Source organism: Haemaphysalis longicornis, unplaced genomic scaffold, assembly GCF_048455015.1.
Source record: "Haemaphysalis longicornis isolate Haplotype H1 unplaced genomic scaffold, Haemaphysalis longicornis Haplotype H1 scaffold_2, whole genome shotgun sequence".
NCBI lineage: Eukaryota > Metazoa > Arthropoda > Arachnida > Ixodida > Ixodidae > Haemaphysalis > Haemaphysalis longicornis.
Window position 1 is genome coordinate 85,634,345 of NW_027526295.1, and position 72,089 is coordinate 85,706,433.

At 46.8% G+C, this 72,089-nt stretch overlaps 1 protein-coding gene across 1 annotated transcript; it reads left to right on the plus strand.

Annotated features, from left to right (window-relative positions):
- The first annotated feature begins 20,152 nt into the window (after positions 1-20,152).
- LOC144167229 (juvenile hormone acid O-methyltransferase-like) lies at positions 20,153-38,714 on the plus strand. Its single transcript, XM_077696569.1, has 5 exons — positions 20,153-20,402; positions 20,830-21,064; positions 29,153-29,483; positions 29,657-29,813; positions 38,247-38,714. Exons 2-5 carry the CDS (start codon positions 20,835-20,837, stop codon positions 38,408-38,410), a joined length of 882 nt encoding a protein of 293 aa, XP_077552695.1. The 5' UTR covers positions 20,153-20,402; positions 20,830-20,834; the 3' UTR covers positions 38,411-38,714.
- The last annotated feature ends 33,375 nt before the right edge of the window (positions 38,715-72,089 follow it).

Genomic DNA, 72,089 nt, shown 5'->3' on the forward strand with positions numbered 1-72,089 from the left:
TACGCACTTAACCTCCCGTATAGGCAACGTCCTAGTTATTCTCACAGTGGGCTGGCATGCATGTTAGGAACCTTTGCCTTTTGAAATTCTATGTTACCCCTCTCCCAGAATAAAAAACATGTGGGCAACAGAACCTGCTCCTTGCTAGCAAAGCTTTGACAGGTTTAGAGCCAATGGAATGTAACAACAAGGGTAAAAACCAACTATACACTTTTGAAGAGAAGACAACTCCAAGATTAAATGAAAACTCTTACGCTGGAGAAGACAAGGAGAACAAAATCAACTGGTACAAATAGAGGTCATATGTATCAGGAGGACATAAACAAAAAAATTAAACATCTACGAATCAGTTGGACACAGAAGTTGCTCAGAAAGGAGTACTTCCGCTTCGCGAAAGGTGATAAACAATCAGACAAAATTTGAAAATTAAAAATATGGCAAATTTCTTTGATCTTTTAAAGGTTTCTCAGCGGGGTCGCATGCATGTTCTATTGGAACCTGAACGATAAACAACGAATGAAGAGTGTTTGCGAAAAAATGCTGTAAGGCAACGATGCGGTCTTCAAAAGCATTCATCATGAGCCGCGGCCTTTTGAGGAAACTCATGGCGTACATAGGTCAACGCCCAGACCAGCCGCGCAAGTTGCAGCCGGTGATGTGGGTGGGAATGGGGGGGTGGAGCCTTAGTAAAGTACACATGGCGTTCGCGTAGCTAGCCCTTGACAGCACAACAGCTGCACCAGTGGATGTATTTACGAAGCAGTTGCTGCAAGTCTCAGCAGTTTTTTGGAGTTTCAGTTTCAGCGATCAGGGGATATTGTTTCCTGGAGCAGGTGGGCGAAATCGTTCATTCTCGACAGGGTGCCCGCTTTTTAGAGCGTTTGCCTGAGTACGGCGGCACGAACGCGCAGTTGTGTCAGCGTGACGGCTTTCTTGCGTGCAAGCGGACCGGCAGCTTGTCACGGTTACGACTCAAAAAGGTCAACAACGCTTCACTGACGTCTGACTGGATGCGCTGTTCGACCATACAAGTCTGATAAAGAATTGCCGACTGAAGGCAGGACTCTGTAACGAAGCTCATGTCTTTAACGGAACAGTCAGTTGAAACGGGTTTCCCCCAATTATTGTGATAGCGGCAATGCGTTATCAAGCGCTGCGCGAGAGAAGTCCTTTGCGTTCAATTTCCGCTACAGGTTGCAGCAAGTATTTCCTCAAGGATAACGTATAACGTACTAATTGGAATACAGTGAGCTATAATACAGTGGCGTACTTTTTGATCTGTTCTGAACCTGAAGGAACCGCTGCGGGAACATGACGGAACATAAATCTCCGTACGTAGTAGCAAATAAAAGATGTCAACACTTGCAGAAAACACCTATTTTGTGTGACCACTCTGCAATTAACCAAAACAAAAATTATGTTCATTTTATCGGTTTTAAGGATTACGTGGCTTAATAGGTTAAACTTGATGTCCCAGCGTTATAGTTGAATGTGGCGTGGTTGTTGGTGATGACTGGTGTCCCTGCGGTGCCTGAAAATACTGCGCGCCAAGGGACGATGGGCTCAGTTGAGTTTTTTTAATGACGGGTAAATATAAGCTATTTTGCTAAGGCCGTACGTCGAGCTCGTTTGAGAATGTCCGATGATATGTGAGCTGATCCAACAGTTAATCTATTTAATGTATTGAGTGCATGTTCTCAGCCACCAGAGCTTGCGGATGCTAGAAGCTATATGGTGAGAGGAACTGCAAACTTACGATGGCGCTGATAGAGGTGACGAATAAAGACCAGTGTCGTGAGCTAGTGAGATAAGTGGGGCTGAGTGTGGCGCAGGGCTAATCGAACTGTCACACATTTTCAATTAAACCAAGCGTGGTGATGAGCATGATCTTTACCTTAAAAATATTGTTACTGCCCAGAGGTGGTTTTGTTTCATATAAATGGTAATATATGGCAGGGGGGAACCGCCAGGGTGGCTAAGTGGTTAGTGCGTTGTGCTTCTGATACAAATGACGCGGGTTCGATTCGGGGCCCCGGCGGCCCCTTTTTAGGAGGACGAGAGCTATAATCTCCCGTCTGTTGAGTTTTTGGCACACTTTGAAGGTTCCAAGGTACTAAATATTTATTCGGAGCCTTCCATGGCCCCGCGTCTCATAGACCAGGTGCAGCTTCGGCGTGTAAAACCTCTAAAACGTCTTTTGATGCCTGGTGGAACACCCGACACTACTATAGGTGTTTAGGTATACCGAATGCGCCCAACTCAAAGTTGTCATGTATGCACGGTAGGGTATCTTGTGAGAATGCTGGACGGCTATATTTCTAAATCCACCTGACGGCTATTTGACATTGCTTTGCATTACGTTTATAAGGAAAACCTATGCATACCATCTGTTGTTTTCTGCCCACCAGCTGTACTGCGCCATAATGACTACAGACGATCTGGTTGCGCTAACACAGAATATTTTGTGAATGTAGTCTGCATGCCTCCTTGTAAAGCATTAACACGCACCACTATAAGTATGTGGGAAAAGGAGGGATATCTTCAGTGGCACGGGCAAGTCAGCCTGGCATACGAGTATGAGTAAAACTGTGGGTGTGTAACATTTTCCGAGAATAACGCAAACAACTTGTAGGTATGCGCCGCAGTTTAGGCCTTATATTTAGCTTTGAGGTTTGGCATTGTCCAATGCACCACAACACGTCTGTAACCCCTGTGGTACATAACACTGCCAGAAAAACAGCAGCCCCTGTCGGGTATGTGTCGAAGATTAGGGTTAACGTTACGGTTGGACGTGTTACGACGGCAACCAGTACTCGCAGATTCAAGTTCAGCGAATGCTATGTGCGCTTAGTAGAACGCGGTGTCTAGAGTGCAGTCAGATGGCGCTCGAGCTCAGCGCTGGAGCAGTACCTGGATTGTCGTCCGACGACTTTATAATATTTATACTGTAGTCTGGGACAGAACAGAGCGCCTGCCGTAGCGGTGTATAGGTTACCTCTTGGCTTCCAGACACAAAGAAGGCTGGTTCGAGTACCGTTCTCGCCCACTTCATTTTTTTCCTTGATACTTTCAATTATAATTTCGCGGCTTATGTTAGCTTTTGATATTTCGAATGATTGGTTTCTGTTCTTTACGTTATGTGAGTCTAGGTTACATTTACTTACGTTACAATAAAGAGTGCGAAATAGTGCCATACGTGGCATTTAAAAAAAAACTGCCGTTGGACAGCGTATTAGTAAAATGCTTAGAGCACCGCCAAACGAAACTCAAAACACAGCCTGTTTAGAAAATGTACCGGTTGACCACGGCAGACCACAGAATGGGACTTTATGCCCATAAATCCCTCATGCCATTAAACCTCGAAAAATGCAGTCTTGTCATTCTCCCGGGAACACACTATTGTTCAACACCTGTACACAATTAAATCAGTACCAGTTCTCCCGGCCACTACGTACACATACCTTGGTGTTCATCTGACGTCATCGTTGTCATGGGTGTCCCATATCGAATCCATCTGCTCAGACGCTTCACGCACACTTGGCTACCGCCGTCGCAACCTTAAAACCGCATCCGCCGATGTTAAAAAACTTGCATATTTAACGTTCGTTCGACCAAGGCTAGAATAGGCATCATCAATTTGGAACCCCTCGCAATCATATCTTTCTCACGATTTGGAATCGATACAAAACCGTGCCACCCGTTTTATAACATCACAGTCCTCCCACACAGTCAGTGTGACGTCACTCAAACAGTCCATCAACCTTCCCACCCTCGCTACACGCCGCGTCATCGCTCGTTTGTGCCTTCTGCACACCTTTTATTTCCCGTCACAATCACGACATGCTTTATTAACGCCCCCACCAAGAGTTTCTGCCCGTCTTAACCACAGTCACCCAATCTCTAGAATCAAGCGCCGTACATTATCAATGAATAGTTCTTTCTTTCCTTATGCACTAGCAATTTGGAATTCCCTACCCAATGACATAGCTTCATGCCCTAACCGAAAATTATATCGCAAAAAACTTGAAACGGCGAACCCTTCAGCCTTCACGTGATACCACTGCTGAATCGATTGTGAAAATTCCGTTGTCGCGTTCTCTCTTTTTTTCTCTCTCTCTCTCTCTCGAGTAATTATGTTTATAATAGTTTCGCTATTCCTAACTGATGTTGCTTTTTATTGTAGTCTTGTTGTTGTTGTTATTTTCGGTGTATGTATTCTTATACCTTGGCGCAAGCCCCCCCTTATGTAATGCCTTCGGGCCTTTAAGGAGCAAATAAATGAAATGAAAGGAAATGAAATCTTCCTATCTTTAAGCCTAATGAGAAGTAACCTTAGCGCCGAGCCTGACTTTCCAAGAAACGTCATTCTCATTGTACGTCGAGCGGGTGGTAGAGGTCGAAGACCTCAAAACATGGCGTTAGACTTAACATTGTGCTATCGCGTAGCCGTGCCTCCCTCTGGTGTAGAAATTTGGCACACGCGACATATAAAACGTAAAATTTGGATGGCTTAACAAAAGAGGCATAACCAAGTTTCTAAGATGATAGCCGCTTTGGCGCTAGCTAAACGCGAAAACTTCGGTCATGCTGTCCGTCTGGAACACGATTCAACCGCCAAGGCAACAGGGAAAACATTCGTTCAGCCAGTCCGTTCCAAAGTATTACAGCCACTAGTATAATGATACATATGCACTTTTGCACCGCCAAAGAGACCTCACAAATGTTTAGGGCAAGACGTCAGCGCATATCCGACAGAATCAACTTGCTTTTCATGAATAACTCACTGCAGATTGGTTTCTAAGATAGGAAATGAAAATGAAAACAACACGCTCAAAAATACAGCACGTTGCTTGCTCTCACACCGGTCAGTGCACGAGCTTTGCAAGTGCTTGAAAATTGAATTCATATGATAAAATTGGTTCCTGAGATTAACAGCGCGAAAGAACGGGACAACAGAGGAGCAGACAAACACAGCGCTGACTGCAACACGGATTGTAGGCGGGCCAGTTTGTACATATTTCTGGTATTAACAGCGCGAAAAGAGGCATAACCAAGTTTCTAAGATGATAGCCGCTTTGGCGCTAGCTAAACGCGAAAACTTCGGTCTTGCTGTCCGTCTGGAACACGATTCAGCCGCAAAGGCAACAGGTAAAACATCCGTTCAGCCAGTCCGTTTCGCGCTGTTAATCTCAGAAATATGTACCAACTTGCCCGCCTACAATCCGTGTGACAAAATTGGCGTTGTACCAACCATGGGAATAAGCCAGGGTGCAGGGAAAGAGCCTAAGGGGTACGAGAAAGACAGAGAATAGCGTCGTACGGTACCGTGGCACAATAAGATACGCGGCCAATTTACGAGTTTCCGACTTGTCCTTCCTGGGTAGACTGGCGAAGAGGGCCCACACAGCAATATTAAGATTTATAAACCATACGCGACTGAAAGCTCCTAGCGCTGCCTACTGATACTCTTTCTACAGTGGCGACACTCTCATGAGCAACTGCTTAAAAGGGTCCGCCGTTCAAACTCTGTGACTTTGAAGTAAAGTCTCTGCTTTCTTTTTATGGCTGGAGTTCGAGTCCCGCAATCCTATGTGCATTTTCGTTAGGTGAAATTATATTTTTACGTCAAATTGTTTGAGAAATATACGCAATCTTCTTTTAATTGCAAAAGTTTGCTGTGCAGCATGAAACAGTAGGCGTGAGTAAGAGTAAGGGCGATATTCTTAGTCCCTCCTCCACTGCACTTGCTCCCTCCACGCGGCTGAGAGGAGGATTTCAAGGATCTCTTCCAGGGGGGGCTCGAGTGGAAGAATTTGAGAATACCAAGAAAATGTACGAAAAGAGGAAGTCTTCATTGATGAAGTTTAAAAGGCTCCGGTGAGTTGGGTCCAAAGAACTAGCGTATGTAGTCGGACGGCCGGCCTGAGTTGAGTCCCACACTATATGTTCTCTAGCTCATATGAAAGCGACCGTTTTATATAGCCCGGTAACCACAAGCAATTTTTAAACAAATGGGCGGAAATAATTTTAATTTGGCAGCAAACTTTCTCAAATCTGAAGGGTGGCGGTTCGTAGTGTCAAAACTTGACAGTACAATAGGTGTCCGTGTCACGTGACCTGCAAGCCTGGCAGCTACTTCAGCTGCTGACACGTTTATTTACGTATTGAAAACCTTTCAACCCAAGTATTTAAACAAGGTTAAATTGTATATGTATTTCTAAATTATAATTTGAAAATTTTAAAGACATGCCCCCCACCGTCGCTGAGTTGCTCTCAGTGTGGCGAACTGAGCCTTCATGCCCAGGATCAACGGCAGCGTTCAGTAAACAGACCCTGTGAAGGAGCTTTGGCGATTCTGCCTGAGTCAGGGGCGTTTGTTCTACCAAAATATTTGATTTCAGTTTCCAAATACGCCAACGGCAGCTTAAAAAAAACGTCGCCCCTGGGAGAATCGAACTTCCCACCTCCGAAACGTGAAGCCAGATTCTACCTATCGTCTATCCCAACAGATGGCACATTCGTACAAGATAGACCGTTGCATTAAAAAATATATATAAAGGAACAGGAAAGCCTGCAATTCAAACTTTTTTAGCTGGGGACAAGCTTTTAAATATTGTTTTTCATTTCGCATACAGACAAAAGTATGTTGCCGAGCGATTCTATGTCATGGTTGCCAGCCTTATTTTTGGGAGGGACACATACGGCTCGTAGATCTAAATATTTCGATTTAAAAAGTTCTAGCGTGTTATCAGCAAAACCGTTTCTCGTCAAGGCGCTTTAAGTGATGCCCTTTCATTTGGGTATAGAATATATACTCGGGAAAAATCGGTTGTCTGTCCCTTCAATACTGGCTGTCGGGAGCGTTGGAGACCACGGCAAGTCCACAGAAGATGGTGAATGTCTGGGGTCGATGCCGACTTGGAGCAAAATGGTCATGTCCGACCGGGTGGAGCCCGTCGATCCGGGGGGCCAGGTCTGGGTGACAGCTGGTGTGAGAGCAGCCCCGTCGCGATCCCACGGTAGCACCGCTTCCTCATGGCGGATGAGTCCACCTCTCAGGTTTGATCCACAGGCTGGAATAAGTGCAACAAGGTCGAAAACTGGGATAGTTGGTATACATTCATGATTACTCAGCGCAAACTAGACGGGACGAAAAAGGAGTACACAACGCGAGTGCTCGTGTTGTGTACTCATCTCTCGTGCCGTCTAGTTTGCGCTGGATATTCAGGAATAATTGCGGGTGTTGAGCGCCCAATATTTTGTAAATAAGGATGGTTTGGTATGCCTTGTATCGCATCAGGTGCAATGTCCAGCCCACAATCGCATTTAAGTTATGCTTTAGCATCGTTATAGAAAATCGTCTGACGTGCTGCGGAGAACACGGAATGTCGCGGCCCGCTTAGGCAGGAACAACTAGTTTATCCCGACTAAAGAAAAAAATCCCATCAGATGCGTGCCGTGGTGCGTGTTATATGTTCCCGTCGACTAAGGCAGGATTGTACAAACGTTAGGCAAGTAAATCAGCCACTGAAGGAGGGAACGCGTGTTTAAATTGCTTGAATGCATGAGAGGAATTTTGTTTCTTCTCTGTGAGATGAATATTGCCGTTCAAGTGTTCTGAACAGCCTAACTATTCATTTCTTTACCTGATTAGAAATGAGATCCCGTCCGCCCTTCGACTCTCCCTTACATATCGGACTGGAGGTTGACTACAGCGGCCTCTCTTGCGGGCGATTGCCATTTGACTGCGAAATATTCCGCCTTGTTACACTATTAAAAGGTGTGTCATAAACGGGTAATATTTCAGAGGTTCTCATGAAAACGATTACACTACTTCCTACGCTACCAGGAACGAATACATTTTCCCGTTTTGCCTGGGTGACGCGACACCAAACGAGATTTTTCTCTTCAGGAGCCATAGAAGTTATTTTTCCCAGTTAGGAATGAGTGTGACGGAGGTATAACGAGGAGCACATACTGCTTTGTAGAAACTTTAAGAGGAACGTACATGAGGACACAGTAATGGCGCAATTATGCCCATAACAACACATCTTCCTCACCGTAAGAGCGACTTTTCCTTTGCTAACCGAGTCAGGAGCCAGCGCCGTAGCATAGCAATAGGCTACGGATCTTAAGTACTGGGTACGAGTTACAGGTCTTGTTCCAGCCCGTGAAAGATGTCTTTCTTCAAAAATCTGGACACACCACCCGTTGGTTGATATATGTTTGGGCTGTAGCGGTATGTGGTGAACTAAGTTATTTCAAAGCCCTTCACTAAACACAGATATGCATAAGGCGTTGCTTCTGTGAGTAAAATGGATTTTGCTACTTAATTGAATGACCGGTTCGATTGACTAATGTGTGCTTCACTAATATTTTAAGGAAATAAATTGTTCAATCAGAAGCCGGCTACAGGTAAGATTCAAAGGCGAACACCGCTCCCAAATGATGTGCGGAGCACAATAAACTACTCTGCGCATCCACCTATTCATACAAATGAGAAGAAAATACACTAGAGAGTGGCTGACCTCACACAGAATAAAAGAGGAGCAACACGACCTGATTGACTTTATTCAGGAAGCCATCAGAAGAACTATAAACCAAGGCCTCAATCTCTCAACGCTCCCTACAACTCCTCCATAATACTTGTCGGTACAATTTAATCTCTCCTCCTCTCTCTCTCTCGTTGCTCATTCGCAAATGCACCTAAATTTGAAAGTTTATGCCTGTCGCAGGAAAACGCACTTCCGTCACCTATCCGTACTCATTCAACTCAACAGTATTATCGCTAATCGATTCGTGCCGATACCTGGGCATTGTAATTACAAGCAGACTAACCTGGACTAAGCATATTACCAAACTAGCTGCCCATGAATCAAAAACTCTTGGCTATCTCAGAAGGTCATTGTCATTATCACCTGCGATCCTTCAGAAATTGGTTTTTGGAACTTTTGTTCGTACTAAAATGGAATACGCTTCTGCAATTTGGAGCCCTCATCAGATATACCTAATTACCATTCTTGAATTCGTCAAGGATCGTCCCCCAGATTTGTGTCCTCAAATTACGATAAACGTGCTAGCATCAGTAAAATAAAAACATCCCTTCGTTGCTCTGTTTTGTCACCTAATCGCAAAATTGCACGTCTCTGTCTTTTTCACAAACTATACTACAACGTTCCTCACCTACATGTCTGTCTTTTACTTCCGCGCTTCCGAATATCTAGTCCATTATTTAATTCCGTGAGTATTTAACGTTTGTTTGGGTCTGGTAACGGTTTTAACAAATCATTTCTGCTTACGGCTATCGAGGAGTGGAACGGATTGACGGATGCTATTATCAGCAAAAAAGTTACATTTAAACTAAGAAATTTATTGCTAGCCACCCTTGACTCTAAATGGCTGTTTGTCTTTTTTGTTGTTTGTTTGCTGCCGCCTGTATTTCTTGTATTGCGAATTGGCTGTTAAACATTTCGTTTCACATGCTCTGTGTTCTTTTTGTTCGGTGTTGCTACATGTATGTTTTGGTAATTGTAACCAAAACTGTAACCATGAACTGCATTTTCAATGCCATTAGTGCTTTGATTGTCCCCCCCCCCCCTTCTGATGTATTGCCCCGAGAGAGGCCCTTAAGAATAGATAAATGATGATGATGATGAACACGATTAACGTGGTGGATAAATTGATAGTGGAGTAGAACTGCCTAACAATTCCCTGGAGCGGGGTCATGATTTGATTACTGAAGGCCCCGAAATGAAGAAAAGAAATGCGCCATTCGCTTGTCCGAAAATGGATCGTTCTCCTCAAATTGTCCGCCGGCTCAAGACGGGCAGTAACCGCTCATGCATTCCTTGCGCTCCCGAGAAGCAAACTGAGAGTGTAAGCGCCGGCTTCGTTTTGTGTGCATAAAGGCACTTTTGAACGGTAGCCATATAATATGCTGCTGGAAATTTATGGAACGATAAATCTACCTGAGTGTCGTTTGAAGAAAAGGAAATGCAGGGAAACCAAACACAGTTTACCATAGGAGAATCGCCCGGACCAGCATACGTCTGGTCACGGCCGCTTGTTGAAAGAGAAGTCGTCCTTTCAATCGAGTGGACGTCGTCTGGTTGTCTTTAGACTATGTGTGCTATGTGTCTTTTTGGATGAGGGTTCGTAGGTTGAGGTCCGAATTAAGGGGGATATATTTTGTCCTCCTTCCGCTTGTGGCTTTATAGGTTGCAAGACTTAGAACGTTGCCTCATTAACAATGAAAATTGGGTAAACTAGTTGTTATGCTGCATAAAATTTTTTTTTTGTTTATTCCGACAAAATGGCTGTTGCACCTGCTACAAGAAACCTGACCCAGTTAAAGGTGAGCTCTTTTCCACTGAACAACTGGAAGTTCCAAACTTCAAAGTAAAAACATAGCTCTGTGAGTCTGATTTAGCTGAATATTCCATACAGCAGCTGTTTCACCACGCTTCCGGTTTCCTGCCCGGGCAAAAGGATTCTACAACAACTTTCATGCATTGACTGCATGTAACTCTGTTACCACGCGAGCTAGTGGAAATTAAACATTTTCAGTAAGTGTACGAATAAAATGCTTTATAAATGGGGTGTTGCTGGGGCTTTGAACTGTAATACTAGGAAGCAAATGCGCTCATTAGGACTACTAGGATAATAAAATTTCCTTCTGGAGCGTCTGCGTCAATAGAAACAATTGGTGCACCTGTGAAATAAAATATATTGCCAGTCTACTAATGATGGTCACTAGTCTCACCCTCTTCGGCTTTGTTATAGGTATCAACAGCACACAGTCACGGCTTTGTTATCATCCAAACTGACAGCTGATCACCCCACACTAACGCAAGCTACAGCGACAGACTTTGATAGACGGACTCGGCGGACCCTTTCCCCGCTTACAGTGAGGTTGGAGCTCAGGTAGGAGGAGGAGGCAACGAGACCACTGACTCGGCCTATAACATTACCACTGAACTACTCATCATTATTTTTCTATCGCCAGCTACGCAAATACACAAACCGTATGACGTTTCGATCTCATATCCAAGAACGATGACCCGTTTGCACTGACACCGCGGAAAAGCAACAGTTTGCAAAACAACGTGATGATGAGTACCCCATCAAACTAAGCTTTTTAATGTTCGGTTTCATTTAGTTTTTTTCTTTAGGTTTGGTAGACGTATTTTTCTATATTTTTGTAAATTTATTTTTCTTAAGATCGGGAATTTTTTATAATTTTCTCTTGTTTCTCTCACTCTGTTTCCTAACCTGCCCCACCCTCGCATACCCTAACACACCTCTCCACGTCCTGAAACAAACTCCCCTCTCTCAATATTGAGACTCCAGGTACTATATTGTGTACGGTTCTTTCATACATTATACCTCGACGACAATGTTGGCTTTCGAAAGCTTTTCATCGCGTGCTTGTGTCGCATGTACCCGCTTTGTCAAAAGTTTCTAGGCCTTCTCAACCACAAAGAATTCAAATATGAAGTGTTACCTTTAAATGTGACAAAAGATTGTGCGGCAGTAAGGAAGAAAGATGCTTTCTCTAGCTTTCCGGCATAAAACATTTATGCCTCGCTCGGGACGTAAGCTTGTAGACAGGATGTTTTGCGGCGTGCGCACTTCCGGCTTGGCCTAATATATTTTGACGAAGCCTGTACGTTTTACGCCTTAAAACAAAAATAAAATGAATTGTTTATTGCGTATCTTTGTCTTGTCATGACGGGAGTGTGAGCATGAAGCAACACAGGCGTTGAATACAAAACTAGGGCATCAGCAGCGCCGCTTTCCTAGCCGAATAAAGAAATAGTCACCGGAAATTTACAGTAATAATGAAAACATCGGGGGACGCTGAAGCTTCGTTTTCAAGCGTGGAAAGCGAAAGCTTTGTCGTACTCGGGGATGAGAAAGATTCTGTAGTGCGTCTGTCTCCAACGTATAGCAGCGGATTCATCAAATGTGTATCCGGAGCCATCACGCGCGCCAGGTAGTGGCGGTCGAGGTTGAAGATATCGGGTGTGTCACATCATGTCGGCAGAAAAACCCGGCACCTTTATGATTCGACGCGTTCAAAGATGCGCGCCCTAAAATAGCCCTGACGCATGCGCGAAGTGTACGAAGTTGCGATTTCCTGCATCAGAGAAAACAGTGCACAGCACGGGGAACCTTTTGTTGTGAAGGTGACGGCATTGGCGACTCCGCGGACCCCGAGCCCCCACAGTCACGCTTTATCCAACCGTGACAATGAGTCCTAAGGTGAAGGGCAGAAGCCTGAAATGGTGGCCCTCGGAGCCCTGGTAAAGCTCAAGCCGATGGGCTCCCTATCTGTGTACAAGGCAGGGCGCTCTGGGAACTCATTGGCCATTTGGGTAAAGCTTATGAATAAGAAACCCCCCTTCCCTCAGTTGGCACATGATATTCCATCCGTCCCCCCCTCCCGCCTCTCCCACCGAAGCCTGATCGGACCCTGAAAAGGGACCGCACCGAAGTGCCGTTTACAACCACTTCAACAACCATCCTTCCTAAGCCTATTAACTGTTCTCGTTTTCTTTTGATCGAGTTAGCTGACTCAGCAAGATCTTTTGTTTCACTGTCCCTCTTCCTGGCGTCGAAATTCTTGCAAAGAATCATAGGCGGAAAGTATAAGGCTAAAACGCTCAAGACGGGAGAAATCCTTGTGGAAGTCAACACCAAACAACAAACCACGAACAGCCTTGTCCAAACATGTATCCTTGATCTGGTCATCAGGGTCACACCCACCAGAGCCTTAACAGCTCCCAGGGTGAGGTCTTTCAGTCAGACCTTCTAAGCGAAAGAGAATCCGACCTACTTGGAGGCCTCAATGAGCAGGGCGCTACGGCCGCGAGGCGCATTAGACTACAAAAAGATGACAAGGAAATCTACACAAAACACTTAATCCTGCCCTTACTTTGTTCCGCACTACCAGAATTCACAAATACCGACATTATTCCTGGCTCGATTTCCTGGCACCGATATCCTGGCACCGTGGTGTTTCCAGTACCAGTGGTTCAGGCATGGCACTAATACCTATCTCGGCAGAATGTCTTGTGCTAAGTGCTAGCTAGAGAGCCACCATACTGAAAACTTCCAGGCAACACAAATTGCAAGCAGCAATTGCCGGGTAGCCTACCCTGCATATTCGTACATGCGAAAGGTTTCACATGGGAAAATAATCCTTAACGTCAAAGCCACTGAAAACATCTTGCTAGAGATTCAAAAGGGCTGCGACACTTTCTCTCTGTGGAGGTACGCTGACGGAGCTCGTCAGGGGCGGAACGGCGCCTGGTTTCGGCCGTGAACCAGGTCAGCGAGACTGACTTAGCCCTGCCCGACACCACTGTGTTGTATCTGGCAGCCTACCCTGTTACCACACCGATTGCCAAAACAGCAGCAGTTGCGGTGGCAACAACCACCGATATGGCCGATGCAGTTCGTCCCGTCTCTTCTTCCCCGCCCTCTAGTACAACTGAGGGCGCTGACGAGATGGAGAAAGAGGAACCCGCAGCAGTTCCCACCCCGCTGCATCGCCTGCGCCGCCTGTGGTGCTCCTGGCAATCTCTGCAGTAGCGGTACAGGCTAAGAACACCCGAAAGGGTGCGAACTCAAGGGGGCCCGGTCCGAAGGGCACCCCCAGGACCTGCGACGATGACATGAACGTCGGATCGTGCCTGTCTGCATCGCAGCCGAAGGAACGGTATGCGGCGTCCAGGTGAATAGAGAAGGCGAAAAACCCTGCGAGAGGCCGAGGCCCAAAAGACGATGCGTATGCATACGCATATTACAGTAGCTGGAAATTATAAGTAATGGGGAGTGAAAATATCCTTCAACAGAACTGCAGAAGCCTTCTCAAAAACCTAGATGATTGTATGAGGTATTTTATTGCAATAAGCGAAGTTTCATGCGTCTGAAAAAACTCCCCCTAATAGTACACAGACGAATGTTCTTAATACTTATGCAGGCGGTGTGGTTATCGTCGCACGAAAATCATTAGCCTGTAGTACCATCATCTCAAACACTGCCCTTTAAGTTGAAACAATTCGTACATTGATATTTATAAGTTCATAATGGTATGAGCTTTTTATATCCCTCCTGGCTTCGAGCTCTCCAGCTATGATTTCGATGGGCTGGAAGATCAGCTACACGAACGATTCATTCCAATAGGAGACCTGAATCGGCATAACTCTGTTTGGGATTCTTACCGCACGGATTCCCGAGGTCGCCTAATTAAAAAACTCTTAACATCGTTGGGAGCACGCCTTTTTAAAAAAACAGACGTCATACCATAACATAGGACACAACACTTATTCACATCTTGATTTGGCCATCGGTTCCGCAGTTGTCTTTCCATCTGTTGAGTGGGACGTTGGCAGGAACCTTTACGGTAGCGAACATTTCCCTATCTAACATATGCAGGCCCAAGCAGTTCGCCTTCCCATAAGAGGTTAAATGAAGCAAGAACCAACTGGATTACACTGACCGAAACATTTCAACTCCGCCACACATCTATGAAAAACATACAATTCGAGGAGGCAACCAAAATCGGCCGTGCGCACATCGTGAAGGCCGCCAAAAGTCCCCTACACAAGCCTGTGGTGGCGCGCGCAACTCAAGGAGGCCTTGATGAAACGAGGTGTGCACATCCTGGAAAGGCCCAGAATAAGCAGTGGGGTATCCTTCGTCGGTAGCCCAAGTCGGATAGCCTGCTGCCCTTCAGACAGGAAAAGGCTCTTGGGAAGCGTGCGTGCGGTATGGCAAAGCGCGCCAACGGCGCGCTTTTCTTACATTCCTCATTCATACGCAGACCCGCACAAAGTCTGGCCACATGTAGGGAATCGGAAGGGCCAACATGTAGATAGCCTGCCCCTGGTCACTACAACAGGGGACACACTTGATGACGAGGCTAACACATTCCACAGCGCTTCCAACGCGTCCACTTCTGCGCACTACAGAAAAACTTCATGAAGCAAACAAAAAAACACCCCGTGAAAAGAAGTTCTTTCAGGATAATAATAAGTTAAACACCTCCTACAACTTTTGCTTTTCACTTCATGGGCAGAGAATAGCTTGGAGATCTTGTAAGACCTCAGCTCCGGGGGCAGACATCTTGTAAACGATGACACAATATCTATACACGGACACTCTTGAAGCACTCCTACAAACTTACAAAAATATACGGCTCTCGGGGCGCCTTGGAGGGAGGCCACAGTTGTGAGTTTTCTTGGTGAGGGCAACGACCCTTCTGCGCCCTCCAGTTATCGCCCTATCGCACTGACAAGATGCCTCTGCAAGCTTCTAGATAAGATAATTGAGGGGAGACTTGTGCACTTCTTAGGGTACAATGGTCTTCTTGAGAACTGCCAGGCAGGTTTCAGAGTGGAGTAATCCACGAACGATCAACTTGTTGCGTTGGGATCCCAAGTAAAAGGCGCTTTTATCCATAAGCATGTATGTATTGCTGTATTTTTTTGTATATCAAAAAGGTTCAGGATACGGCATTGCGATAGGGCATCCTTAGCGACTTCGTGTCGTTTATTGTGTCAGGTAACATGTTGAACAGGCTTGCTAGTTGCATGTACCAGAGAATATTTTGAGTTAAAGTTGGTAAAGCAATTTGGAGGATAGATATGCAGCAAGATGGCCCTCGAGTTGGAGTTGTTGCATATTGTTTATCGTTAAGATGAACTCACTTACAAAAGATGTTTCTACCTACTTTTTCTTGTCTATATATGCGGACATCATTCAAGTATCCTACAAATCATGTAGTATGCAAATTGCCGAAGACCAAGTCCAACTTGGTGTCAACAAACGTGCCAGTTGGGCTGACAAAAACGGTTTCAAACTGAACCCAGAAAAAGTGCGTCGTGTTCTCGCGTGGCATTCGCCCTAATACTGATAGTCAACTCGATGTTGTGTCAATGAAGGCCTCTACAAAACGAGCACAACTTTTTGGCATAGTGCTCGTTGGGAACCTTAGTTTTATTTCCACCATCAAAACTAAAACAAAAATTTTTAAGAACAGTGACCATTCTGAAGGTTCTCTCGCACACTCAAACGAAGCAAACAACTTTTTCGTGGAGCTTTTGCAAGCCTTGTAGCGTCGCGTTCTGGTTTCGGTCGTGTTGTATATGGGTCAGCGTGTAAAGGCGCATTAGAACTGTTAAACTCAGTGTTGCACCTGGGGCTCCGTCTTACAACAGCAGCTTTCCGGACGATCCCGGTTCAAAGTTTATATGCAGAGTGTTGTAAGTGGAGCCTCCAAAACAAGCGCACTTACAAATCCATGGTGTATTTGATTTGGACAATCCCATGTACAGTCATCCATACGCTTTTATTATAAATGATAACTCATCCGCTCCCACGTACTCGGCACGCCCATAAATGCCTCCTCTCTCCTCGCGCGTGAGAGCATATGCGGAATAATTAGGTGTTTTGTTTAGTGAGAGCTTATCGTCACCTATTTCTGCCTTAATCCCACCTGCGGAGTTGTCACCGATTGCGTGTGATACTTCATTTAAACATATCGACTAATTAAATGCATCCAGATAATATGTAACACAGCACCTCTTATAGTTACAAACCAAATACCCTCACACCGCTTTTTATCCTTATGCGTCCGAGTCTTTTTCAGCCGTCGCATGGGGTGCTCGTGGTCCAAACTTTTCAAACTCAAAGGTGTTACACAAAAAAGCAGCATTTTCACGCCAGAAGCACGTGACATCTAATTAGCGGTTTAGCATATTACGCGCACCAAAACACGATATTCCATCGTCCTTACAGACTCACTTAGAGTGTTTAAAGTGTTACAGTGCTGTAAAACGACGAAAAACAGTGTCCTCAATCACCTAAGTATAGCTTTATTAGCTGCCGATAACTGGAAACTAAAATAATTTTTGTCTCTGTGGTGGAACACTGGGGCGTCCCGGGGAACAAAATCGCTGACCAGAATGCCGCTGTGTCAGCTCTCCGTGAAAGCGTGGATGTACCATGTGTACCCTACCTCAATCTAAAACCACTGGTACGAAGGGCTCTTTGGCAATCTTGGCAGCAAACATAAACCACACGAACAAAAAACAAACTTCACACTATAAAACCACATTTGGAGTGATGCAAAACTGACTCACACGACAAACACATAAAAGCACCTTACCGCAGTTACGGAGAGGCACCACACACGCGACACACTCACATCTGCTCACTGTATCTTCAAGACCTGTGTTCAACAGGTGCGGAGAGTGCCTATGCGTAATTCAAACACTAGTTGAGTGCAGGGCAGTTCGCACAGCAAGACAAAAAAAAAATTTCCGGAACTGTGGAGACATCATAATCACTTCAGTCTGCATTGTTTTTGGCGGGTGATCCCATGATCCCGCTGAAAAGCGCTTTCACGTTTCTGACCGATATGAAATATCTACACCTGATTTCTTATAACGCGAGCCACTACTTGGCTCTCTACACCAGTCAACTTCATTGCCTTGATTTGATTTGAATTTTGTTTTGATTACCGATTTTATTATCTATATATTCATCGCTCTCGGTTACCAAGTGTTTTCAGCGCCCTGTTTCCTTGTTGACGTTGCGCCACAAAACTCTAACCACCACACGAAAAAACAGCGAGCTAGCCGAACCATGAAGTAGGTACCGTGTTGGGACGCGGGCACAGTGCAATCCTCGCTATGAGACTGGCGGCCCTGGCATGAAATGCGGAATGATGCCTCTCGAGCCGATTACAGGTGATACGCGCCGCCTGCTCTCGCGCGAGCTGTTGTGACAGCGCCTGATGGTATCGGAGATTTCAGCGGGCGGCTAAAGTATCGCGGCAGGATTTTTCGGTCGCTAGCAACACCACGTTGACGCCGGCTTTTCTGACAAGACAGGGCCTTAACGCTGCACGTTAATAGGCACCGCATGTGTACAAAAGAAATTACAAAAAGGGTAATTCGCTTTCTCGGTGGGACGCAACATTATATATAGCTTAAAATATATGCATGAGGTGCGTGAGGGAATCAACCACACCACGCGCGTACACTGTCGCTCAAACTGTGTGTGTATTGGCGTCAGGTGCGTGCGGTTTCTAGCCTGCGGCATAACCGGCATTCATTTTCAGCGTTGCTGTCTCCACTTAGAGTTACATCTGTAATCCGTTATAAATTTTGGATCCGCCGGTTGGGGTTTAAAACTGGCAAAAAATATTGAATACAAAAGATGCCGTTGAACCAATTGTGAGAGGTGCATCTAGAAGGCGAGATTGCGCTTCTCGCATCACTGATAGAGATGGGCAGGTTTCAAGTGCCAGAACATCCGCGCTGGCAGACAGAGCAGGCTTGGTGCCTGTTCTGGTTGGGAAATAGCGGTACCACTGGCAATGGGCGCACAGGGCCGCGCCAATTGCGCCAATTGGCGCGGCCCAATGGCGGCCGATTGGCGGCAAGAATGCGCCAATTGCACCGAAAGCCACGCGCTTCGTTGTTCATATTTGAATGATATCTTAATAGTGCTCATATAGACAAACGAAGGGCTGGGAAACATCAAAATCATCGCCACCACCCCCATCTTCCTGTTTATCACAATTGACTTTCTTTTATTCTATTAGTGGAAAAGGGCTTCCAAGGTACGCTTTGAAGCACTTGCACAATGAACAGTTCCAACTCATTCACTACTCCTGAATTTTGGCTCCAAATATCTCCATCCAATTGTCTGACGGATTCAATGATTGTAGTGTTTAACGTGCCGACGCAACGCAGGCAACAAGGCGCGCCGTAGTGGAGGGCTCCGGATTAATTGTGAGGATTACCGTGCGCCGAAATATCGTGTACACAGCCGTTTTGCTTTTCGCTTCCACCAGAAAAGCGGCCACCGCGGCGGGAATCGGACCGCATCCTCGTGCTCAGCAGAAGAACGCCTTAGCCACTGAGCCACCGCGTTGGGTCATACAATTGTCTGTCCTTCCGAAATTTCAGTGCTGTCTCTCGGTAGCGATCCTTCCAGCTTGATGGTCCATCAATAACTCCTATGCCCATTACAGGAACAGATCAACTTTAACCCTTCCTTATAGCTTAACCATGTATATTTTCCACCCAAGACACTCTCCTCTTGTCCCCAGCTTGTACATGCACCGTTTCTCCCTCTAGGGCTGCTTTCGGAAGCTTAAGAATTATTTGCTGGTTTTCGGTAACCACCAAATTTCTGACACATAAGTTATCACCAGCATTGTGCACTGGTTTCGGCCAACGGCCATAGCAAAAAGTTGTTCGGAAAAACACTGTATGGAGGCACAGTGTTTCGTTATACTTTTTGGCACACCAAGTAGACACATCTCAATTGATATTCACGAAGTTAAACTTCATTATATTTGACACAACAAAGCCCGAATTAAGATCAAGGTTACACCTGCACGCACGCGAAAACACTTGTGAGGACGTGACTTCTTTTAATGGTACTCGGACACACTCGTTTATTGCTGGGATTTTCTTATTTCAACGAAGCAATAGTCTTTAAATACGGAAAATGACACTCGCGGTTGCATCCGCAGATCTGCCAGCCCGTATAACTGAATAGTTGCGGGCTCTATTTTATTCAGTCTTAAGACGTTTCTATGCAGCAATCATATCACTTATTACGCCCCAAAGTCTTGACTTTAAAGATAATTTTGTCTAGGGCTCAACCCCGGTCTGAGCTTCCGTTTTTTCTATTGAGATGATAAAAATACGGCCGGGTGTTTACGCTATCGAGCACGTTTTCAACGTCGAGGCGGTCATAAGTATTCCGTAGCCCTTTACTACGGTTTTGGCTCTTCGCCCATGCGCTGATTCAAAGCAGAAAAAAAGTTTAATTGCTTTTTACGTATTTGAGGACTGAAACAATCTTGCTCCGAGATACCGCAATCACACCGATTGCTCTCCTGCTGTGAAAGATACCCAGAATATGCCACAAAGCGCAAATGGAAAGTGTACGGCAGGCTTTAAACCTTTTTATTTCCAGTGTACTGTTTCTAGCATTGATTCATAAAATAAAGCGACCATGTGCTTGAAACCTCTGACATGACAGCTGCGATATGCCGCCTGCGGCGCACTGGGAGTTTTTCGCATCCGCAGCACATTTTTATATTTAAAGTTGTGCCGTGACAGGTCAATTTAGAAGGCCACTTGTGGCTTCGTGGATTAGTGTGCGAGAAGTACCCAGGTCTCGTCGGCGCGCGACGGTATCGCTCTGTTTTCATTACTCAGGGAAGCTCCTCTGTGCTGAAATAATTCAGTTCACTTAGTCTTGAAAAATCACTTTGTGAGAATCAATACCGCGAATCGTCCAAAAAAATAATTGGGCTGTTTGCAACTCCCCACCACAACTATTGTTTCGTTCACTGTTTACCCGGCAAGGTACGTAAAGCAACTGAATGCTTCTCACTTGTGTTATGTTGATAATAACTGACAACACTGAGTTTACTGCGCAGTTTTTTGCGCCGAATTGGGTGTAGTTTGGAGATACTTCGAATGTCATTGCGTTTATATGTCACTTGAACGGTCGTTTTTTTAGTCAACAGAGGATGAAAAACACTTTAGAGTGCTACTAAGGTATATTAGGTGTAAGGTAACTCTCAATGTTAATTGAACCCCCCCTCCAAAAAACATATTCGAAGTGAACCATTGTTGATATTGACGAAATTAGTCCTTTATATTTATAACCTTACTGTCAGACTATTACGAAAGGTCTTCGTGGTTATTGATAACTACACGCATGAGAAAAGGAGTTTTTTTTTTTAAACTGGTAGGTTTCCACCACAGAATGTCTCCTTTTCGGTTGCAGCCACGATGTCAGTGTGTGAAGAGCACCAACGAGAACCGTTGCCGTCAGCCCCAGGACCGTTCCTCAGCGAGGAGGCGGCTGATACCTACGCCAACAAGATAGCCCTGCACAAAAAACCTTTCCTGAAATTTCTGGACGAGTTTAATTGGAAGTACCCGGCTAGCGATCCCAATCAACAATTCTTGGACATTGGATGCGGCACAGGGGACGTCACTAGAGAACGCATTCTTCCGAGGTGCGTGAAACTCGGCGCGACATGTCCTTTCTTGATTTCATCTCGGAAAGTTTGTTTTGGTAATAGCATGCGTAGCTTGTATTTGCTATGTCGAAGCGAACTATAGTTACTGCATCAGTAGAGGCGTATAAAAACTATATGCAATAAGACACGGCGAAAGTCAGCACCACCAAACATTTGTTGCAACTTTACCAGAAGCGCATTCGAACCCCAGAAACCAACATGGTGTTGTTTTACTGGAAATTACAAAATTTGGTGGTGTAACATTTGGCCTAAATTTTGCGCTTAAAAATATTAACACTAATTAGCGAATGGTTATCAGCTAAATGTTATATCAGTCCTCGATTACAGGGGCCGCGTTTCCCAGTGAGCGAATAAGCCATTAATAATAAGCTTCCCCAAATCATCGTAAAACGTCTACGCTGCTGCACTCTGAAAAAGTTTGGTTTCTGTTAGCGGATACTAGCAGAAACCACATCTTGTTTTTCTGTATAGTTCATATGAACGGTTCTCCATAGCATGTATTATGAGGAAGCCACAAATGACTACTACTTGAATAATTGTTTTACGCATTCATTTAGATTTTATTCCCGACAGTAGGGTTTCGGTAGCAGTGTAATGAACAGATCTTCAGCACAAGCCGCGAAATTTAACAGTGCAGTGTCCAGGCCACGCGAACGATACCCTGAGAGTGAATGACATCGGATGTGTCAATGAAGCAATGACGTTTCATAAGTTGCCCAATGAGATATGTGGAACACGGCGGCTTCTCAAAAAAGGAGAAGCACAGCCGCGTGAATTTTGCATGGCTGCCTGCATTCATCTCTGTTCTTTGAAAAAAAGACAGTATTTATGAGATATCAGCACTTTTAAAGAACCACGCTCAACGCTTATGGGATAGTGATTGCCATAAAAGAGGAGCGAACGTGCTGTCATTACGGTCTAAATAAACAATCAGTATATAAACAAACCAAGGAACGTCGTCAGGCACTGAACAAAAATTGAAAGCTTAAACAAAAGCGAGTGTTAAGGTTGACGGGCAACTACAGAATAAAGAACAGCGTCCTGCACCACGGCGTGATCTTTGTGACGTCACAAAAATTACACTAGAAGGCATGGTTAGGCAGTGGTCAAAATATTAGGGACAAATGTCTCTACTAATTATAACTGGAAACTTCGAAGTAAATTCATAGATATTTGTTTATGTACTCATCTGCGCAATGTCATGAATGAACTACGGCAGGTGGACAACCCAAGAAACGGAATTGATGTGAAAGCATTCCTTGAGAAGAAATGGTAGAAGGATAACTAGCGAAATAGTTCCGGGAACAACATTTATACCAAATTATGGGTTCCGGTAAGAGCGTGGGAGTTTTTAGAGGCTTTCAGCTTATAAATTTGTATTGCAATCAACATACATATCCAAACACCATGGTGATGATAAGGTTGGTACATCATCTGCATATGCAAAAATATTTGAGTTAAGTGACTACTGTAAAAGGGCTACTTTTAAGCATAAACAATAAAAATATATACGTATAGTTGTAACCACATTTACTTTTCAGAAGTTGTGCTCCTGAATTTCAGGGTAAGTAGTTTGTGCTGAGGACGCACATAGAAGACTTCTTTTGTCCTGATATGCCAGTGGGAGGTACAAATCTGCTATTTTCCTATTCGTCTCTTGTTTCTAAATTACGCTCCTGTTCTAAAACGCTACGTGATATAAGAAGGACAATGTTCAGGAAGAATTAAAAATCTCGGTCAAGTTGTCCATTTTGATTTTAACCACGTGAACTAAGTCCGCTCAAAATTAGCCGCGAAACCACGATCAAAAAGTGAACACTAGACTTCCTCTGTTCATGAATATACATACAACGAATGTTTACGGCGGGTAGTAAGTCAGTGGGTGGCAATATAGCAATTTGTGAACTTGCAAGAAAAACTAAGATCATTCGAAGAAGCAAAGCGAAGGATGATAGAAGTGATCTCACTGATCTCAAACAGCTTCTTAAACCAGAGGGGGAACCGTATTGCCATCATAAACAAAATTCGGAGGAGAATGTGGACTCGGCCTCTTAAGCCATTGTAGATTTAAACATACACAATATTACCATAAAAAGTAAGCAAAAAACCATCTAGCTTTTACGACAAGAAGGCATAAATCATTTATGAAGAGGATATTGCAGGCGTGTTTTGGAGAGTTGCTACAGTAGACGACGACTGTCTGCATAATTGTGGATCTAAGAAAATACCGAGAAATAATAAAACAAAAAAGTGTAGCACTTAATAATAGCGCAGCAAGAAAATGGGGCTCTTAAATCCTGAGGCGGGAGGAAGTTTGGCAGCCTTGAATATAAAAGAAATTTAAACGCGAAAATAAAGAATAAGGCTGGTTGTGGGAACATTGTCCCAAAGCAGTACGTAAATATCACTGCACTGTTCATTGCTTCGCGGATAAACACCGTTAATGTGTTTCCTTGTCCCAAGCGCGACGGGCGAACAGTACGCGGGAGGCGAGTACGCAGAAAAAGACGACAGCTGCGCAGGCTCCCTGCGTGTGTGCAGGGAGCCTGCGCAGCTGTGCGGGTGCGGCTGAGCGGATGCGGCTGCCGTCTGGCGGATGTGGCTCTCATGCCAACCTGCAATTTAGCCTAGAAGCACAAGTTCCAACTTCCAACTTCAGCCATGCTGCTACAAATAGTTTGCAGCTGACTCAGTCACAAATAGGCTACTGCGGTCGCCGGAAGTAGCCACGTGTACGTTACACTGTTCATTTCTTAGTATTGCACTTCGGAGGCAATCACTGGGTTTTAAACTTCCTGCTGTTAAATTTACACCAACCTTAAGAAACTCCAGATTAAGCAAAAACTCAATGCCAAATGGTTTTGTGTAAACCTAACGGCAAATATATACATTTGGTTGTCTTGAGCAACCTAAAATACAATATTCAAGAAAGTTCAGTGGAAGTCGGGGCCTGTTGGTTTATGATGTTGAGGGTAAAACCTGTGGAAACGCGCTATACAAGAGGAGAGGTAAGACAATTAGGGACAGTCAGTGGACTTACAACAAAATTTTGTTGAAGGAACTCCCACAAACAATTATCCCCCAAAACGAAGGAGGCTGAGGTAGGTCACCGCTTACCCCTTCAAACACCCAAAATCACCACAGAGCACTCTATCACGCAATTTTCATCCTAGGCTGCATTAAGAAACGCCATCTTCTTATCGCCTAATCCCATCGAAGGCTCACTGATGCATTTCTCTCCCCCTTTCTCGATCAAGAAATGCCTCTACCAGTTCTCGCTCATTCTTCGATGCACCCCGCCCCCCAATGGACACATCTTTAAAATTCAGAGTGCGCTTGCAATCACGCACGTGCTACACCAAGTGACTTCCTGTGGTACTAATAAGGCTCCTAGAGTGCTCGCGCACGCTGCCGTTAAGACACCGGCCCGTTTGGCCGATGTCAACCTTTTTGCACGACAAGAGAATGGAATGAACGACCCCTTCTGCGCATTCAGCGAATTCGGTGCGGTGCTGCGTGTGACAGGCACCTTTCTTTGGCTCCTTGTCAATGCGAGGGCAGAAGCCTGCGTGCTTTCTGGGGGCCGAAAATACCAAACGCACGCCGTGCTTTAGTCTTGCCCTTTTTAGGTTAGGTGGGAAAGCAAGGGAGTACGGCTTTACTACGTTTTTTTTTCACATTCTCAAGAGCTTCGGGCGCTCCTGGGGATCTGAGGGTTTGCTTTAACTTTCTATGCAGCGTTTCTGCCACCGCTTGCAAACGCTGGGTTGAAAACGAGGCAGCTATCTGGCGCTCCACATGTTGGCCGAAGCTCTGCCCTACAGCGTGTTTCAGCTGGTTTTCCCTGAACTGAAGAGCAGCGCAGTGACCTGAAATAGCTGACATTTTCAGGCAAAAAATACAACAAAGGCAGGCCCGACCAAACGAAAAAAATAAACGGCTGGCGGCTGAAGTGGGCTGATGCTTTTAACGGCGTTTTAAAAATGACGGCTAACGGTGTCCCAGCCGCAAAATTGCCCAGACAAAGGGATGCCATGTTGAAGCGAAAAGAAATATAATATGCGGAATGCGGGGGGAGCCCCGCGCAGTAAGAGCAGTCTCAATGACATTTTATAGCAAGTGCACAAGTTGCTGTAACTGTGGCTGCTTATTACCCTTATGTTCGGTGCAAGTCGACTGCTGAACATCATAAAAATGGAAATGTGTGTTTTTCTTGTAGTAAGGAATGACGTGGTTTCTGTTTCTGCGGGGTATTTATAGATAAAAATATAATCAGCGTCCGTTGCAGGCATGATGCCGTACTGCAGAGTTCGTCCGTTTACGCTATTTTTATACCTATTTCCAATTTTTCTTTGGGGACATTTTTTGTGTATTCTTCGGTTTTGTGTAGAGATGTATAAGCTGGACATTTCTTATTTTGTCAGTTCAGTTTTGTGAAGATTTTATTGTCTGTATTGTTATTACTTTTTGGTTTTTCAAAATTCTGCTCGATCAGGTATCTCGGTTTACGCTATTATAACGATTGCAGGTGTTAGTTTCGCCACGTCTGCTTTTTTGCGGAAATGCAAGGCGTTACATAATTTGTTAAGTTAGAAAATTTTTGTCGTATCTTGAATGTTCTTTCGATGAATTTCTAGCTTATTCTTAAATTTCGGGAGTTGTGTATAAGGCAAACTTTTTGTTTTGGTGAGATCCTTTTTGCGAATTTTTTATTTTGATATTTTTCGTATATTTTCCGTTCTCCAAAATTCTGTTCGCCCAATTGTCTCCATTTACGTTATCATAACGATTGCAGGTGTTACTTTCGCCAAATAGCAGTACACCCGTTGCATATGTTTCGCCACTGTTAAAACTGTGGTATGTGTACAAATGAGCTAAAGTCACGCAACGTCATTCCTGTATACACCGATGGTGACCGTTGAAGTTCCTGAAACTACAGGCCAATATCCGCGTTAAATGTGTATAATGCATAATTTGAACAGATACTCTCACCACAAATTACATCCTTCGCTTCCAAACAGTATAATTTGCCGAAAGCATCGTGGTTTCGGTCGCACAGATCCACGCCTTCTGCGGTTCTAGTATTAACCAACAAGTTAATAAGGCCATAAACAATAACAAGATAGTCGTGGTAGTTTCCTTAGACATAACAAAGGCCTTCCATCCTGTAAACCACAACATAATGTTAAGTAAGCTTCACGATTAGGGCTTTAGAGGCAGAATTCATCAAGTTTTTAAATGCTACCTTTCCGATCGGCAGCAACGAGTAGTGATAGATGGTATTGTGTCCTCTACTGAGTCAGTGGTCTTAGGAGTTCCTCAAGGGCTGAGTTATTGGACCTAGTCGTTTTTCACTCTACGTCACAGACTTTCCCCTTGGTTCTGCACTTGGGAACTTTAATGTATGCAAATGACAGGGCACTAATATTTGTTCGAAACATTCTACATGAGATCGAAGCCGGAATCAACAAGGAGCTTCGGCGAGTTTATTTATGGTTCAATACAGACAAAACTAAACACACGGTTTTTCACTCCAGGAAGATACAACCAGATTTTGGTAGCTTTAATTTACAGTTAGAGAGCAACAGAGCCTGACTTTTTAAATGTAATAGGCAATCAGCGCTCCGGGATCTGGAGGAAATGCGAAGCACGTTTCAGCAGTTCCGGCGAGCGGCTCTCCGGCACTGGCGGCTCGGCCTACCTTAATGTCCATCTTCGCCATCCGTCGCACGAGCTTAGCTGATTTTGCAGATATAGCGCGTCGTATACTATGTCTAAATAACGCTAAAAAACACAGACCGTCTCTGCAGGCGGAAACGCCGCTGCACGCACGACCGCGGCAAGCATCTGCCGGCACGGTCAACAAGGAGCTCACTGTGCGGTGCATGCACAATGCTACTGACACCGCACCAGCTAAAACTTGTCACCGATGGCCAGGGCGGGACTGTGGCTGAAAAGTAATTTGTAAATACGTGGAAGGGGGCGATAATACAGTGAAAGATTGCGCTGGGGGTTGTGGTCGGCGGCAGGACTTCGTAAAGCGGCGACGGAATAACTGCGGAAATGCGAATTCCTTTTCTGCCGACCTCGGAGGGACTTCTTCGCCATGACAGCGCCGCATGCAGAAATGCTAGGGGCCCACTAGTCGTCGGTGGAAATCTTCCATTACTTTCGTGAGCCAGCATGTTATGTCTAGGACCTCCCCCCCCCCTTTTGGCTGGCCTTGAAACGCTCGCTTCCCCTATTCTAAAACTTATGTGCCGACGCCAGCACGGCCGACGCGAGGAGCACCGCCGCCCGGCAGTTCGATGCGGGCTGACTGCCGACCAGCCACGCTCAGCAGTAGCGTCAGTAGGACATGGAGAATGCCCATCGACTGCGAAAAAAAAAGCGTGACGTGCCGCCAATGGAGCCAATGGCTACGCGAATCTCTAAACAGCAAGGGCTTTTTTGCCCTGTTTCTCTATGTGGTCTTCCGCCTTGTTGGTGACGTCACAACTTCCACAGTGCTTTGGAGGCGTGATGAGAGGGGAAAGCTCCAGGTGTTATTGCTCTCCCTTTTTAATTAACAATAACTCAGCTAATAAACAATTTTGGTGGCAGTACGTTCCTTGGACTACTCAAGCGATTGCACACGTAAAATTGGAACCTTTGGAACCCTGTTTAGGGACCCTTCAAAATGTGTGTGCAAAGATGGAGGCCACTGTTAGTCGGCAGGTGACGAATTTTTTTTAACTTTATTGTATAATATCCTTGCTTCGATTTGCGCTCCGTCTCGTTTCACTGGTACAGCTCATACCTGGATCGCATCTAATTGCACAGAAAAATGTTTGTTACCAATTGCTTTTCTTGTCGCCTTGATTGTGTTGGTATAACGGGCATTACCTGAGCCTCGTATGTTGCAATATTAACATACATTTTCAACATTACTTGTTGTAAGCAAGATTACGTGTGTTTTGAATAACTAAAACTTACGGGTAAGTACTGATTGGATTGCGCTTGACTTCTCTACCTTTATAAATATGTACTTAAGGGTAACGCACGCTATTTGTATATTTTGTTCAGTACTTGCTTGCATCCGTAGTTCTGCACAGGTGGGGAATCCATACAGCTTCGATGCTTCGACGCCAAACAAATATATACTCGAAAAAATATTGGACCCCCACAGTTTACTTCTCCTGGGCAGTCTGTGGGTAGTCCTAGAAAGGTCATCGCACCGCAGCTATCTTAAGAATCGATCAGAAAAATTGAGTAGCCGACCGCGTCTCCGCTGGTCAAAGATGGCATGTACTGGTAGACAGAACGACAATTTAGCAGGTACCGTACCGACGCCCCGTCACGCCTTTTCCAGTCTACTTTGGTCACGTAAACACCATTCAAGAAAAACAACAATAAATGAAGAACAGATATCATTGCTGTATATGAAAGAGTGAACTTAAAATAGTTTGCCTTCAAAGCACATCACTGTCGATAAAGGCGCCCCTGGATTCACTGCTGACGTTATATAAGGGGAAACGTGTTTACAGCTATGCAAAGCAAACAGTGACATCATTGTGAAAATAACAAAAACAATTTATTGAGCGTCTAAAATGCATGGTCTCATTGAACCGCACCGTAATACGAAACAGTAGTCACTTCCACAAAGCCAAATTATGTTGATGAGTGGTAACGTACGCCAGCGACTGTCAATAACACTATCGTGTTACTGAGAAGTCGAGAAAGGAATGGAATAAGATGGCTCGTGATTTGGCCCCCTATCGTCTGTTGGCCGTAACACATAGCATAATTTTTTGTTCTCGAGAAATAGTTTGCATCATTCTTACGCCAACATGTTAATCTTTTACATCATGCGCATATTTATTGCGTGGTCGCTTCATGGTCGCTTCATGGTCAATTTATGCAACATTTTTTTAGTGGTTTCTCAAATAAGAATCACAAGTTTATGGTTTAACCTGGAGTGCCTATTCCTCAACAGCAATTATTTATGCACTACCTATGGGTTCTTTCAAGGGAAACGTTGATGGATGTTGGTAATAAAATGTAATTCCGTACTCATGCTCGCAGATGTCCTCCCTGTCGGCGACTGGTGGCTGTGGACTTCTCAGCGAAGATGCTCGAGTATGCCCGAGAGCGCTTCGCTCACCCTCTAATCGAGTACAAGCAACTGGACATAGGCCTGAGCGTGGATGATTTTCTTGCTGATTACGGCACTTTCCAGCGCGTGTACAGCTTGAGAGTCTTGCACTGGGTGCGAGATCAACCGCGTGCATTTTCCAACATTTCCCGCCTGATGGTCAAGGGAGGAGAGTGCTTGTTACTCTTTCTGGGAAGGTGCGACACATTTGAATTCATCGGGAAAATGGCTGAACTGGAGGCTTGGAAAAAGTATTCCGATGTGAGTACTTGATAGGCGCTCTTATTTTTTGTCTCATTGATTACGTTGTACGCGTTTAACAAAAGCAGGTAATATTTGTAATGTTTTCAAAAGATAAAAGCGACTATGTTCTTTTAATATTTATATTTTACAAAGGCTACGGTGCTTAATGCTTTTAATGGTTTTTCTCACAGCTTTTCAGGGCCGTGATTCCCAAAACCCACGCCATGACAGATGTTGCGCAGTTAAGAGAATACGCAGAAAACCTTGTTCAAACAGCGGGCTTGCAGCTAATACAACTCGATATTTGGGAACGAGACTCTTCATTTCTCAACACTGAAGATGCTGTGGGTAAGATCCCGGGCATCACCACTGCGTCGTTCTTGATTTTGTAATGGATGGCTCATATGCAACTCAGTTCGTGCGTCACAAATGTCTTGTGTGGTATTTATATTTTGTACAACATGTTCCTCCTTGATTAGACTAATAGTCAGAATACTGTTTATCTAAGACTTTCGAGTCTGTATGAGAGCCCAATACATAACTGTTTTCAGTTGCTTGCTTAATCACGTAACTACAAGCGTGTCCGTGACAGGCTTCGCAGCCCCACATGGCATCATAAGAAATTCGTCAATTCCAATATGCATTCGGTCAATTGCACCATGCTTAAAATCATTTTACAGTACGCTTGGTGTTTTTACATGTTTTGGGGAACATATTGTAAAGTTCGACAGGCTGTAACGGTCATAGCAGAGCCTCTGCTTTTATTGCACGAAACACTCGATGCATAGGTTTGCATATATTGCAGAAAATTAACAGAATATTTGTTTCGAAATTGATGTCCGGAATAATGATATTGTATATATATAAATATATATATATATATTGTCACGGGCTCTTGCACATTGGCAATCCAGGTGTTGAGTTATGGCCAACCCCTCCTCCAGGGATATGCGCCACTGCCAAGCTGGTACACAGCCTTGAGAGAGAGACGACGACGACGCTGAGTCTTGCGGACGTACGCGCTGTACCTGGAACACTGTTGCTGCTTTAGCTACCAGCTCGCATTTGCCTGTCAACACATTTTATTACGAGCAGTGCCTTCATTGCCACTTCACATCTTGTGGTGGAGGTGCAAGTTCCCTACCTCTGTCCGGCCAGCCTTGGCACAACACGGAGCTTCGGCGAGGACGTAACATCCATCGCGGGACGATGCCACCAACCCGTGAGCCGGCATCCACCAACCCGATAGTCATTGTCTCCCCACCTCGCGACCCCGGCTTTTTCTCTGGCGCTGACAATGAGGACATTGATCAATGGCTCAGCATGTACGAGCACGTCAGCACCCACAACCGGTGGGATGATACTTTCATGTTGGCCAATCTACCCTTAAATCTGAAAAAAACCCGCTCTGGTGTGGTTTCAAACCAACGAAGCCAGGCTGACCAGTTGGGATCAATGCAAGCAGGAACTGCGCGATTTGTTCGGTAACTCCGTGGCGCGCCAGCTTGCCGCAAAGAAAGACCTCTCTTCTCGAGTCCAGTCATCTACCGAGTCGTACGTGGCTTATATTCTGGACGTTTTGGCGCTCTGCTCAAAAGTAGACCCCAGCATGTCTGAATCCGACAAGGTTGGGCACATCCTTAAGGGCATTGCGGACGATGCTTTTAATTTGCTGATTTGCAAAGACTGCACCACCGTTGACGGCGTCTTGAAGGAATGCCGCCGGTTTGAAGAAGCAAAGTGTCGTCGCGTAGCGCAATCGTTCACCCGCCTCCCTCACACCGCGGCAACATCGTCGTGTGCGGATGCGCCAACGCAACCCCGCCCACCGCCGACCGATGACCTGGCTATCATACCGACCCTCTGACGACGATAGTGCGCCGCGAAATAGAGGCCATGGCTCCGGCTATCGCGCCTCAATACGACCATGCCCGAAATGCCCCGACTGTAGCACTCATCCAGGCAGTCGTGCGTGAAGAAGTTGCCAACCTGGGCATTCATCCTGTGTGTGCTCTGACGTGCTCGCACACACCCGCTAGCTTCTCCACTCCCTTTCCACGGAGCGGAATGCCCAGCCGCTACGACGCCCCACCCCGTTACCGCCGCCGCAGCCCTACAGAATGGCGCACCGCTGACAACCGGCCAATCTGCTTTACTTGTTCTCGCATTGGGCACGTGTCTCGCTACTGCCGTTACCGCTGGTCATCGCCGCCGCCGCCAAGGTTTCCTGGTACAAGCTACTCCAGCGACAGGACCCACCAATTCATGCCTGGTTACCAGCAGCGTGGCGTTTCCGGCAGTCCAGAAGGCACCCGTTTTGGCCGCTCCCCGTCCCCACAACGTCGCCAGTCTCGTTCGCCCCAACCCCGCCGCCCTTCCCCGTCTGCTTCTTACGCCGCTACCTCTCCGGGAAACTAGCTCATGCAGCTCCCGGAGGTGATGCTGCATTTCCGACCTGGCCCGAAAATCCTCTCTTCACTAATACGACGAAACACAATCTTTTGGAAATTAATATTGACGGTATTCGTGTGGACGCCCTAATCGACACAGGTGCAAACATTTCGGTCATGAGCTCGCACCTTCGCCGCCGCCTGCACAAAGTTATGACGCCTGCTCCTTCCAACGTTCTACGAGTCGCCGACGGTCGGACGCCCACCGTAGCAGGTCTCTGCACAGGTAGAGCTGGCATCGCAGGACACAAAATTCCCGTCCTATTCACCGTCCTGGACGCATGCCCTCATGACATCATTCTTGGTCTTGATTTTCGTACTGACCACGCCGCCCTTATAGACTGCGCTTCCGGTATCCTTCGTCTGGATCTGCCGATCGGTCCTGTTACCGACACTGAACCTCATCACCGTCTATGCTCTGCCGAACACCTCCGATTAGCTCCAAAAGCCATAACGTACGTCCCTTTGTCCCCGTGCCCACCTGTCCCGGACGGCGAGTACATTGTTTCCCCTCTGACTGATGTTCTCCTACGACACGACGTGGCGCTTCCTCATACAGTCGTCACGGTCACACAAAATCAAATAAGCTTGCCGCTCATGAATATTGGTCCTTCCTGCCAAGTGCTTCCACAGGGAATGTCACTGGCCACTGTTTGTCCCCTCGATGGATGCCAGCTCTCTTCTGTGTCCACTGATGTCTCATCAAGTGCGCCCGATGGTCCGAAAGGTCATCCGCCGACCTCCGATGACTTAACAATAATGATGTCGTCAGACCTTTCCGCCTCACAATATCGCCAACTGCACGAGCTACTGGCATCCTACCGGGACATCTTTGACTTGGACGACCGCCCGTTAGGCCAGACTTCGGAGGTAACGCATCGCATCAACACCGGCGATGCGGGCCCCATACACCGGCGACCATATCGGGTGTCTCATACGGAACGAGAAATCATCCAAAACGAGGTAGAGAAAATGCTGAACAAGGACGTCATTGAACCTTCTTCGAGTCCGTGGGCATCGCCAGTCGTCTTGGTGCAAAAGAAAGATGGTTCGTGGCGCTTCTGCGTTGACTACCGGCATTTGAATAAAATCATTAAGAAGGACGTTTACCCGCTCCCTCGTATAGATAATGCCCTCGATTGCCTTCACGGTGCGTCATATTTCTCGTCTATCGACCTACGATCTGGGTATTGGCAGATTGCTGTTGACGCCATGGACCGCGAGAAGACCGCTTTCGTAACGCCGGACGGCTTGTACCAATTTAAGGTCATGCCGTTCGGTCTTTGTAATGCGCCTGCGACATTCGAAAGGATGATCGACTCGCTGTTGCGTGGATTCAAATGGTCGACGTGCATCTGCTACCTGGATGACGTCATCGTGTTTGCCCCAACATTCGAGACACACCTCCAACGTCTTTCGGACATCCTTGCGGTCTTCCGCCGAGCCGGCCTCCAGCTCAACGCGTCCAAATGCCATTTCTGCGGCCAACAACTTAAGATCCTGGGACATGTAGTAGACGCTGATGGTGTGCGACCTGACCCTGACAAGGTGCGCGCCGTCAAAGAGTTTCCTGTCCCTCGATCTGCGAAGGACGTTCGCAGCTTTGTTGGCCTATGTTCTTACTTCCGCCGCTTCATCGAGAACTTTGCTGACATAGCCCGCCCGCTCACGGATCTTCTAAAGACCGATACTTCGTTCTCGTGGGGCTCCGCGCAAGCCACGGCTTTTTCCACTCTCATTGACTGTCTGACCCGTTGTCCAATTTTGGCCCATTTCGATGCTACGGCTCCGACAGAAGTTGGTACTGATGCGAGTGGGCATGGCATAGGAGCTGTATTGGTCCAGCAACAGGCCGGTCGCACCAGAGTGATAGCGTATGCCAGTCGCCTTTTGAGCCCGGCCGAACGCAACTATTCTATCACTGAGCGGGAATGCCTCGCACTTGTATGGGCTGTAAGCAAGTTCCGTCCGTACTTGTACGGTAAATCATTCGCCGTAGTTACGGATCACCATGCGTTATGCTGGCTTTCCACTCTAAAGGACCCCACCGGACGACTTGGTCGTTGGGCATTACGGCTACAGGAATACGACTACTCGGTCGTCTACAAGTCTGGTCGCATGCACAGGGACGCGGACTGCCTGTCTCGTCACCCTGTTGACCCCCCTGACCCTCGAGACAATGACGACGACCCTGGCGTATTCGCTCTGTCGGACTTGCTCAACATTGCTGACCATCAGCGCCGTGATCCGACTCTTAGCAAGATCATCCAACGTCTCAGCTCCGAGCCGGCCGACCCTTCTACGCGTGCATTTATGCTTCGTGATGGCGTCTTGTTCCGCCGAAACTTTCGCGAGAACGGGCCTGACGAGCTACTTGCTCTGCCTCAGCATCTCCGCTCTGACGTACTCCGCGAGCTTCACGACGCGCCTACAGCTGGTCACCTTGGCGTGGCTCGGACTTACGACCGCGTGCGTCGGCGCTTTTACTGGCCGGGCCTTTACCGGTCCGTGAGGCGATACGTTACGGCTTGTGACCTCTGCCAACGCCGAAAAACGCCTCGTTTGCTTCCAGCGGGCACCCTTCAACCAATCGCTCTCCCCGCAGAACCATTCTTTCGTGTAGGATTGGACCTGCTTGGCCCTTTCCCCTTGTCCCGGTCGGGAAACAAGTGGATTGCTGTCGCCACCGATTATGCAACGCGTTACGCTATCACACGTGCCCTCCCCACCAGCTGTGCCACATACGTAGCCGACTTCCTTCTGCATGATGTATTCTTGCACCATGGCGCTCCTCGTCAACTGCTTACGGACCGTGGGCGCTACTTCTTGTCTCAAGTTATTGATGACCTCCTTCGTTCCTGCCGTACCAAGCACAACCTTACCAACGCCTATCACCCCCAGACAAACGGACTTACTGAACGCTTCAACGAGACGCTCACGGATATGCTGGCCATGTACGTGTCCGCCGACCACCGTGACTGGGACGTACCACTACCCTACGTTACTTTTGCTTACAATTCTTCTCGCCTCGACACTGCAGGCTACTCTCCCTTCTTTCTTCTTTTTGGGCGCGACCCTGCCTTGCCATTGGACACCGTATTGCCTAACTCGGGGACGATGAGAAGCGAATATGCACGAGACGCGATAGCGCACCCTGACTTGGCCCGACAGGTTGCCCGCGCCAGGATATCGACAGCACAAGCAGCCCAGAAAGGGCGCTATGACCAGCACCATCGTGATGTGTACTTCGCCCCTGGCACTTTAGTCCTCCTGTGGACCCCATCGCGCCACGTCGGCCTCTCTGAAAAACTGCTCTGTTGTTTCACGGGCCCTTACCGCATCCTACGTATGGTAACTCCCGTGACCTACGAAATTGGACCCATCACGCCTTCGTCGTCATCCCATGCAACGTCGCAACTTGTGCACGTCTCCCGTCTGAAGCTGTACCATTCCCGCGATCCAAGCTGCCTCTAACCTTGTTCCGTCGTTTGCACCGGGTCGGTGCTCTCGCCGCCGGGGGTTATGTCACGGGCTCTTGCACATTGGCAATCCCGGTGTTGAGTTATGGCCAACCTCTCCTCCAGGGATATGCGCCACTGCCAGGCTGGTACACAGCCTTGAGAGAGAGACGACGACGACGCTGAGTCTTGCGGACGTGCGCGCTGTACCTGGAACACTGTTGCTGCTTTAGCTACCAGCTCGCATTTGCCTGTCAACACATTTTATTACGAGCAGTGCCTTCATTGCCACGTCACAATATATATATATATAAATATATATATATATATATATATATATATATATATATATATATATATATATTCACTGAATAAGATAAGTAAACTGTCGCACAGACGTGAAAAACGCTTGCGTGTGATCGTTTTGGGCTTTAGTCATTCCTCGATTTCCCGATGCAATCTCAGTGAACACCGTTGTTTAATTTACACACGGCACTTAAGCATGTTCCAACTAAAGAAAGATGTTTAGTTACAGCCGCAATGTGACATCAAGTAATCGTGATAAATATGTCCTCTTTATGAAGACGATGAGAATGTCTTTTCATGGGAATACATCTTGTACGAGGAAACATATCAGGCTGTCATTTGTTAATCACATTATTGCGATTGGTTGCAGTAAATGCCTGAATCAAGTTGCCGAATCAATAGATGCCCGTTTAAAGCCCGAATATACATTAGGTGGTATCATGCCAATATTTATGTTGTACGTGTGAAGCGAAATCGTTTAACAGCAACTCCTCAAATAATACAGAAAACAGCATTGCCTTCGTGCAGGCAGTAGTTTTAATCCTATTGAACACCGTGAACTCAAAATTGAAAGCACAAATCATCTGTGTATAAACTATAACTCGTACATTTTGGCTTACAGGTTCAACCGAATGAATGCTTAAAAGGGAGGGCGTTTCGAGCGCGATTTTACCCTTGTTTATCATCGCCTCCACTTTCGCTTGAAATTGGGAAGGAAAATTGGGTGAAATTGGGAAGGAAAATGATACCACACTTTCCACAATTGTATTTTATTCTCTGCTCTTGGAAATCAGCATTTCCGTAGCAGCGACAGGTGCGTATTCGGTATAAATGTTTCGTCTCCTGCTGTAGACAAAATGGGCGTCGAGCGTCATCGTGAGCGGCGTTGTGCCTTTCTCGGTCCTCAGACAAGGAGTCACAAAAAAGGCGATTTACCAAACAAAGCAATGCAGGATGCGAGAAGGTTTTTGCTTCATTGTATGGAGAAAGCAAAAAAATTACACCATCTTCCTGTAGGGGAACCCTGAGTAGTATGCGAAGCAGCAATGGGTTCGACTGAAGTTCCCATTAGTTTTCAGTTCGTCGTTTCCGTTGACGTTCAGCTTCACGTGCCTTCGTTGTATCAGTATCTTCTTAACGTAGTTTAACTGAGTGAAGGTACAAAGGCGCGTTCGTAGCACACGCTCCCGTCTCGGTTTGTAGCGCAGTGGGAAGAGCGCCACGTAGCTCCCGTTACGGCCAGAGAGTCGTGGGATCGAAACCGGGCGCCGCCAAACATTTTTTTTATAGTGGACTGCGCTGACGTCAGCCTAAATGCTGAGGGGGCTGAAGAGACGTGCATGCGCAGTAGAGTACGGACGGCGGACGACCAGAGAGGGAGAGACACAGCCCCAAGGATGCGATGCTGCGCATCTAAAATATTGAAAGCCCCTCCACCCAACGTGAAAGCTGCCCGAAGTGCATAGCAGTTATTCGCCATAATGAGCTGTATCGCCGTTCTCCGCTCACTGCTACCACACAATGCAATTCAAATTTCCCGCCTTTCCTCGCGCGCCCACTGCCAAAAACTGCGCCAGGGGGAGTTCTGTTCTTTTTGTGCTTGCGTTTCCTCCGGAACGTGCCGGCGTTGCACTGCCACTTTTTTCGCTTACTATCGTAAAAACCACTTCAACGAGCGCTCCTAACTAAATGAACGCGGGTGCTGCTGGTTAATAACGTATATTTTACCTCAAATGTACCCGCAGTTTTCTTTGCGCTAAAGAGTGGGGCGATGTATGACAACTACAGGGGGTTCACGAGTTTCGAAAACCGCTTCGCTTTCGAAGCCTGTGTGTGCGACGAGTGGATGCTTAGATCCAGCGAGCGGTCTCCGACGACAAGGCGAGTCCCTGAAGTGCACTGCACTTAAAAGAACCTCCTGCGCGTGCAGGAAAACTAAACTAAAGAGTCAGAAGCGGGTCAGTAGACAAGAACCGTCCACACGTGCACATCGCGTCGTTGAGAATTGGTCGCTCTGATTGTCTAACATTTTGACAAGAAGAGAAAAATCTAGTGTCTTAAATTCTTCAGCACGAAATCTGGGACATGAATTCAGCCAGCTGAATTTAACAACAGACAGATTGAATGGGATGGGATGAAAGCATCTTGGATCGGCGGAACTTGCTTATAAGGACGCAAGAGGGATTGGGAACTCATGCGTCCCTTGTAACAAGAGGATACCTCAGTAGCCTTCGATTATTCACGACCCAAGGCGGCACGTCAAGGCCGACGGTACACACTGAGGAAAAACACGTAGCTCGTGGAATTCAGAATTCGCAAACCTACAAAAGTAGCAGAGATTTTTCTCTGTATGAAACGCCATTCACTGTGTGTGATACGAAATTTTAGCGCATGCGACAATAGCGTGTATATTATCAAAGGACCGTGGCCAAAATTTTAAGTTTTGCTTTCAGTTAGAAAAACGTTGTTAATTGCTGAGTGCCGAATGTTTCGTAGTTGCTATTCCAGATATCGTGCGCTATTGGTTTCTCTATACATTCCTAACACAGATATTCTTCCTTTCACAGAGATGTTTTTAATGGCCAATCCAGTTCTTCCAATTCTACCTGAGGAGGAAAAAGCGGCCTTCATAGCAGATGCAAGGAAACACGTGCCGGAATGGCGCTCAGTGTACAACAAGAGCAGCCCACTTCCATTTGCCAGTTTTGTTGTGCATGCATTCAAACCTTAATGTGGACGTTCAACGTACCATATTCAAGATATTTTTATATGCTTTCCGAGACTATAAAGGTGTTACGTATTTCTCGAAATGTAAAAGAATACCTTTCACAATAAATGTGAAAGGTATACAGTGGTGTGAAATGTTGTGTGAACATTGATATGTGGTTTAAAGGTGGAAGAAATCTCATAAGAAGACTGAGAACTGGAGGGCAGCTTGTTTTGGTGTGATAGCAAAGTTATCTCCTTGCAGTATAGTAGATCCCGGGTTAAAGCAAATATGCAGTTTAGCAACTTTTGCAGAATCATCCTAGTTCAGAAAACGTGGCACTATGAAGTAACATCACTATACATTTCTCCGGACTGCACATATTTCTACAAATAAACGGTGTTCGTGGCACTGTTTGTACCCACTTTGGTGCTGACAATGGATTATATTTTTTGCTAAGTTAAACAAATACTGGCAGCCTTCCTCCTCCCTTCACTCTAAGTGTTGCCCAAAACGATAGTAGTCTTTCGCGTCTGCCACGTAACCCATGCTCCGCTCTCCGTTACCATTCGCTCAGCCTCTGTCCCTTCCTCTGTCACTCCTTTTGTGGTACATCCAGGGCAGGTTTATACAATGCAATTCAATTTTTCGCCTTCGCACTGCTCGCGCGTCATGTGGGGGAGAGCATGAATCTGTTTCGTTATGTTTTGTTGCTTTTTCTGCCTGGAACCGCACGAGGGTAAGCTCTGTTTTTTTTGCTTGGTTTTATCTTGCACGAGATGGAGCCCTTATTTGCCATTTTAACTCTTTAACAGCTGTTTTTCTCATTTGACGATGTAAAAGCCAGCCCACGTATATTTATAGCTAAAACAAAGCAGGACTACCGATTAAGTGCTAACATGTTGACTGAAATGTGCCTGAGGTGTCAGTCGTGTTATACAGTGAAGAAAAATATGTCTTGCTCCAGCAGCTTTAGTTGTTTGGAACGGTTTTGCCTATATCAGCCTCTTGTTGAGGTATTGTCTCAAGTTTTGGCCGGGAGGATGAATCAAAAGGAGAGACCGACAGACAGACAGACATACAGACAGACAGACAGACAGACAGACAGACAGACAGACAGACAGACAGACAGACAGACAGACAGACAGACAGACAGACAGACAACACTTTTCGGGTTTACACAGCTCAACAGAGAAAAACTATCGTCTTTAAAATGAACTCGCACTAGCTAACGTACTTTATTAGTTTGCGCAGAAGATTCCCGAAATGTGTTATAAAACAGCGCGGGAAACAGGGCTACAGAAAGGGCACACATACAGGCCGCTGGAATCATGTTTCCCGAGCTGTTTTATACCTCAGTTATGTACCAACTGGCCCACCTTCAATCCGAGTTCCTGAAATGGGTTCACCCCAACATTTCGGGTAGGCAAGCATATACGATAGGTAAACTTCACTGCCAGAGCAGCAGGCCTTTTTTGAAGCAACTCTATTTCTTTGTTCATTGCAACATAAACAAGTCCTCGCCGACTGGTCGCCCGTGGTGTCATACATCTTGCTATTACCGTATTTATTCTCTTCTAAGCACGGCCTTTTTTTGTGCTAGGGACACCTAAAGTGGGAATTCGCCTTGATTCCAGAAACCTAAATTACCCTGCCCCCCACCGCCACCTTTTCGCGCGGTGGTATCTCGACGAAAATGGCGCCAAGAATGTTGTTGTAATTAGCAAACATTCAAAGGAAAAATAGGCACAGATAGTGAACCCACGCCTTATGTGTAATACTTAGCAAAAACCTCACTACCATTCAAGTCCGTTGGGCCGCTTGGGTCGCCGCTCTCAGTACCACACCAGCAGGTATTTTTCTGCTCTGTTGAAATGGTTTCTAATAGAAAACTTCATAAATGACATGGTCACGATATCAAATTGGGCCCAGTTCCACGCGTCTGAAATGCCCGTTGCGATAGGTGCTTAGGTGAAGAGATGCTTAGATTTGCATGCCAACTTGTTTTGAAATTTACTTCTCGAAAGTAGGGGAGGGTGCTTAGAATCGACGGAGTGCTAAGGATCGCAAAGATACGGTACTTTAAAATACCCTGCACTGCTGTGTCTTGTGCTTGAAATGTTACTAAATACGTAAAGTTTTCTGGGGCTGCGTAAACGAAGAAATTCTGCTGGCCCTGTCCGTGCGTCATTCTTTCTGCCTCTCGAATCAACCAGATATGTTACTGGTGAATCTGCTCACTAGGGGGTTGCTGCCCCCAGAAAATGGGTCGCTTATTGGTTCAGGTTCGGGGGGGGGGGGGGGCATTCGAGTCCAGAGTGCGAGGTGGAGGAGAGGAAGGATAGCTAAATAAAATATTATGTAAAAAAGGGTGAACAGAAGGTGGCTGAGAAGGGAAGACTTAAATGGGCACGTTGAAAAGAGAGACGGAGTGTGTTTGGGTGCGGACTGGGTGGGAGCTGAGCACAGGGATGTGGAGGCGAAGGAATATTGGTATGATGATAGGATCTGAGGAGGAGAAAAATAGTGTAAGAATGTAGCAGATTGAGAAAGGAGAGGAGAAATGAGTTATGCAGAGAGAAAATGAAAGAGGTGGTACCAGATAATAAAAAAAAATCGGGGCATAATTTTGTATGAATGTGAACGCGAAAGCTTAGTTGCCACTTCTGTTGATCCGCTGGTGAACTTAGTAATAAGCTATCTGGATATTTTGCAGTGTTCTCGTTCGACTGCCCCGGTAGCTTCATCCATAGCTGGTTTTTCCGGAGAGGGTTCGGACGAACGGCATTTCGAACTCGTCTAGTCTCTTCCGCCGTTGCGCAGTTTCTCGGTTTTCCCTTCCGCGACAAGAGCAACCTGCGTCGTCACCTATGACGATGTACATACACTCGATGACGGATCGTTGGCGCGCCGACAACATCCTAACATCGGTCACCCGCTGTAGACCCATTCACCCGCGCTGCTGTTTTCACTTCCCGCTACGCGCTTCGTCTCTTTTTTTCAGAAAACTTCTTCGGCGCTGCTGTTTCTCTGTCCTGCCATTCGCTCGGACTTTCTGGGCGATTTTGCGTACGTCACAAAGAGAACTTGGCAATCAATTCAAAAAGTGTCGCTAGAGAGGTTAAGGTCGAGGCACGAAAGGCGGGCAAAAAGGATGTATAGCGAAAAGAAAGATGGAGTGGGAGGCTTCGATTTGAGGAGATACGTTGAGAAAGAGGAGAGAGGAGGGAAAATGGATTTGATGATTGCAATGGGATCGGGCGAAGATGAGGGGAGAGGATGATAGTTTATGAGAGAGTGAACAAGGAAGATAGGGCTTGGGGTGAAGCTATAGAAGGGAAGAAATTAGGGAGTGGAAGTGAGGAAAGTGCAGCGGAACGTGGTGTGGCCGGGAAGAGAAGGGGAATATTTGGGTAAAGTGGATGAGTAGGAAAGAGGAAATGCAAGTATGACGGTAAAAAAACCGCAGTTGTGGTAACTAGAGAAGGAGAGTAGAAAGGGGAGAAATATGGGGGAGAGGAAGGGTGAAAAATTACTAGATGTATGAGAGAGAAGAAAAGTGATACACCGAAACAAGGAGTGAAGATGTGGAGAGAGCACGATATACCGGATCGGAGAGAACAGGAAATTTATTAAGTGAAAAGATACGGTTAGGGAACTATGAAAAAGGCGAAGGAAATTGAGATGAGGGAAGCGAGAGCGACAAGGCAGAAAGATGCTCAAGGCATGTTTCTCTGCAAGAAGCCAATTCTGGTACGCCGAATCAATGTGAGTACTGTAGAATTAAAAAAAGAGAAATAGAAATCGCTGAATTAAGAAATCGAAGTTCTGGAGAGTGCTTTTGCTCGCAGATAGACAGCACTCTAGAACTTGCCGTTGGCATAACAAGTAAAAATTATCGATGCACATCAGGAAATGTTCTCTTACGGATCGAGTGCAGTTGTCTGTATCGCTGAATTGCGATCGTGGCTCTGGAAGTACTGCAGTAATGCAGCAGGCATGACAAGTGCACGCAAACGTAGAAGGTTTACGATCATTTTACGTAAACGTAAAATGTTTACGATAAGCTGCAATTTGAAACTGAAACTAGATTAGCACCATTTCACGCATGTTGAGTGAATGTACGGGGCACACTACGGAAAACGGACCAGCCACAAAGTCCGGAGCAAGTTCCAAATGCTGTTTTGACTGTTTTTGGGTATGTAGACGTACCGGGTACATTGCGGAACGTAAGGCACGGAATGTGCGGCTAGCCTGTCAAGGAAAGTCACGGTGGGGTAGCGTGTATACGCATATATAACAAGCTAAATGTGTGCAGAGACGTCAGGGGCCGTGCAGGCTGGCGAACTGAAATGTCAAATTTAAAAACGAACTCTTTTGTAGGTGAACTTCAGATATACGCAGTGTGGGACACCACCATTGTGTTCATTAATGCGGCAATCTAAAAGTAGAAATATAAGAACAATGGAGTAAACAGCTGGGTAGCAATATGGCGGACGGCCCTCGTACAAGGCTAGATCTTCCACGAAAGTATGGGCGCAAGTGCCGCAGCATATTGTCACGGTGCAGCAATTCATGAGGGCCAGCAGGAGAGAGAAAAGAGGGTGTATTTTGGGAAACTTGTGCCTTATGCCTGGCAGCAGTCGCACCAAGAACACGCGCTCACGAAGGGGCACGTTCTCGTCTTCTTCGCGGCTTAGGCGGGGATGATCATGCTTGTGATTTCCCTGATGAGGATGAGGATGATGGAGACACGCCAGAACGGCGCACACCGGCTCTGGACGATTGGCGTCTGCGCTCTGTTGCTGGTTACACACGTAACACTATCCCCCTCCCGGAATGGCATCGTCCCGATGCTTAAGATCACTGTCAACAGGGTCCGAAGCCAGAATGGTCGTGAAGTCGGCTTAGCGCGAAACACACGGTTTCAAACGCACTACATGGACAGTCTCTGGTCGAGATCGACGACGGCCGGCTACACCAGAATTCTCGGGTACCACCTCGTAAGTTACTTCGCTAAGTTGACGAAGCACCTTGTACGGCCCGAAATAATTGCGCAGAAGCTTCGTCGATAACCCCCGACGTCGAACGGGTATCCAAACCCAAACAAGGTCACCCGGTGCAAATGCCGCGTGACGGCGGCGAAGGTCGTAACGGGAGGCGTCCAGGTGGTGGTGTTCGGTGATGCGGAGGCGGGCAAGCTACCGGGCTTCCTCAGCGCCTTGTATGAATTGCTGGAAAGAGATGTCATATTCGTCGGTGATGTCGTGAAGCAGCATAGCGTCGAGCATTGTTGTAGCTTCTCTGCCGTAGAGGAGGGTGAACGGTGTCATTCGAGTCGTTTCCTGCTGGGCCGTATTGTACGCAAAGGTGATGTAGGGGAGGACTGCATCTCAGGTCCGGTGTTCAACATAGCGTACATGCTGAGCATGTCGGCGATGGTTTTGTTGAGCCGTTCCGTCAAACCGTTCGTCTGAGGGTGGTACGCACTGGCTTTTCGTTGAGACGTGCCGCTGAGTGTGAGTACGTCGTGCAGAAGTTTCGCGGTAAATGCGGTTCCACGGTCCGTAATAACAACTTTGGGAGCCCCATGTCGGAGAACTATCCTTGTGAGGAAAAACTGTGCCACTTCAAGCGCGGTGGCCTTTGGAAGAGCTTTTGTTTCGGCGTACTTGGTCAAGTAGTCAGTGGCGACTGCTATCCACCTGTTTCCCGCTGTAGAGGTGGGAAAGGGGCCCAGCAGGTCCATTCCCACTTGCTGGAACGGCACTTGGGGAATTTGAATTGGTTGGAGAAATCCGGCTGGTCTGCCGGGCTGCGCCTTGCGTCTCTGGCAGTCGCGACAAGTTCGGACGTACTGCCTCACGTTCGCCGAGAGCTTGGGCCAGTAATACGCCTTCTTGATTCTTGCAAGCGTGCGTCCGTAACCAAGGTGGCCAGCGGACGGCTCATCATGACAAGCCTGCAAGATATCGTTTCGTAAGGGTGAAGGAACGACGAGGAGGTGACGCCGGCCATTCGGGGCGAAGTTTCGTTTGTATAACACGCCGCTGCGAAGGCAGAATGTTGGCAGACCTCTAATAAAAGACTTAGGCGGCCTGTTGGCCTTGCCTTGCAAGAAGTCGATCACTGGTAGCAGTTCTTGGTCTTCCTGCTGCTGTTCCGAAATGGTGGCCGCACTGAGGACTCCAATCAATGGTCCATCGTCGACGTCATCGTCATCAGTGGGCGCGTTACGGACCGGCGCTCTGGAGAGGCAGTCGGCATCTGAATGTCGCTTACCAGATTTGTAGACGACGGTCATATCAAACTCTTGGAGTCTGAGGCTCCAGCGTGCCAAGCGGCCAGACGGGTTTCTCAGGTTTGTAAGCCAGCACAGCGAGTGATGGTCGCTTACAACTTTAAACGAACGGCCATACAGGTACGGTCGAAATTTTAGGACGGCCCACACAACCGCTAAGCACTCCTTTTCGGTGGCCGAGTAATTTCTTTCGGCCTGTGACAGCGTTCGGCTTGCGTAGGCAATGGCTCGTTCGGCACCATCTTGCCATTGGACGAGGACAGCGCCTAGCCCCACATTGCTGGCATCAGTGTGCACCATAGTGGCGGCCTCCTCGTCGAAGTGGCCTAAAACAGGTGATGTCTGCAGGGAACGCCGTAGCTGCTCGAAAGCTTCTTGCTGTTCAGCGGACCAGAGAAAAGTGGCGTCATTGCGAGTAAGGCGCGTGAGAGGGGCTCCAATGTGGGCGAAATTGGCAATGAATCGCCGATAGTATAAGCAGAGGCCCAGGAAACGCCGGAAGGACTTTTTGTCAGTAGGTGTTTCGAAACGAGAAACAGCTGAAAGCTTGTCATGTTGGGCGCGAATTCCAGCGCTGCTAACGACGTGGCCGAGAAAGAGCAGCTCCTCATAGCCGAAATGACACTTTTCCGGCTTGAGTGTGAGCGAAGGGGATCGTATGGCTTGGAGGACGGATGACAGTCGCTCTAGGTGTTCCTCGAATGTATTTGAGAATACGACGACGTCATCTAGGTAAACAAGGCACGTTTGCCACTTCAGGCCAGATAGAACAGTGTCCATCATACGCTGAAAAGTTGCGGGTGCGGAGCACAAGCCAAATGGAAGAACCTTAAACTCGTACAGCCCATCGGAAGTTACGGAGGCGGTCTTCTCACGATCACGCTCGTCGACCTCTATCTGCCAATAACCGCTCTTCAAATCCATGGACGAAAAGTAATGAGCGTGCCGCAGGCGGTCAAGGGAGTCATCTATCCGAGGCAACGGATATGCGTCCTTTTTCGTCACCTGATTGAGTTTGCGATAGTCGACGCAGAATCGCAAAGTGCCATCTTTTTTTTCACCAGAACGACTGGCGACGCCCAGGGGCTTTTCGAAGGCTGAATGACGTCATTAGCGAGAATCTCTTGCACCTGCCGCCGTATCGCGTCGCGCTCCTTTGGTGACACGCGGTAGGGATGTTGGTAAACGGGGCACTCAGATTCGTCCGTGATGATGCGGTGTTTTGTGAGCGGAGTTTGTCGGACGCGTGACTTTGACGAGAAACAGTCGGTGAAGCTGTGCAACAGTTCCAAGAGCTTTTCTCGCTTTGTTTGCGGTAAGCGCGGGTTAACGTCAAGTGAAAGCTTGCTCGTCGCCTTGGGAGTCGGGGTGGTCTGAAGCACAAAGCAATCCGTCGTGTCGGGGATGTCCTCAAATACTGCCACGATAGTTCCTTCGGCGATTTCCCGACGCTCGTTCGAGAAATTCGTGAGCAAAACCTCTGCAACACCGCGGGTAATGGTGACCAATCCCCGAGCGATAGCGATTCCATGCTGAAGTACAAGCGGGCCGATAGCTTCCGCGATTCCATCACCACTGTAGAGGTCGTCGCGCTTAACGCAAACAAGCACGCATGACCATGGGGGCACGCTAGTGTCGCCGATGGTGCGCAGATGTATGCGTTGTTCATGACCTTCCGGGGTGGTCTCCTTCCTCGAAAAGCTGGCGAACTGTTCGCGGATCTTTATCACAGCATCGTGCTCCTGAAGGAAATCCATCCCCAGGATCACGTCCTTACAGCACTGAGGAAGAATTACGAAGGTCGCGAAGTAATCACTCTCCCAAATTCCAACTCTGGCGGTGCATGTACCCACGGGTGTCATCAAGTCGCCGCCGGCCGTTCGAATTTGGGGTCCGTCCCATGGTGTCTTTACTTTTCTTAGTCGGTCCACGAGCTGCTGGCTCACTATTGAATAACTTGCTCCAGTGTCCACAAGTGCCGTTACCTCGTGTCCGTCGATGGCGACTAAAAGATCGGCACTCGTGATAGCGTCGACGTCCTTGTTTGCCGCCGTAACATCTTCAGCCGTCGATAGTACTGGGAGGTCTTCAGTGCTTCCCCCGCTAGCAACCTTGCCTCCCAAGGTTGCTCCCTTTAGTTTCCCCGCCGCGGACTTGGAGACCGCCTTGTCGGGGAGCCTCTGTAATCGCGACGGGTGGGCGAAGCATAGCGGGCTGGTGACGGCGAACGTGACGGACGACTCTCCTCGGAAGACTGACGCGTGGCGAGGTACTCAGAAATGGGGACGGGCCGTTCGCCAAAACGAGGATGGCGGGCGGTCGGAGGGAATCCTGGTAGCCCAATCTCGCGGTAGGGGCAGCGTCGATAAACATGCCCTGGCTCGCCACAGTGATAGCACAATGGCTGGTGGTCCTCGGTGCGCCACACGTCGGTGTTGCGGATTTGCGGACCAGCCGGGAATTCCCTTTGTGGCCAAGAGCCAGGAGTTTGCGGTCGGGAGTACGTCGGGGGTGGCATAGTCGCCGCGGTCGGTGCTGTGGCCTTGTGACAGCGGAGAGCAGTCGCGTAATCCATTTGGGGCATAAGCTGGGTTCGGGGCGGCTCAGGAGCGGAAATTGCTTGACGAACGGGCTCAGGAGCAGAAATTGCTTGGCGAATTTCTTGCCGCACAACATCCGCAACCGAGATGACAGCTGGCTGCGACGGCCCTATTCCTATTCCGCACTTTGCCAACTCCTCACGAACAACCGAGCGGACAAGTTAGCGCAGGTTGTTGTCGCCCATAGTGGTGGACAGTGATGCCGCGGACGGGCTCGGAGTTTTGATCGACGTTCGGGCATACTGGCGGCACCGCTCCTGCACAGCTCGCTCAATGGCAGTTGCCTCCATAATAAATTCTTGCACAGTACGCAGTGGCTTGCGCACAAGGCCTGCGAAGAGCTGTTCTTTGACGCCGTGCATCAGATACCGAAGCTTTTTCGGCTCGGACATATCGGGATCCGCGCGCCGGAACAGACGGGCCATGTCCTCGACAAACATCACGACGCTTTCTTTTCGCTTTTGTATCCGTATTTCCAGGAGGCTTTGCGCACGGTCTCGACGGTCGCTGGTGGCGAAGCTGTCGCACACTTCCCGGCGGAAGTCTTCCCATGTCTCTAACCTTCGTTCGCGATTCTCAAACCATATCCGCGCCCCGTCTTCTAGCGAGTAGTAGACATTCTCAAGCTTTTGTGCAGGTGTCCATTTGTTGAAACTGGCGACGCGCTCGAATTGGTCAAGCCAGTCATCTACGTCCTCGGAATCGGTTCCGTAAAAGCTGCTGGGAGTACGGGGTTGCTGAAGCATCAGTTGAGGCGGCAGCGATGCTTGAGCCATTACCTCTGGTTCAGAAACCTGGCGCCTTGGTGCGGTTTCAAGCAGGAGGCCGTGTTCTGGAGGTAGGCCTAGCTTGCGGCGGCTGCAGCGATGTACGGGCGTGCAGACGCTGGGAGGTCGCTCAGGGCTTTCAGAGGGCGACCTGGGCATCAGATGCTCCGGTACCCCGCATCTCCACCAGTGTCACGGTGCAACAATTGATGAGGGCCAGCAGGAGAGAGGAAAGAGGGTGTATTTTGGTTAACTTGTGCCTGATGCCTGGTAGCAGTCGCACCAAGAACACGCGCTCACGAAGAGACACGTTCTCGTCTTATTCGCGGCTTAGGCGGTGATGATCATGCTTGTGATTTCCATGATGAGGATGAGGATAATGGAGACACGCCAGAATGGCGCACACCGGCTCTGGAGGATTGACGTCTGCGCTCTGTTACTGGTTGCACACGTAACACTAGGATATTAGGGGAGCTTCAAAATGGGTTTAGAAAGAACAGAAGACTAGACGACAACTTATTCATGGTAAGCCAATGCATAGAGGTGGCGAAGATGCAAAACCGACCTTTGTAGTTAGCCTTTGTGGACATTAAAGCGGCGCATGATAATGTAGACAGGGAGTGGCTTTGGAGTATCCTGAGGACGAGGGAGTTGGGGCGGAATTCATTAGCTTACTCATGGAGCTATACCGGGAGAACCAAGTGCAAATAGTGCGGGAGGGAGTAACATACAATAGGCCTGTATACACCTGCAAGGGTATGAAACAAGGATGTCCCCTCTCTCCGCTGCTGTTCATGATCTACATGGCGGGGTTAGAAAGGAAGCTAGAAGTCAGCATGCTGTGGTTTGACTTATCCTACATGAAAAACGGGCAGGTGGTCTAACAACGGGTTCCTGGACCAATGTATGCAGACGACATATTGTGGATGGCGGACAACTGGATAAGTATTCAGGGATTGATGCATATATGCGGCGAATAAGCGACGCACCTAGGGCTATCCTTTAGCAGCGAAAAATCGGGGATCGTGGTCTTTAATGACGGCAAGGAGCACAAAACAGTACCACTGCAGAAAGTAGAAATACCATTGGTGAACGAGTATAAATATTTAGGAGTATGGCTGAACAACAGCGAAGATTACACGCAGGCGCATGAGGCTCACCTTAAGTCGAAAGGAAGACGGAACGCGGCTATGATGAAGCATAGAGCCCTCTGGGGATACAGGAAATACGAGGTGGTAAGGGGAGTCTGGAAAGGCGTCATGGTACCAGGATTAACTTTCGTTAATTTGGTTCTGTGCATGAAGCCAGAGACCCAAGCTTGCCTGGAAGTAAATCAAAGGGCCGTAGGCAGATTGGCCCTAGGGGCCCACAGCAAAAGTATAAATGAAGTGGTACAAGGGGAGATGGGCTGGTCGTCTTCCGAGGCGAGGGAGGCGCAGAGCAAGATAATGTTTGAGGAGCGACTTCGTGACATGGAGGGCGCAAAATGGGCCGCGAGGGTGTTTAAGTACCTGTATATGAGGAGCGTGGACACGCGGTGAAGACGGAGGACCAGACAGCTGACCAAGCGGTACGGAAAGTCGGTAGGGGAAAGCGGGGTTTACACAACAGTTAGAAAGCAGGTAAAGGCAGCAGAGACGACGGAGTGGGCACACAGAATGGAAGCGAAAAAAACCCTGGAGACTTATAGGGCAGAGAAACGGGAAATTAAGAAGGAGGGATTCTATGGCAATGCGAGAGGCAGTGCGTTGCTCTTCCAGGCACGGGCAGGGTGCCTGAGAACCCGGGCATACACGGGTAGGTACAGGCAGCAGGATGAAATGTGTGCATGCTGCGGCAGGGATCGGGAAACGATAGACCACGGAGCAAGATATTTATCTTGCTCCGTGCTATAGACCATCTTGCTCGTGCTATAGACCATATTGTCAGGAGCTGCACAGAGATACGGCCACCACGTGGTGAGTGGGAAACGACGCTGGCGGAGGATTTCGGATTTGGGGCGAGGGGGAACCTCAACTTCACGGCCATAGAGGTCACGAAGAGGCGACTGGAGTGGTGGTGGAGAAAAAGTAGGGAAGGGATGGGTACGCAGGTGGAGTAATCATACGGATGAGAATTTAGAACAGCGATGAGTTTAAAACAGAAAAGAGGGAGAGATGGGAGGGAGGAAGCAAATCTATAGGTTAGCTGGGAGTAGGGCAAGTTAACGTAATAAAAAAGGCAAGTCGCTTGCTGACAATCGACGCCCCTATTCAAAGGGAAAGCCACTAATCATCATCGTCCTCATCAACTGCGGCACAAGCGTGAGTTACCGGCACACTTGTAGAAAATATAACGTCATTTGTGTGCAGAAGCAGAGTTGCGGAAGGTAATTTAATTCTTAAGGAATCAATATTGGCCGAAGTATTTAGCCTAAAGCTTAAAACCAAAGCACTGCAAGCAGTATTCATGCAGTGCAAAATCGCAGTCGCAGCCAGTCACACATATTTTTGCGACGCTTTCTCGAAACAGCGGAGTTGATGGCGATCAAATATTGTGGGTGCTTCCAGGAACCTTACTGCGCAAGCGCTATTTAAGAAATCGCGATTTATCAGCCAGGAAATCTGTAAGCAAGCTAGTAAACACCGATGTATGGCACAAGCAGGGTGGGCATCCGTGTAGTATACAGGTTGTTCGGCACAAGTGCAGCCTTTGTTCGGTGGTGCAGTGGTCTCGAGCGCCGTGCCCATTCGATCAACGATGCGGGTTAGGTTCCCCGTCGAAGTAATTTTTTTTCTTTTGTGAAGGTTCTATCAATTACGGAAAGACGTGCTTTTAGAAACGGAGTGTTTGTTTTGTTACGGCCTTTCCGTACTACGGAATGTCCGTTCTTAAAACTCTTTCCATTGTCTAAATTACGGAATTGTGTCCGGCAACATTTTACCAGCAGCTTTCTCCGTAAAATTGCCCATTCTTTTTACAGTGCTCCGTTGAAGAATTACAGGAATGTGCTGCACACATTAGTGGATTCTTTGATGAATTCAAGGCAAAGTTGTATACCGTTTGCTCTGATCTCAGGGCACTTAGTTCTAACTATAGAATACTGAAAGCAGAAAACGCTACTCTGAAACAAGAACTCATCTTAATTAAAAGGGACATGAAGGAACCTAAACAGTATAGCCGTACTAATAATCTAGAAATGAAAGGATTGCCTGTAACTGCAAAGGAGTGTCTTGAGACCATTGTACAGACGCTGGGAAACAAACCAAAGGTTGACATATCAGCCTCCGACGTCGACGTTGCAGATCGTGTGCCTACAACGGATAAGAGGAAGTCTAACGTTGTGGTCAGGTTCCGGTCACGCAAAACACGCGACAAGGGTCTGGAAATATCAAAGAAAAAGATGCCTTGAACTACTAACTTTAATTTTGAAGAAGTCTCGCCAGTTTACATAAACGAACATCTGTGCCCTGAACTCAAGATTATGCTTGATAAAACCACAGAGTGACGGAAGGAAATAGCGTGGAAATTCTCGTGAGTGCAGAACGTTAGAATCGTTGTAAGGAAGGCCGAGAACTCTCCGATTGTGCACCTGGCCACGGAAGATGATCCCAAGTTCATTGTTTAGGCGAATTGTGGAAAAATGTTGCAAGAAGATGTTCTAGGTCAAAAAGGTATCATCATCATCATCGTCATCACCAGCCTATCTACGCCCATTGCAGGGCAAAGGCCTCTCCCATTATTCTCCAATTACCTCGGTCCGGTGCCAACTGTGACCAATTTATCCCCGCAAACTTCTTGATCTCATCTGCCCATCTAACTTTCTGCCGCCCCCTGCAACGCTTGCCTTCTCTAGGGATCCACTCTGTTACCCTTAATGACCAGCGGTTATCTTGCCTTCGCATTACATGACCTGCCCACGTCCATTTCTTCTTAATTTCTACTAATATGTCTTTAACACCAGTTTGCTCCCTGACCCACTCCACTCTCTTCTTGTCCCTTAATGTTACACCTGTCATTTTCCGCTCCATTGCCCGCTGAGTCGTTCTCAATTTAAGTTGAAGCCTCTTAGTGAGCCTCCAAGTTTCTGCCCCGTAGGTGAGTACCGGTAAGATGCAGCTGTCATACACTTTCTTCTTCAGCGACAATGGTAGGCTGCTATTCATTATCTGAGAATGTCTGCCATATGCAAATCAACCAATTCTGATCCATCTAATTATCTCTGCCTCATGGTTGGGATCTGGGGTCACAACTTGGCCTAAGTAGATATATTCGTTTACCACTTCCACTGCCTCGTCACCTATCTCAAACCGCTGTGCTCTACCGAGGTTATTGATCATTACTTTAGTTTTCTGCATATTAATTTTCAGTCCCACGGTTCTACTCTTTTCGCCCAGTGCGGAAAGCATGCTTTGCAATTCGCCCCCGAGTTACTTAGCAAGGCAAGGTCATCAGCAAATCTGAGGTTACTGAGGTATTCTTCATTACCCTTACTCCCACATGTTCCCAATCCAACGTTCTGAATACTTCTTGTAAACGTGCTGTGAATAACATTGCAGAGATTGTGTCTCCTTGTCTGACACCCTTCCTTATAGGTATTTTACTGCTCTCCCTATGGAGGATGATGGTAGCTGTAGACCCATTGTAGATATCCTCTAGTATTCTTACATAATGCTCATCTACCCCCTGGTTCCGTAATGCCTGAATGACTGCTAGTGTTTCGACAGAGTCAAATGCTTTCTTATAATCTATGAAGGCTATATACAGGGGTTCAGTATACTCAGCGCACTTCTCTATGAATTGATTGATCGGGTGAATATGGTCCATTGTTGAATAACCTTTACGGAAACCTGCTTGTTCTTTAGGTTGACTGAAATCTAAGGTTGCAGAAATTCGGTTAGCGATTACCTTGGTAAATACCTTGTAGACGACTGACAGTATGCTGATCGGCCTTGAATTTTTCAAGTCCTTCATGTCGCCTTTCTTATGGATTAGGATAATGTTCGCGTTCTTCCAAGATTCCGGTACCATTGCGGTCATTAGGCATTGCGTATACAGGTTTGCCAGTTTTTCAAGTACAATTTCCCCGCCATCCTTCAAGAGGTCTGCTGTTATCTGATCCTCACCAGGTGCTTTGCCCCCTTTCATTTCGTTCAAAGCCTTCCTTACTTTTTCGGTCGTTACTGGTGGGATGTCTATCTCCTCTGAACTACTGCCTCGTTCGGCATTATCCTGGACGTCCCGGCTACTGTACAGATCTCTATAGAACTCCTCTGCCACTGTCACTATTTTATCCCTATTAGTGATGACATTGCCTTGCTTATCCTTGAGTGTATACATCTGATTTTTCCCCACGCCAAGACATCTCTTCACTGCTTTCAGGCTACCTCCGTTCTTTACAGCGTATTCGATCCTCTCCATATTATACTTCCGTATGTCAGCTGTCTTACGCTTATTGATTAACTTCGAGAGCTCCGCTAGTTCTATTCTGTCAGCTGCGGTAGAGATTGTCATGGTTTGCCGTTTCCTGATTAGATCTTTCGTCTCCTGTGAAGCTCTACCAGTAGCCTGTCTAGCCATAGTGCCCCCGACTTCTACTGCACACTCCGTGATAATGCGTGTAAGGTTGCCGCTGGCTTCCTATGTCGTAAGCTCGGCTTCCTCGTTCAGAGCGGAATATCGGTTCTGCAGCGCGATCCTGAATTCTTCTACTTTACGTCTTACTATTCGCTGATTTATCGGCTTCTTTCGAACTAGCTTATTGCGGTCCCTCCTCAAATCTAGCCTAATTCGAGATCTTACCATACGGTGGTTACTACACCTTACCCTTCCGAGCACTCCCACATCCTGCACGACGCCAGGGTTATCGCATAATATGAAGTCTATTTGATTTTTCTGCTCCCTATTTGGGCTCCTCCAGGTCCACTTCCGACTCTCCCGTTTACAGAAGAAGGTATTCATTATGCGTAGGTTATTCCGTTCTGCAAACACAACTAGTAAGTCCCCCCTGCTATTTCTACAGCCCAGACCATATTTGCCAACTGCCTTGCCTGCAGCCTCATTCTTGCCTACTTTAGCATTGAAGTCCCCCATAAGTACGGTATACTGTGTTATTACTTTAGCCATTGCCGATTCCACATCTTCATAGAAGCTTTCTACTACTTCGTCGTCGTGGCTAGATGTGGGCGCGTAGCCCTGCACCACCTTGAGCTTGTACCTCTTATTGAGCCTAATTACAAGACCTTTTGCCCTTTCGTTAATGCTATAGTGTTCTTCTATGTTGCCAGCTATGCTTTCATTGACTAGAAATCTCACTCCCAGTTCTCTTCTGTCCTCTAGACCACGGTAACATAGGAGGTGTCCATTTTTCAGCACCGGAAAGGCTTCGCCTGCTCTCCTAACCTCGCTAAGCCCTATTACATCCCATTTAATGCCCTCTAATTCCTCGAACAACACCTCGAGACTTGCTTCGCTAGATAAGGTTCGCGCGTTAAACGTTGCCAGGTTCAGATTCCATTGACCGCCTGTTCGGATCCAGGAATTCTTAGCACCCTCTGCTGTGTCACAGGTCTGACCGCCGCCGTGGTCAGTTGCTTTGCAGCTGCTGGGAACTGAGGGCCGTGGGTTAATTGGCTTATTCATGGGAGGTTGGCGTATTCATGACCCATATACCAAAGAGGTATATGGGTCATACAAAGGCGCTTTGAATTTTAAACTACTCTATTGTAATGTGCGAAGCATAGCAAAAGATATCGATTCCCTTCTGCTACTGTTAGAACTCCACTCTTTTTCATATGATATAATCGCACTGAGCGAAACTTGGTTAAAATATGAAGAATTCATTAACATCCCAAATTATACGCTTGTATCTCTCCCACGTTCAGGATGTTTTCGCGGAGGAGGTGTTGCTATGAATGTACACAATAGGATTAAGTTTCAAGAATATCCTAATTTATTTAACCAGAACAGCAATTCTCACAATTTTCTGTTCATTCAGCTTGAATCTAAGCTAATAGTTGGCGTCGTCTACCGCCCTCGAAGCTCCCAAGTTAGTAGTTTCCTAAATAAGCTAGAGCCTGGTCTAGAGTACACATCTTCCCGCAATTGGCCAGCAGTAATATGTGGCGATTTTATTATTGACACCCTGAACGATAGCCGTTATTCCTATAAAAACCTGGTTGAATCAAATGGATTCCCGAATCAAATCAACCAGCCCACCCGAGTGTCATGTTCCTCATCTACACTACTGCATCACATTATATGCAACTTTGAGCCGCCTTGAACTGTATTAGGTGTAATTAATGTCGATATTACAGACCACTTCCCAGTTTTCATTCTTACGCAAATACTTGTGATTAAACATAAGTTGGACAAGCGTGTAATTACGAATGTCGACCACACTCTTTTATCAGCATGACTTGTAAACCTACAGCTTCATATTGATGACCCCTCGGCCATAAATTCCGAATATAACCGCCTTGTTAGCACTATTACTTCGTGTATTACAGAAACGATTGCTGATACGAAAGTGTACTTTGTAAAACCTATTTGTCCATGGGGAACTAAAGAAGTACTTGTTGCAATAGAAGCAAAGAATAAGTGGTTCGGAAAACATAAAAAGCTCCCTGAAAACGAATATTACCAAAACCAATTAAGATCCCTCTGAAATAGGACCTTGGCGTTGATCAGAAAAAACAAAAAAAACGTACTACTGTAATTTTACAAAGCAGAACCAGCGATCACCGAAAATTATGTGGAAAGTGACTAACTCAGTAATTAAAAAAATTGATGTCAACAAACATTACCGGAGGTTGCGCCACCAAATAACACTTCAGAAGACGTGGCACGTGACTTAAATGAACACTGTTGTAAAGTGGAACCCACCCTGGCATTAAAATACAGATCACAGGCTACTATTCCCAGCCTTCCGCCACCTGTGCCTAAGTCATGCTTTTGAAGAAATAGAAATTATTCGTACAGTTCAGGCCATGACAGCAGGGAAAAGGGCTGGGTCAGACAATATATCTATCACAGTTCTTAAACACCACATCCAGGAACTTAGTGTACATTTTGGTACAATTTTTAATGCGTTGGTATATGCAGCAGTACATCCCGACGCCCTGACAACGGCTAGGGTTGTCCCTATTTACAAAGGGGGAGATGTAAACGATTACCATAATTACAGGCCCATCTCCATCCTAGACGTTATTATTACAATCTTTGAAAAATTGCTAGTGAAGAGTATCATTCGATTTTTAGACAAACACCAAGTACTACTTTTAAAACACCAAGTACTACTTGAAAGTCAACATGGCTTCCGCGCAAACAAATCCACAGCCACTGCAGTTAAAACTTTGAGCGAGACAGTAAACAAAGCTTTAAATGCAAAATGTTACGCAATCGGCATTTTTATTGATATCAATAATGCATTTGATACGATCAAAAATGAAATTTTGTCAATGAAGATGGAGCGGTATGGTTTTAGGGGATTATTTAAGGACTTTCTTCGAAGCTATTTAAATGTTTATGAAAATTGTTTATGAACACAGTTTATGAAAATTGGGTCAACTGCCTCTAGTGTTGATTGCATTTGTAGGAAGCCACTGCCCACCAGCCGAGTCTGCTTCCTACAAGCCATGTAGTGGCGCGCACCTCATTTCTAGCAGCGCCACTATCATCTGCATTATCCTATCATCATCAGCAGCGGGGCTTGTTTGGCCGCGTGAGCAGTGCCACGCGCCACGAGACAACGGATGGAACACGGCCGAGCGCCTGGGTGGTCGCTTGCCATTTGCCGCTCCCACTCCCTGCAGGGCCTACGCGCTCCTCAATGCATTACTTGTGGAGTGCCTCTGGGTGCTGGGTCTAATATTATTTTCTTTGTATATAAATGACCTACCGCTGGTACTAGAGCATGGCAAGGCAATAATGTATGCAGATGATACTGCTTTTTTTGTGGTGAGGAACTGAAGTGCCTTGAAAGGCTGGCCAATGCCGATCTCACGAAGGTATCACATTGGTTCAGAAACACTAAATTAACCTTGAACGTACCCAAAACAAATTACTTGGTATACTCTAGCCCCACTAAAACTCAATCTTACCAAGTGAACGTGAAGATGGATGACATTTTGATAAAAAAAGTGATGAGTACAAATATTTAGGCGTGACTCTAGATTCTGCCCTTAGTTTTTAGCAGCATATAACACGCATGTGTAACAAGGTAACCCTATCTTGTTTCGTTCTAGTTAGAGTTATGCGTTACTTTCCATTACACATTCTCAAAATAATATACTACTCTACATTTTATTGTCATATCACTTACTGTGTCGAGACAGGGGGGTCACATACTTCTCCTACATAAGCCGAGTTATCTTGTTACAAAAGAGAGATATTCACATTATAACGTTTAGTACGGTGAACGACAGTTCCGCTCCACTTTTTTTCTAGCTTAAACATTATGCCACTTACAAATCCTAGAGACCACAAGTTAGCTTGCATGGTTAAGAATATATTAGAAAACAATATTCTCCGTTCTCTCATTCTATTTTTCAATGGCCACATCGAGAAACACGCAATCAAATACCCTTCGTTTCGACCTTCCTGTATCCACAATAATTATGGTAAACGTAGTATAGCGTTTTCCGGTGCTGTAATGTGGAATCTTCTGCCTTTAGATATTAAATCTAACGCCAATTTTACGAGATGTATAAAAGAGTTCTTTTGTGATGGAAAGTATGTGTCACCATTGTAGCCAAGCGGAATTTCTTTATAGTGTTGTCTTCTCTTGATGTGTGTAAGGTGATTTCCCACTGAAATGTTTGGCCCGCGTACAATTTCATGAAGCCTTTACTGCATGGGCCCGGATACTGGCCAGATTGGCTAAGGGCCTAGATGGTAAAATTGTATTACATGCAATTATTGAAGTGAACTTTCTTTCTTCTTCTTCATAGGCGCTTGCGTTGGTGAGAGATGTGTGGGCAGGGGGATAGCGGCGGTGGGAGAGGCGGTAATGCTGCGTGGCTTCTGGGTACAAGAGCAGACGATCGTGGGCCGACCGAGCACTGTGTTAGAGAGCAGGAGTGAGCCCAGCACGGCTGTTTGGTTGTAGTGCTGCTTTGTGGGCCGCCTCGTTACCTCCAACCCCAGTGAGGGCTGGGGTCCAGACGATGTCGACTGGTTGAATAGGGGGATTTTGGGGAATCTTTACTGGCGTAGCCGAAACGCTACCACGAATTCAATTTTAAATGCAGAGCATTTCAGTAACTCACGATGTCACCCGCGTTGACGTCCGTAGTCGTAGTCCGCACCCCTCTCCCTACACTATATAAAAAAAATACTATCCGGCGCCTGGTTTCGATCCCTCGACCCTGCGGGCGGAACGCAATGTACATGGTGCTCTACCCACTGCGCCACAAAGCCGACACAGAATGGGAGGCTACGAACGCGCCTTATATCCTTGACTCATTCAAACTACGTCAAGAAGCTGCTGATGATACAACGCATTCACTACCACCAACTCCCCAAACAGTAAACGTTAACGCAATACACCCACCCCCTATGCGACGCATTTACTCGAGTCCCCCTCGCGGGGAGATGGGCCCAATTTCTTTTGAATGGCCATCTTCGAATGAGTGGTTATATTGTGTGGTTGCAGCCTTGTGGTGCAGGCCAGGGCTATTGCCGCCTCTTCCACTGCTGCGGGGTAAGATGTCCGTTAGGTTAGGAAAGTGACCGGGGGAGAGCCTGCCAGCTCTCCTGTTCCTCCAGCCTTTCACCATCGGTACAAGCAGGGGAATTTTTTTGTTAGCATTAGTGGCTGAACAGTGTCGCCGGTGATTTGTCAGGCCAGCATTTGTATTTTCATCACACAGGTAGAACGACCAAGTAGAATGGTGGTTTCACTGAAAAAAACTCCTATGAACATCATATTTTGTTCAGGCATATGTTGAGTCTAATTTATTTATTAGGTTCTCCGCATTTATATTTCCGTAAAAGCAATATTGGTCGATTACAAAACCCGCGCAAAACCCCTCGGTACAACACCCATACCATGAGTTACCAGCAACGTTTTCTTAACATCGAAAATTTTTCATAAAATCGTTGGACGTTGTAGGGATGTCTAATAGAGATACTGCTGGGACATAGACGTTCAGATCTTTTTGGGACTTCGCAGAGATGTTAGTGGTTTGCTGGGGAGGGAGCATGTTATGTTTGGGGCCCCCCATTGGGCCATCAAACGCTCGTTTCCCCTATTGTAGACCTGATGTTCCGGCGCTGGCAGGGCCAACGCGAATCACAGTGCTGCGCAGCACTAGTAGGTGGAGCGTGTGGGTTGGCTGCTAAACAAGGCGCGACGTACCGTCGAGTGGAGAGAATGCCAGAGCGTATCTCAAAGTGCAGGGGCATTGACAAGCGTGTATAGGTTATCTTGCTCTGAGCTTATCAGCTCGTAGCCTCCACAACATTACCAGGCACAAAGACACAGCGAAAGCTCCGGGTCTTATTCTCTTCTCAAGCTTATTAGATACCATTAGGAAGTAACACACGAATGAACACCGGCGGCACGTTACACCTTCAGTGGGTAACCATCCGCACGGAGTGCAGGAGCCAAGGTAATAAAAGCGGTTTTCACATAGGTTTTATGGAATATCGTGATAAGGAGGTCAATGGACAGTAGTTTTTGTGCATCGATATTTTTTCTACTATATCTTGTCAAAATTTCGCAATTAGAAACCCTAATTATTCTTCAAAATGTTTTGTCGCAAGTATAGTGAATTATGAGGTATTTTGAAGGTCTGGTCCAGTTCTTGGATATTCGGTACTTCGGTGCGACCGGTCATGCGTGGAGGAGACATTTAAATCATACAATGTTATGCAAAGTAGCGAACGGATAATGCCAAGTCCGCTGAAATTATCTTGGTACCCAGCAAGATCCCAGGGCTCATTGCCTACTAGACAGACAGGGAGCCCATTTGCCTTAAGCTTACCAGGGCTGCGACGGCGAGACTGCTCTCGCTACGCCTTTAAACGCATTGCCACTGTTGGACACAGCTTATGTGGGGGGGCTTGGGGTTCGCTGTGTTGCCACTCAGCCCCGAAGTGCCCCGTGGTGGGCATCAGGCATTTGCATCGATACCCGGGAATGGTGTAGTTATTGACAGCTTGGAGGTGGCGCAGAGGTGGTCGATTGTGATCCCAGAAGTTAGTGGGGATGAGCTCATTCCCTTGCGTACCCTTGTCAACAAACCAACGTGTAGTTTCCCGGGAAGGGCGAGTGTAACGTTCAATCGCCGCGCCAAAGTGACGATAGTATCAGCAAAAGCAATCACGTGCCTAGATTGGTTAGACGGTGTGTCTTCCTGGCGTGAAACGTGCAAAAATGCAGGATGATGAGCTTGAGTGTTTTAAATAAGTCGGCGAGGGCTGACACAAAGAAGAGGTGACAAGATTATTTAATAGCTGCATTTGCTCACGCTGAGCGCTTCCTTCTAAGAAATTCATCGTACTCGCCCAACTTAGCGCTTTAGTAGCGCTTCGTTCCCCGGAAAACGGCGAGTGCAAAGTAGTTGCAGGCGGCACCTCAGCGGTATGTTTGGAAAATCGATCGGACACCACCGTGAACGCAAGCTACTTTCTACTTCCATTAGCTTCTCACCATGTGTGGCCGATGGCCGCCGGAGCTGGTCAAATTCGCATTCAGGGTCATGTTCTGACCAGGAAAGCTGTTTCAGGAAGAGGTAATTCAGCAGGTTGGAGTCGGGGCAGACACCTGGTCGCCCAGCGGGCTCTTTCAGTTTGCGAAGGAGCTGCGACGGGCAACGGTGACCCTGTTTATCAGCAGGAAGGAGCCGCCTGAAACGATGGTGTTCGGAAAAAGCTCGTATGGCTCAAAATGGCAGCATTTAAGTCGCTGAAATGGATCGCAAACAGCGAATTCGCGAGAATGTCCCGATTTTCCACCGCCACCACAATAGGCAGTGATTGTTGTACATGATTGAACTGCACCTGTGGCGAAGTTATGTGGCTTACTGAAACTTTCCTCGCTTTAAAGGAAGCACATGTCGCGGTGCTGCACACTTAAGGGAGGCACGCAGCCAGCGAGGACTCAGAATACGCCTGTAGTAGCCGCAGAGGGCACTGAATTACGAGGTTCCTGGGTGAAGGGTCTATTTTGGCTACTATCCCTACTGCGACGACCTTTGGTCACCAGCGTCGCCGTTGCCAAGAGATTCCAAGAAGACAGAAGACGCGACACTCTCGAACGCTATTGCTCCGTGAACCCAAATAGGGATCCCCGTTTATTTTCCGCAAGTGGCCGGCAGTGCACTGGCGCACAGGAAAAGCACTCACAAGCTTCAGTTCAGCCCCAGCTCAATCGCTCCCGAAAAATGCCCGTTTGTTGCAGCTGAGGACGCAGCGAGCTGCGGTGCCGCCACATAGAACTTTTAATTTCGTCGGCTGGATGAGCGGTGCTTGCAGAATGTGGCACAGGAAATGACCGGTTTGAGTTGCGAGGGTGACGGTCGCTGATGTGGATGGAGGGTAGAGTAGTGGAGTTTATGCTAGAGTCGTGGGTGGTGGGGTTGGTGGCAGGCGGCTAGCGAGGGCGGAGATGGCGTGTATATCAGCTGGAGAGGGTTATTCTTGCAGAGAAACCTCGAACTTCTTATCACAGTGTAGAATTCACAATCGTAGAACCTTACAAAGATTTTCTAAACTTTTTTTGACAGAGCGAAGATGAAGGCTATAATACCGCCGTTACGGGCTTAAGGCAAGGCCGCATTTTCCTCTCCTCATCTTTTAAAAGCGTATGCAGGGACAGCATTCTCAGTGGTTGTCGTTGCTGCTACTTATAGCTCTGAGGTATACTGTGAAACATTTGCACGCTTGCTATCAACTAAGCCCACAAAAGTATCTAGTTTTTTTACTAACGTTACCGTTATTTTCAGGCTCTTAACAGAGCTGCATTCTTTGCGAAATATTCTAAGAACATGTGTGCAGGGTACTAAACGTATCGAGCCTATGAAATTTTTTGGTAATAAAGTTGAGCAATGCATTGTTAATTTGAGAAATAAAAGGGTATGATCTGTTTGTATTACACTAACAGTCAGTTTGAAATAAGCAGCTGGATAGTTAATGCCACAGCACACAATGTCTATTATTGCAGCTGAAATACAAGTCATGTTGTATAACTATGAATGTCGGCCTTTCTTTTTGTATTTAAATCGACCTTCAAGCGCGTGTTCTGATCTGATAGTAATCTCACAGAAAATGCGAACTTTAAAAAGTTTTTGTATATTTGGTTTATTTTGCGTTCATAATTAAACGGTACCAAAAAACGCATAATTTTTGTTACGATGACTGCACACTACTTTCGGTGGTTGATACGAGTGATTCATAAAGCCCACATTTTTTGAGGGTATAATTGTATTTCACGTCACTACCACACAGTGCTGCAAAGGCTGTTTCACAGAGAGAAGTGTCTTGAGAATTGTTGCGCTTGAAGTGTTCGTCGTTCACCCACAGTTCGCAGCTTTCATAAAATACTGCAGAAAATAGACAAAAATTACTCACATTAGAATAACACAAAAATTGCAGTTTAGCAGAAATATTCCCACAAAAATACGGTGCCTTCAGGCAAAACCTGCATTACACAGCGCGTATCATGCAAGTATCGAAAGATTAAGCAATGTTATTTATTTATTTATTTATTTATTTATTTATTTATTTAATATTTTACAGATACTGCCGGTTAAAACTTTGATCCAGTCAGGAGGGGCTATAGAAAACGAATAAGAACATAAGCAATAGATATATAAGAAACCATTCACGGTACCCTGCATCTTTCACACATATATTACAAGAGAAAGACGACAAAACACATTAATTCGAAAAAAGATGACACTGTAACGCTTCTGCAAAATCTTTAGCTTTTAAAGTATCAAAATGCAAAGTATTCCAGTTTGTAACAGTCCTGGGGAAAAGCTTTTTTTTATGGCACCTGGTCGAGCGATAATAGGTGTCAATAACAATTCATGAGTGTGCCTGGTAGCCCTAGTTACACGTTGTTTAATGCACCTGGATAAAGGTATTTTTATTTTGCCTGACAAGCAATCATGCAGGAATATCAGCCCACTGTCCTGTCTGGGATCATCTAAGGTTTGAATAATATTTTCTTTCATCAAAAAATATGGCGAATAATGCCTACTGCATTTCCCGTAAATAAATCGGGCTGCTTTTACATGCATCCTCTCTAACTGAGAAATGTCTTTTTTAGTAAGGGGACCCCAAACCACTATAGCATATTGTAATTTCGTTCGGGCACATGCATTGTACACCATTAGTTTAGTGTTGGCTGAAGAATTTTTGAGCTTCCGTCTTAGATACCGGAGCTTACAAAGAGACGGTATACAGATATCGGATACATAATCGGACCAATTGAGTTTAGAAGATAGGGTACAACCAAGGTACTTGTATTTCAGAACTGCCGCGATGACCTTGTTTCGAAGAGTACAGAAAAATGTACTTTATCCCATCTTTAAAGTTACACGCAGCAGTACTGTTATTTTATTGTTGAGTAACATGCCCCATCGATCACATCAATCAATAATTGCCAAAAGATTATTTTGTAGTACTTTGTGATCAACCGTTGCCGATATTTATTTAAAGACTACCCAATCGCCAGCAAATAATTGGAGTGAAAAATCACTCACAACCTCTGCTAAATCATTGACATAAATAAGGAATAGGAGGGGACTAGCACGATACCTTAGGGCACCCCCGAGGTTACAGAAAGCATATCAGACGCACAAATGTTAGTTTCCACGAACTGTTTCCTGTTCTTGGGGTATGAATTCACCCAAGTAACAGTGCTCAAAGGTAACCCCCTTATACAACAATCTCCCAAGAGGAACTTTATCAACAGCCTTGCATAGGTCCTGAAAAACAATATCCACCTGCCCTGACCGATCCAGCATTTCGGAAGCCTCGTGCACTGTTAAAACCAAATGGGTGGTGGTGGACATGCCCCTTCAGAAGCCATGATGGCAGTGTGACAACAAATTTCTTTCCAATAAAAAGGTTTCAATAAAGTTCGCGACAACCTGCTCTACCATGTGGTTTTTATGACGATGCATTGCTATTTGCATTGCTTAGGGAAAGGGAGGGTGAGAAGATGTTGAGGCATAATATTGTTAGAAGCAGATGACGAGGATGACAACAACAAAACGTGGTGCTGTGGTCCAAGGTCCGGAGAAAAAGAAGCTGGGAAGGCGCGCAGCCAGCTCCGGTTCTATCTCATGGCCGACATCCTGTAAATACTGAAACTACATCGTTCGCCCATCTCATGGTTCACGTCCTTTGTCCTACTACCACGTAACATTTGGTGGAGTGTGCGGGACGGTAATCTTTATCCTGGCCCCCAAGCACCGCTCCGTCTTGGCCCTTGGAGGGATCTCCTCCAGGCTCTTGGACCGCGTCGGCATGCCCCAGCGCCAGTGAGCCATCTCGACATCTTTTCCGCAGCCCGTACCCCCAGCCGATGATGAGCCGAAATCAGACGAGACGTGAGAAGCCGCGACCAGACCAGGCCAGGATGCCGTCCCCTTCCCCGTTCGCCGGCGAGGCTTCTCAAGAGCTTTGGACGTTGCTTCGTAGCTTCATGACGTCGGCGGGCATGGCTATTTGCGGCCGGTGTTCACCAAGCTCGTCATCCTCATCCGCGGTGGGAACGACGTTTTCACTGTGAATTATCATTTCATCGTTCGTACTCACTATACTCGCCCACCTACCCAGGCCTCGACCGGGACGGTCTCCCTCGACGGAGGGCTACGTTAGAACAAGACGACGAGGATGACAACAACGAAACGTGGTGCTGTGGTCCAACGTCCGAAGAGGAAGCTGGGCAGGCGCGCAGCCAGCTCCGGTTCTATCTCATGGCCGACATCAGGTAAATACTGAAAATACGTCGTTCGCCCATCTCATGGTTCACGTCCTTTGCCCTGCCACCACGTAAAATATGCACCTTTTGAAACATGAATATATGGGATTTTTGTGCCCCTAGGGTGAGCAACCGAAATGAAACAAAAACCTTGAAAATTAAAATCGCCCTATTAGGTAAACCAACAAAATCTCCAGAGTAGCTTAGGCATAGGTATTGTCATACAAGGAAGATTTTCCCGCAGCCGTAAATGATTAAAAGTTTGGCGTTTGATAACGGGCGTCATTAGGGCTACGTGGCAGCTGAAAGCATTCATAAGTAGTCCGCACAAAAGTGATATTTTGTTGTTTATACGCACCTGAAATGCAGCGCCACTGCTTTCGGTATTGCATTGCGGGGGAAAGACCTTCCACCAGACACGGATACAAGAAGGCAATACTTTTAGAAAACAAAGAGCACGAGCACGGCCCAAAGACGCAATGAACTTACACGAAATAATCATTCAGGGAACCATTTGCACGGAATTTTGCGTGAAACACGGGCCCTTGAAATTTCACGCGCAGTATGAAATTTCAGTGGCCCAAGTCAATTCGAGCACGTTCAGTGTGTTCGGGTCACTGAATGAGACAAGCGGTGATAAAATGTGGTTCCCTATTCTAGCCCTCCTGGCGCCTGCAGTGCGAAAAGGATGCCACCCGTTCTGACTTCTTTTAGAGTCTTCATTGTCTGTACAATATCGGAAGAGCTGTCAGCACAATGTTATGTTTTCGACACCTGGATACACCAAAACGCACAGACGGCATCATGGCCAATGTGCGAACAGTGGTATTTGGGCTCCCTCACAAATACCGCACCCTACATTTAGTTTTTTTCGAGACAGTTTATCGCGTTGTCTTGTAACTAATTTTTTCAGTCCTCTCAAACTTCTCGGTGAATTCTGGATACAAAAACGGTAGGGTTACATTTACAACCACAATGACTGTATCGCACATGGTTTTGAAAAATGTTGTGAAAATTGTAGCCCTTCCCTCCGGAAACAGGAGTCACGAGAGGCTTGAGTCGCTTGACCTCCATAACAGCAAAAACGACCAAAATACAGGCGCAATGACTGCTTTTGCCAAAATGAAAAAGCAATAAGCGAAAAATGAAAGCTGAAATCCATCGATCGATCGAAACGAAGCCGTTTTATTTCGCTGAGGGTTCCCGAACGCGCATATTTGGTATACATTATGGTGGATCATAGTTCTACGACTATCGAGTACGTTGACATTTTGAATGGGTGCCCGCTCTTCCTCGGAGGGAAACACGCGAGGCGTACTGATGCTGTGTTAGAAGGTAAACTACCTACGAGTGCGAGCGACCGCACCTGCGATGTAGCGTGATGCGAGCGACGTCACTGATCGGCTCCCGTTGTGGCGTGGTATAGCGCGACACTTGTGTTTACGCGCCCGCGCTAGCGACGAACGGCGAGCGAGAGCTGCGCTAGAGTGTACTAGTCTAGCTGCGCCCCGACTCCAACAAGGGTACGGCTAACCCCTTATCACTGGCCAATGCTCTCTTGTGGGTACGCGCCAATCACTTCAAGGGCATCATCATCACCATCATTATCATCGACATCGTCGTCGTCATTAGAGCACATAGGTAAAGTTGGCTTTGTAGCAAGGCGTGTCGGCGTACGCCACCAACAACGGCGCAGGTCAGCTAATACAAGCTTCATTTGAAAGCTGCTCGCATACAGCTTACAAGACAGCACTTTCTGACAATTAGCCACACCTTTTATCTTGAAAAAGTGCGACGCACTTCAGATCCTTTATGTTTTATGAGTGGAACAGTTGTTTTGCGAAATATAGGTGTTTAGTAAAACAATACATTGAAAATATGTAGCCATAATAGATGGTTTTGTCAAAACAAAAACATTCAGGGAAGCTCGCACTCACGCGCAAAACTTGAATGGCGAAGCTGTTGCAGGTGGACATTTCCGGACACATATTCAAGTTTCAGTAGTATTGTTTATTTGAATAGTGGCGCTGATAGTAATCATCCTCATATGCATCGTAGGGCTCGTCGTGTTTGTTGTGCGGAGTTGTGGATGCAATCATCCTCAGCACTGTATACTTCCCCAAACTCTTCGTCATCAACTCGAAGCAGCGCGGAGTGGTTTGCATGTCATCTCGGCTACGAGGGGCACACTCGTACCATCTTTCAATTACACACAAAGACTTCTACAGAACGTGGCTTTTAAAGAACACGTCAGCTCTAGAAGTAGTAACAGAATAAAACTACCTCGGACAGATGGTTAGTGCTGAACCCAACCACGAGAAAGAAATCCGGTGCAGCATAGGCATGGGATGGAGCACTCGGCATGCACTCCCAAATAACGAGAAGTGAGCTACCTCTGTCACTTAACAGAAAAAAACTACAACCAGTGCATACCGCCGGTGACGACATACGGAGCTAAAACATGGCACCTCACTAAACAACCAGAACTCAAACTTAGGTACGCTCAACGGGCCATGAATTAATAATGTTAGCAGTAACTTTCGGTGACATTCAACGAGATAACTGGATCAGACAACGAACTAGAGTTGATATCATAGTTCAAATAAAGAAAAAGAAATGGACTTGAACTGGCCATGTAATTCGACGAACCCGCCACCAGTGGACAAGTGCGGTAGCAGATTGGATACCAAGAGACGGGTCTAGAATGGGAAGGCCATTTTTCTGATGGAGCAATGAAATGACGAAATTTGGGGGTAAAATATGGACTCGAACAGCGCACGGCAGGACCGGTTGGAGATCAATGGGAGAGGCCTTCACCATGCATTGGACCCGAGAAGGCTGTTGATGATGGTAAAGAATTACCTCAATTCAATCTATTATAGCGATTCGAGGTGTTACGTTCCTCAAATCTGGAGATTTTGTGTAAATGCAGTGCATTACCAGGTTGGCAATTCCGCCGTTTATCACAACGTATTTTTAGGGTTTTCTTCGGCTTTCGTGCGAGATGTTTAAAATGCAAAGTTTTCATTTCGTGAGAATATGTTTTAAAAATTGTTTTTTTCTAATTGTCTTTTTATTTTCTTTTTCAAAATAATGTCCGACGAATCATGTCCATTTACGCTAGTATAACGATTAAGGGCGGAAATTCCGCCAACTTTGCCTTTTTGTGCAAATACCGGGAGTTGCACGGTCCCGGCTGTTGGGGTACTCGGCAAAGAATGCTACGCATTAAAACAGGTTGACGTTAACACTCTGCCACATTTTTGAACGCCTTTGCCGTTTACTGCTGCAAGCCACTATTTCATTTCACGCAGGTGGGAAAATCAGGAGGGGTAGGGGGTGTGTAGCTTTTGGGGTGTTGGGTGGTTGAATTACCTTTACTCTCGATAAAAATGGCCACCACAAGCACGGAAGTTCCTCTCACGCTCCCATGCTATGCCTTATGGAAACAGTCGGCACAAAGGTCACGGCTACAGAAAAAAATTGGCCGCGTATCTGCTCCTTCCGTTGCAAATGTCGACAAAAGACGATAGTCTTTGTCGACATTTGTCAAGAAAATGCCTCCTCCCTTTTTCTTGCCGCTCACCTCTCTTCCGTCGCGCTCCTCCCAAGGTAAACACACTAAAGGTTTGCTGTAGTAAATTTAAATTTACCGAGTTTCACCGCTCCAGGCCGGGTGCCTAGAGTTCCTCTTTATAGCTCCCGCAGCAATCTAAGAGTTGCGCGACCCTTTTCCACGCGCCGACGTGATGACGTCACTACCGTTATCCATCCCGTGCAGAGAAGCCCCCTCTACGGCTGCGTCGCAGCCACTGACGCGGGCGGCACCGCGCCCCGCTCAGAAACAGCAGCAGCAGCAGCGTGAGGGACATCGCAGGAATCCAGCGTAGCCGCCATAAGGGGCCGCGACCGAAGCGCCCCCACCAGGCTTCGGCTGCCGTCGGAAGCGTGGCGGCGAGGCTCCCACACTTGCGACGGGCGGCTTTCCCGCAGCAGTCCGGATAACAAGATGGCGGGCGGTCGAGCAACTCTTAGCTCCCTGCGGGAGCTATATAGAGGAACTCTAGGGGTGCCTCGATGCCAGCGCTGCAGTACGGCGGAGACGCGCGTGCATTGAGTCGCGTTACTACAATGTTTATTGAACCTCGTTGCCCTTCTCCACGTGCGTTCCAAGCGGAACGTGGAACCAATCTAGTGGAACGTTTCGTCGCTGTTGCCGTTTGGTTCTTAAATACCGCCGTGAGCTACAGGGGCGCTTGAAACAGCAGGCGACGAATTTCTGCAATTTATGTAGTTCGTTTGTTACCACAAAAATCATGTATCCATAATTTTTTCAATAAAGGAGCACTGCAGATATCACTGATATATTGATTTTCTGCCTGATATATTCATAATGTCTTGTTCTTATTCAATAATGTTGACAAGTATGAGCAGTAACACCGGAGTGAAACGTTGAGATTTGGTTGCGAGTATATAAGAATATTCACAGATTTCATTTCACTTCGGCTGAATCGAGTCACAGACAGACAGACGAACAGATATACAGACAGACCAAAATTTCTCGGTTTAAGTAGCTCAAGAAAGACCACCGTCTTTAAAAATGACTGCCACGACGTTTCCATATCCGTGCGGTAATCAAAATCGTACGTGGGTGTCTTTCTCATCAAAACACACCTATCCAGGCGAATAACTTTAACGTTAAGGATGGTGTGGAAACTGAACTGAATAAAATCAGTGGAAATAATTTACAGTGGTGGAAATGAATACTTATACAAGGGAACTTTAATGATTTTCTGGCCACAAAACTCCGACTGAAGGCTCATATCGGGAAAAAGCTTCCGCTAGAGATACCAATATTAGTAAGGTGGGCACCAGCCACCGCGAAAGCTGGGATTAACTACCCACTGCTGCCGAAGTTTCGACGCAATTATGTGTGTGATGTCGTTCTTCTTACCTTTTCTTTAACGTCACTTGACGTATCAATGCCACCAGATAAAACACGTCGAAACGGGGCAGTGTCGACGACGAATGGGAGCCTCAGTGCTGTTTACTTAGGATCGCAAGCATTCTGTTTACTTACGTGTGCGGGCACACCTTATAAACGGGGGCGCGTTCAAAATATCCCCACAACTCAGGCTAGCGCGTTTTCTTATTAGGTGCTTCATGGCCTAATTTATTGCATTCTTAGGAGACGTGTGATTGGTAGCTCGCACGTGTTGAAAACTCCTCACGCGCCATGCTTCCTGGCTCACCGTTGAGAGCAGCTACTGCTAGTGCGAGAGCCCGTTTCAGGTTCTCCGACGGCAACCTCGGCGGGAAACTCCCTTTTTGCAAACTCGCAAGGATTCAACAGACCGGGTGGGCACCAAGTTCCTTCCTTCTGCCTTGGATCCCCTTGTGCTATGCAAGGCATTCTATTGCACATCCAAACCTTACCTTCCGAACCTCGTCTGATCTTGCCAGGGCCTTGCCGTACTTCCCAAACAAAACCGACCCACGTGGGTCCACTCATACAAAGAGTAGATTCGGCCATCTTGGCACGTCAAGGATACATTGACAGCACTCTGGAGAATCGTCTGTGCGGCCTCCATGGCTGGGAACTATTAGCGTCCTCCCTGCCCCCCTCTTCCCCTTGCGGTTTTAAGCCATTCTTTCGTAATAAAGGTTGCTTCGTTCCTTTTGTCGTGGTCTGCCTGTCAGACCAGGACACCTACCGCCGTTGGGGCAATTTGTTTGGTGTACTTCCCCACCGCCTGTCTGGAATTACTGAAGATCTTGTGCATTACGCGGTCTACGATGGCCAGTGCAATGGCTATTTCTTCTGCTTCTTCGACTTGTTTGATCGAAGTGCTGGCAGACGCCCGCATGTTGCCTTTGGAGTCGACCACCGCGATCGCAAAGACGTTGCAGCAGGCGTATTCGGCTGCGTCCACGTATCTGGTTCCGGAGACTTCCGCGTGCAGGTCCGTTAGTGCTTCGGCTCTAGCGAACCGCACGTTCTTCCGTATGTGGTCGGATACGGGGCATTTTGGTCCCTGTAGTTCGTGATAACCGATGCCTCATTTGCACCGGATCTTTCTGCCGGCCTTCGTCGACGACAGTCTTTCCAACTGGGCGGTTCTTTGCGCTTCGACGATCTAGTCGAGCATGTTGTGTATGCCCAGCTAGAGCAGGCGCTTCGTGCTGGTAGTGTCGGGAAGGCCGAGGGCTGTCTTGCAGGCACTCTGTATTAGTATGTCTAGCTCGTGCTTTCCACTTCTAGAAGCCTTCCACATATGGGAGGCTTTAAGAGTGTACGAATCTGGTGAGGTTATCCGCCCTAATGCCTCCCTTCTTAGTGGTAACGCGCCTAAACAGTCTTGTCGGTTTCGGCGCCATTGCCGTAATGCGGGTGACGGTGTCTTGGTTCCGGCCAAGCGCTTCGATTGTTATTCCGTGTATGGACCGATGCCGACGTGTATGGACCGATGCCGTAATGCAATTTATGGTACAAAAAACACGAAACAGGGCTAACGCAAACAAGGGCGCAACGACGTTATATTGGACGTAGTGCTATCATACACGAATGAGAAGCGCTTTGGAGTCTTCAGAGGTATTTGACATCTCTGCGCCGTGGTCAAAATTCAAGGAATTAAGAAGTATCTGAATTCCCGGCACGGGATACTGCACAATATATTGTAGTTACTTGCGAGTTTCAGTACAAAAAAAGACAGCTACTTACCAGTAGTTGAGTTTCCCTTGCTCTTTTGTAAGACAGCACAACTTGGATCATTGGATTGACGAAACGTGTAATTGGTGACCATACCTGTTTGGGATCAATTGCGTTTAAAATGTAAGGAAAACCTAGATTCAGTTTTAAATATCGCACATATCAGCATGCAAGCCGGCGGTACCACACTATTCACAAATGAAGTAAAATACGAAAAGCGAGAACTCACTGAGGGAAGCTTTACCTATTGTGCACTAAAGGTAAAAATATGCCAAGAAAAGTACACATACACAAAAGCGATTACTCGCATCCATCCATCCATCCATCCATCCATCCATCCATCCATCCATCCATCCATCCATCCATCCATCCATCCGTCCGTCCGTCCGTTATTCCGTCCGTCCGTCT

What these genes read in the sequence shown, in the direction of transcription:
- LOC144167229 (XM_077696569.1), top strand. Translation starts at nt 20,835, where the DNA reads ATGTCAGTGTGTGAAGAGCACCAACGAGAACCGTTGCCGTCAGCCCCA. An exon ending in AGAGAACGCATTCTTCCGAG is followed by an intron (nt 21,065 to 29,152) that starts GTGCGTGAAACT and finishes TCATGCTCGCAG; the next exon opens with ATGTCCTCCCTGTCGGCGAC. An exon ending in CAACACTGAAGATGCTGTGG is followed by an intron (nt 29,814 to 38,246) that starts GTAAGATCCCGG and finishes TTCCTTTCACAG; the next exon opens with AGATGTTTTTAATGGCCAAT.